Here is a 70,998-nt window from a genome sequence, read left to right as displayed (position 1 = left end):
AGCTGCGCATGCGCGCCCCCAGCCTTGTCTGCATAGTTCAAGGTCTTGTGGCGGATCACGGAGCGCTATCCGGGTGCTTAGCGGGCTGCGTAAACGCTCTACTACAATTCCCTATTTTCGTGAGAGTCGGCGTTGAAACACGATCGTAAGGGCCTGACTAGGCTTAGCGAGGAGTAGGAGCGCGAGCCATGGGCATCCCACAGTTCTCTCTCGGTCTGGCTACCGCTTTACAGTGCAGCATGACCCTCCCGGCTTACGGATAATTTAAGAAGCCTAGGTAGGACACTGAGGAGCCGATGAAAGAGGATGAGCGGCCCAGTATAATTTTTCCTCCTTGTGTAATCTTTGTCCTGTGTCTACCTGCCCACGAACTCCCGCACTTCGGGAGCCCAAAACAATTGTGCCCGAGCATTCCAACCTTACCGGGGGGCAACACCTAGAGTTATAAATTGAAGGAAGGTCGCATATTTAAAAAAAAAATGCAAGTACTGTATTTCGTTGCAACGTGGTGTCGTGAAGAGAGGTGGGCCAATCAAAAGCGAAACTTAGAGGCCAACCAGTACACAAGGTACTTCGCAGGGCATATCATATGGCCGCTAGGATCGATTCGATTTCGGAAGGGGTATCTTTTGCACAGCCGCATGCAACATCTTTCATGCAGTGTTTTTTTTTTTTTTTTTTTTTAGCAACGCATGTTTAAGGGTTGGGATGCCCAAATAACGTGCAACGCGACGTTAAAACAAACCGCATCGCCACAAAAACAACACACAAAAAAGTCCCGCAAAAAAAAAAAAAAACACGCTACTTGGTCGCCAAATTTAGCGAACTTCCACCTAAGCTTGGCGGATGTATAAGCCCGGCTAAATGTAGCGGACGATGTTCACGTGACTTCACATGCATGACGGTTGTCACGTGACACCAGTACGTCTAGGTGTCATGTGACAGCTCAAAACATGCTGCACTTTTGTAGGATTTCCCGACTTCATTCGTAGTACAGTATTTTGTTGCTTTTTCTCCCAAAGGATTTCCTTCCCTTTTCGTGCTGCACGCCCAAAGACCCCCCTTTACCATTTGCATCACTTCGCCCCCGTTTACCTCTACAAGCTCTTTTCCCCTATGGGATGCACCGAATAAAAGAAGTTTCGCACAGCCCAAGAAAATAACTCTTCGTGTCCTCGGAGGTGTCTGGCCTTGGTCCTCAATTAGGCTTAAAAGGGTGGCGGGCCGTACTCCCGAGAGCGGCTGTGCTCTACATCGCTTTCACCATGAACCGCCTCCACCGCCTCCGGCCATTAAGACCAATCAAGAATCGGAAGCATCCCACGTGACTTGAGAAATGGGGCACAGGTAAACGCGAGAGCCGAGGTCACGTGGCATAGCTTCCCGATACCTGATTAGTCCGGATGAGGCGCAATCACCGGCTGTGGTTTACCCTGGGGTGAAATGGCAAGGCAAGGTTCTAGGCAACGTCCGCTTACAAATCGCAGAAGGTAGCAGCGTTTCTTCGATTAAACCAGCTGTCTAAGATGGACTGAAAGTGCTCCAAGTTTCTCTTAGGGAAGGCGTCTAGAGAACTCTTACAATGAAGACTGCCCTTACGAACGGACCCTGGCGGTGGCCATCTTGCCAGAAAAAGAAAACACAAAAATCCCGTAATGATTGGAGAAACCGCAAAAGAATTCGGAGAATGGGGTGAGAAGGGGAGATGGTGATTAGCGATACTTCAGTGATCCTGGTTGTTTTGTTCGAGCCCTTCACTAATGGGAGTCTAGCTCTAATGAATCTTCCGGCCGACATTTTTGTTTCCTTTTCACTATTTAGTTATCTGGTTGTCTTCTGCCCTAGTTTGTGTTTGCATCAAGATATATATTCTAAGAAGAGCAGCATAACATTTTCTTTTGGTTCACCTTTTTATTCTTATTATTATTTCACTAAGGAGGTGATGTCTAATAACAAGGGCACAAAACAGCGATAACAATATTAAGTTATCTATAATGTGCGGTAAATTGCTTGATTACCGGAGCTCGAAGTGGTGTTATAACACGAAGCTGCGGCTTCCGAAAAAAAATCAGAGGCCGTTGTACTTTGTTTCCATCCCGTCTCTCGGTGGTTCGGAACCGACGATAATAATAACGTTCGTCTCCTCAGCCTTTGTTGCTGGTTGTTTTTATTCAAGTCTCAGATAATGACTTTATCCCGAGTGACATTTTTACAACTTTAGCTGAACACTGCTCAGATCGGATCCTTGACGTTCAGAACCTACGTGGTGGTGAAAATGGAGTAAGGTGCCTTCATATTCGCTTTGCTTAGGGTGGTGAGATCTTAGCCATTTTGTCCCGAATGCTTTTGTTTCTTTTTTTTTTTCTCCGCAGAGCGTGAAAGCCCGCTCCGGAACGAGTTCTTTGCCTTGACCGTGCTACGGCTGCATTTTGTCATCGGCTATTTCTTCGTATTTTTCCAGAGAGCGCGTGCTGTCGGACTCAGGTGCTACAAAGAATGGCATCAGCTATTACTCTGTTTCATACTTAGTGTACAAACCTTTCAAAAATGACAGCGAGGGCATGGGGTTTGATCTCGCAGACAATTTGCACGCGTTCTCGTGCAAACGAAACCGTATGTGAAACCACGCGCTCGCGCCAGTAGCCTTGACAGCGTTGTACACTAAGTGTGAAACGGAGCATGAACGGAAGGGCATTGAGACAGCCTGATTTGAAGCGATCCAAAGGCACTCCATACTCGCACCTTTAAGCTCCAATATAGTTATTACAATAAACTCTAGAGGCTCAGCTGGCGCTAGTGTCTACGAACCTTAAGTTGCAAATTGAAGCAGAAAGCAACCAGTCTACTTTTCCGGTCTTCCTGTGTATTCCTATGGGAAAACGTACGTGATATTTTTCTCTTCGCCGGGAAATAACAGAAATCAGCGTAGTTTCTTCACTCGTAGAGGGCACTACTAGCTTCATTCACAATATAAAAGTGTAATTTATTTAATTAATGTTTTTTAATTACTGAGCGATGTCTAAGTTAGCGAAATTTGAGACCCTGCAGGTCTATGTTGTACAGCATGATAACTCAATACAAGCTATCAATTTAAGCAAAAAGAACAATTAAAGAGTGCGCAAGGTTTATTCAGGCTGCAATCGCAATCAGTTGACGGAAATGCAGTTTTGTGCTAATGCACAGTTTGTTACCAATCCAGTAAGTGTTCTTCGTTCCATAACTCCCTGCTCCGTCCTTGTCGTCTATTTTGATTGTTTGATTTGGCATGCATTAGCGTCCTTTTGGTGTTTTGTCAGGCTGATTCACTCTGTGTGCTTCATGGCATTGACTATATGCGTAAATACGTGTTTTATAATAGCAGACTACAATGTGAACACGTATTATACATGTGAATTGGGCGATTTTAGCGCAGTGTTTGGCGCCTTGAATTCTAAAGAAAAACGCTCTATCTGACACATATTTTTGTACATCCGATTTTAAAACGTTTCAAACTTTTTCATTCTGTCACAACACTAAGCAATATTTGCTCTTATAATCGAGCGTGAAGAGAAAACGGATTTGTGTTTTCCCATAGGAATGCATTACCTAAAGTCAAATTTGAACTGGTTGCTGTCTGCTTCAAAATGCACCAGCACACTAGCGCCACCTGAACTTCTAGCGCTTGTTGTTAATAACTCTATTTAGGGCAGAAGACCGGAGCGCACGCTTGCACGCCAGAGAACATACCAACAAAAAAGCGCTCGAACACTGCTCCAAATTCACCAAGATAATTTCCCATCGAGACACGTTGTGGCACCCTTATCCGGAACAAGCGGTCAGGCGATCAGGTGCCTAATACGTGACGCCAATTTTTGCAATCACCAGGCTCTAGGGTTTTCAATAAAGACTTTTAGAATAGGTGACTCCAACGGTTCGGGTAATCCAAAGCAGCGTTGAGGCCCCCTACTCTAAAACTCTCCAGCGTCTGTGGCGCGTGCTCCCGAGCATGCATGTTTTCCGAGTTTATTTTCGTCACAGCTTCGATTAGATGAACAAAACTGCGTGCTTCTGTTTTGTCTTTTTTTTAATTGCACAGCGACATAAACGCTTCTTGTTTAACGGCGATACGTGCGCTTGTATACTGCGTAAAATTCAAACTCAATATCGTTTCGCGGCCATTTCGTATCCTAAGGGACAACAAACAGCTTTAGATTTCATCTTTTCCGTGAGTCGAACTTGTGGAAGAAAACAAAAGAATCACAGAACGCTTCCAGCGCATTACTTACGTCAGAGTTTAATCAAATCCCTTGGCTGGAACGCGAGTATTATACATGTAGACTTGGCAACACTGTTTACTACCCGAGTCAATTTCGACCGACTGACACACTCACCTGACGTCACTTCAACAAACTGCGCTCGCGCCCCACGAATTGTTTGCCTTCGAAATCCATATGGCCCTCCCACGTCTTATTCAGCCTTCAGTAATAGCTATGTATATAAAAAAAAAAAAAAAAAAAAAGTTTATTTCCCCCGCCGTGCATCTCAGCAGCGCAGCGAGGCGCCACTTCGCCGCCTATACATATTCGAGCCCCCAAAACCATCGCGAATCTCTCTCTATTGCAGAACACGATAAAAACAAAGAAACGCAAATCTTAAAACGTCGAGACGGCATGCATTCGCGAGCGCCGCGCATACGGCTGATTCAAAGAAACGAGCAGCCGCAGGCCCGTCGCAGATCGGGATTGGACTGTCGATGTCAAACGCCGAAAGGAAGAACGAGGAGAGAGAACCAAAACCTAAGCGTTTATTCTAAATTGAACCACCCACGCAGCAGACACACAATACCCGCCCCCCAACGCGTGCCGTGTCTACAAGGAGTCGAAACGCAGGCAACAATTCCTTCCCGAATGAAAGCCATACTGAACCAGGAGGAAAGAAAGAAAGTGAACCTTAGATATATATATATCGATGCGTTCACGAAGAATCCGATCTACTTTTTTGCTCGTCGTTGCCAAAGCACGTATATTGCAAGAAACATAGAAGAAGAATCAAAGCCACACCTGACACCTTGGCCTCGAACGCAAACTATGTGACTGTTGTGCTCTTCGTCCTCGGTGGTATTACTTCCTACGGCGTGATTTTAGAGTTGAGCTTATAGTTTTTGATCTTTTTTGTGAGTTTCGTTGTGGATACAGTTGCGTTTGTGTGTGTGTGTGTGTGTTTGTGTGTGTGTGTGTTTGTGTTTGTGTGTGTGTGTTTGTGTGTGTGTGGCTCCCTTGGATTTCGCTCGCTTGGCCGGAATGCAAAACATGGTCTGAGCTATAGGTCGCAGACGCCCAAAGCCCCCCTGCAATATATATTCGAGCTTATATGTGAACACATCACCGGGTTCAGGCGCGTTCGGACCCGTATGGCCCTCAGCTTTCTAATGCCCGAAAGCAGTTTATATTGGCGTCGTACTGTTGTTCGTTTATTTTATTCTGTTACTAACGTTCAACAATATTCACGTGTACCTTATTTTCTCGACGCGAGATATTTTTATTTGGCGTTGGATAAGGTTTAGTAGGAGTTCTGATAACGGAAGAGCTTAGGATTTAATATTTTTTTTCCGGGAACCGCAAGATCTTTGATGAGCGCAATGTCGTAAGCGTGCTAGTGCTCGAAATATTTGCTTGCATAGCGACCAAATAAATATACACAGGGCACTGCCAACGGACGCAATCATTGGTTGGTAGGGGGTTTGGGGGGGGGGGGGGGGGGGGGGGGGAAGCGGTGGCGATGGCATTGCTTCACGACCAAGACGACCATGGTCATCTTGAGTTTCACGAAGGACTCTCGGCGGTCAGAATGAGCTTCAAGCTGCGAACTCTTACACGATTGGGCGGTACGCCATTGCCGGCGGAAGAAATTCGAGATTGTGGCAAAGTGTTTAAAGATGCGTTAATTATCTGTGGGGATTTCAGCTTCCATAACACACTACGAGGGGTACCAGGACAAACAGAACAGGGGTAGCGCTCATGGCAGCATTTCAAATTCTCGTAGTAGTCACTGCTAACCAGGGAGGCCCGACGTTTATAAGATCCCCAATACAGCCGCAGCGCCATCTATGTTAATACCTGACAGAAAAAGAGAAAACATTTTTAGGCATCTAGGAGATCGGTGCGCGTGATTTGGGAAATTCGGTGGTGCTAGAGGTTGAAGAAGACGAAGTTATATAAAAAGAGTTGTCAGTCAGCGCGGTTTGTTTGAATTTTGCTTTATTTTTTGTGTGTAAGGTGTGAGTGTTTGCTATAGTGCGCTGTGGTGTGTGTAGCCATCCATGTCACGGCACCCTCACCGTTCGTACCACCAAAGTGAAAAGTGGCCTCGGAGACTAGAAGCAGTGACCACCCTTTGATAAAGCTCACAAAAAAAAATGTTAATAGACAAGAAAGGTCAAGAGAGCTTGCATAAACTGGGATGCATTCCGCCACGCTCTCAACTTGATAGAATGTGACATACCGGACTTAATCAAAAATGCTTGAGATCAGACGACCAAATGAATTACGCTCTCAGAATTGTTGGTAATGCTAGATTTGACGTTGCTAAAACTGGAAGCAGCAAGTAATAAGGAATAGAGAAAGTACCGCCGCGAACGATGGCAACAGAGAAGATCATTTTTAACAGGTTGCCCGCGCTGATGAGGAGGAACGCAAAAGTATTTGTGCGCCATCATCGGTAACGTGCTAAAACGCAAATGCACAGGCATCAATGATGCAGATATGGCAGGTGTTAAACTTTTTGTTCGGGAAAGCAAGGTTAAGACAACCCGTCCAGATAATAGCGGTGATCAAAAAGGAGCCAGCTGGAGAAGCGTCAAAGGAATAGTGTAGCTTTTTTTCCCTAGAGGCCCGCAACGGGCCAAGGGTATACTTGACATGACAAAAGGCCCCCTTTGTGCAGGCTTCGCGGTACCGGAACTAAACACTGTGTTAAGAAAAAAACAGGTTAAAGAGTGCGGCGAAAGCCGACGTAATATCATATCAGTCCTTAGGGAGTTTTCGTAGATCGTTTCCGCTGTCCCGCAACAGTCTCCGCAACCAGCTACGCTAGCCGGAACTCTACAGTCAAGGCCATCGGCGCGCCGGCGCAGTAGCGGCTGGTTCGTTGCGGAGGCCTTAGCGGAGGGGAAACGCGATGTACGAAAACTCCCTATTGACGAACAACGAGGATACTATGTGAAACGTTTGGGCAGCTCGTACAACACCACCGGGGGAAAAGGCGAAGTGCCAGAAATATTGTTACAGTGAATATATACAAGGGCTTAATTTACATGAGGTGAAAAGACACCCAAAAATGGCGGTTATGTATCAAGAGCTCTCAGCTTCCTCTTCCTCTGTCTGATCGCTTCTCGGCCAGATATCTTCTTTTTCTTTATAGCATTACTCCCGCCCGGGGGGCTATGGCCAGACTACAAAAAGATTATTCGGGGTTTTCTTGGCAAAACTTCAGTGTTTCTTTTCTGTAGTCTTTAATGCCTACTTTTGCTGTTTAATGAAGTATATCTCACCATTTTCAAGCACCTCGTAAAAGTTGAGGCCGTTTGTTCGACTTCAGCGCGCTGTACGTCGAAATGAAGTTTTCGACTTCGGAGGCGGATGCAAGGCTTTTATTTACAGAAGAAATCATGCTGACGACGAATCGGTTGCTTAGTATGTCCCGGCACCCCGGAAGCTTTCATATCGTTTCTGTATTGAGCTCACATTCCACATCATGATGCGGGATCATTTCGTGTAATGTATAAAAAACGAAGCAGTTCAGCACCTTCTTCTTGCAGAACACGAGCTTGCGTTCAGAATGGCATACGACATGGTCGTGGCAGCAGAGGCGACGGGAAAAATTTATCAGCGAAACATTCACAAGGAAAGAAGCATCAGAACTGAAGACGGCGATGGCCTGATTCAAGCGACCCATAACTACAAGGAGACCACGATGAATGATGTCAGTTGCTAGAGCTGCCACGGCATGCACGCTCCCCACTTTTGCAGTCTTAGAAGGCCTGAGTGCATCAAGTGATGAGGGGTGGGACGCATAGCAAAGACCTATCATTCAAGGGTCAAGAGTAAAACGTCTAAAAAAGAACACACATAAGCCGCAAAAGAGGAATAGGAATAAGAGTGTCTACAAAATGAGCCTATTTTTTGCTTTCTGCAAAGTGCATAGAAAACTAAAGAAGTTCATATTGTGAGTGATGCAAGGAAGCCTCAAAGGAGGTCGATTCACAATTGTCTTTCTCAGCTGTGAGTGAAGATAGGTTTTGACTTACCAAGTGCAAGCAAAGTGATAATCCGCTGCAAGAATCTGGCAGAACGCTATGGTCTGGTTGAGTGAAGCCTTGCCAGTAATTGGCCAAGCAAGCGTGGCTGTGAGAGTCAAGAGCCGTTTGTAGTGTTCGCATTCTTGGCAGTAAAGATGCGCGTCACGAATTTACCCAGGTGTAACTGGTATGGGGCTTTGGATACCGCTATACATGGAATTAGGAGCTATAGCTCTAAAACATGTTCTCAAAGGTTTTCAATGGGTTTCATGGCGACCTTCTTAAATTCAGCTGCCCACCCGTTTATATGGAACTCAAATACGTTGCGATCGGTCTTCCAGAAGAGTAGTCCAGTACCGCTGGCACTCAAAAACCACGTGTCCAATGAAGTATATTGCCTGGCACAACATGGAGTAGAGGAGCCAGTCGAGTACTGCAACTGGGCGACGCCGTTAGTAGCCGCAAAGAAAAAGATGGAACTGTATACATATATAAAGTGAATAATGGCCAAAGCCCTATAAACGAAGCAGCTAGAGGTGTACTCCGGCGATTTTATTAGCTACCTATATTTCTTTTATATATCCGGAATTAACTTTTTCTGGCATGCTATTTAGTATAGGCTTCTCTAAAGTGAAAAGAGTTCTCGTAAGATCAGCAAATAAAGGCGATGCCAAAATCAAGATTCAATATATTTGAGCATTTCAATGTGCGACTTCACTGGAAGACAGACTTCCAGGGCGAGCTGGCAGCCTAGAAAACATAGAATGCTGCACATTTGTTTCGTCCTGCTGCGCGAATGCTCGAGAGAGATTCGAAACCAATTATTGCACAGAATCACACTCTTGTAATTACTGTAAACGACTTAATGTTCGCAAGGACCAAATGTTCGCGAATTTTGCGAATCGCCTAGAAATCGCGAAAAATAGGCTCCGCGAACAATTCCGGTAAAATGTAAACACATTGGAATCTATATTGAGATCCCACCGCGTCGCGAAAAATAGAGCCCGCGAATTATTACAAAATATCAGCTTTGACCTAAACCGCGAAATATTGAGCCCGCGAAAAATAGGTCGCTTGCAGTAGTTGGAAACAAATTCTACACTCCAAAGAGTGAATCCCTGCCACCCACTGGCGTCACTTCTTTATTATAATTGCCAGTAGATACTTTCACTTAAAAAAAAAAAAAAGACAAAAACGGTAAAGAGCAAAGCTGCAAATTTAAGAAGCATGAAAATTGTCGAACATTTTAGTGCCACAAGTTCGGAAGTTTGAAAATATTCAAGAATAAAATCAAGAAGTCCAGAATTTTCCGATATTTGTTTATGTAATAAGGTCGAAAGTTCTAAAAGTTTCAATCCTTCCGAATCTCCCGGTTTGATCTTCGACAATCAGGTTTTGAAAGGTTCGCGTCACATCTCTACCTCCAACACTAAAGGCCACATATCAGAATTCTACAAAATAATTAGAGTGTCCGGGGCTTCGCGAGTTACCAGGACCCCTGTAATTGCTTGGTACGCGACATCCGAGGCACAGATTCAATCCTGTTTAGTAAAGAAAGAGCACAGAGACTTTCATTCGGCTCCTGTGCGACGCTGCCGTCAGCTTTCAGGGTTGGTGGCGCCATCTATAAAAGCCATCTGCAACCAACTTCAAAAATCGGTGAAGCGAGACTTATCCGCCATATATATATATATATATGGTAGGGGAAGTGGGAGGAAGTGATTGTTTTTTTTTTTATGTTCGCTTGTATTCTTCACGGATGCCTAGAGCCTCAAGTGAGTCCGGTCAGCCACTCATGCGCTTTGCTAGCTGTCAGTCAATCGCTCAGGCATTCTGAAGCATTGCGTTTGGACCCGCCTTTGTGATGATCATGCAATTAACGCAAAGGTGCAAGCTAAAGTCAATTTAGTGCAAGCGAGCTGGGAAAAGTCGGCGACGATTCTGGTAGCCGTGATTGGTCAACGCCCCACTTGACCTTGGCGCAGGCAAATCATAGCCGCTGGATTTCTCGCCGACTTTCTTGCCAAGTGTACAGATTAGGGCCCCAGGACAAGAATAATGGCGTATTTCTTTTCGGTCGCTCACCAGTCACCTAGCTGTGTTTGGGGATTTGCGTTTGTCCTTTGTCCTCCTTGTTCCCCTTCACCAGGAATTGCTATCACGCCTTTGTACACCGGGAATCTGCACGCACACAGCCGTTAAAAACATCAAAACCAACGTGAACGAACGTTTCGTTTCACCCGTTCGTCTGCGACGCCGTCGCCTCTACGATCAAGCACCAGGATCGTGACACTCCGTAGCCTGAACACGGTAAGCGATTTCCAGTCGCGTCGTAGCTTACGTGGTAGAAACCATTACCCTTATCCTGAGCTGTAAGAAAAGACAAATTCAGAGTAAAATAAAAAGTGGAAGGGATACAGGAGAGAAGGAAGCGGGCAAAAGTGGAAAGCACAAAATGTAGTTGGTCTTTGAGCGAGTCGCAAGATCGCGGTGTTAGGTCCGCGGGTAGAGTTCTCCGCAGTGCACCGCTTTCCAAGGAGAAGCGCACTCAAGGGGGCCAACCCGACGCGATCAACACTTCAAAACGTACGAATATCGCAGTTCATATTGAAGCGGATATCGAATAGCTGATTATTGGAAACTAATATTCGAAAATTCGAATATTCGCGCAACCCTACTCTTTGCACATGGTACCTAAGCATACAGGACATAGGATAAAATACAAAAACAATATCACTCAGTACATACAAATTATCCGCCTTACGGACACTAGCCGAAATTTATCCAAACACACCCAGATTACAAACACTGAAAAATAAAATAAATAATGTCAATACACAATACCAACTAAACTTAAACTATTGCAAAGCACACGACGGCAATTCTGGAAATGTGCTAGCGGACCATTTCGCAAACGAGGCCCGAACAACAGGCCAGGAAGTAATAACTAGCAAAAAAAAATGTAAAGCAACAACTTTTCATTGAATGCAAATAAAAACCTGGGAAAAACGATGGCCGGTGGAAGGAAAAGAAAAACAAACGCATCTCCACGTGGTGAATGATGTTGATTGGGGCGAAGCTCTGGAGGTGCTTGTCTGCGTAGACGCTGAGCCGCAGCATGCCGAGCCTTTCGTTCGTTTTCATCCATGTCACGCTGCGGTCAAATGCTCAAATGCGTATGTAACCACGTTCCATACCACACATTAGAGAGTTTTAGTAGATAGTTCCGATGACTCCGATAACGACACCCGATACTACGCCGCAGCCTTTGCTCGTGCATCGTATAGTTATTGGGTATCGTTATCGGCAGTATCGGAGGTATCGGAACGATCTACTAAAACTCTCTATTCTATTTCTGACATGGATGAAAACGAACAAAAAGCTCGGCGTGCTGCGGGTCACCGTCTACGCAGACAAGCACCACCCGAGCTTCGCCCCAATCAACATCATTCACCACGTGGAAATGCGTTTTTTTTTTTTTTTTTTTTTTTTTTTTGCGCTACCCGAGCACGGGAGCACGTGCTCACGTGCTCGTGAGCACGTGAGCGCGTGAGCTCACGAGCACGAGCACCCGACGCCGGACATCGGACGGACATACGGACATGGCTAGCCCCTGTCACACTGCGGAAACAGTCGGAGAACTCTGTCCTTCAACACGAGGAAAACATGTTTTCGGGGACCCTGTCACATTGCGGAAACAGCAACAGTCCGGAAACATGTTGCTGTAGTCCGAAAACCATGTTTCCCAACTTGTTCTCCGACACTCGGGGAACATCCTGTCACACCGAGAAAGCGCGTTGGAAGAACACAAATTGCCTCCTCTCCTGCGCGCTGCATCCCTCTCTCTCTCGCCCTCGTCTGCCCGGCCGGCTCGGCTAAGCTACAAGCGCGAGCTCCGGGCTTTCAGCATCCCTGCCAAGCACGCGCGCCCGTGCAGTGCAAGCACTGTTCTGGGCCAGATGCTCGCGCTTGTAGCATCGGCTGCGTCTGGACCGAAGCTGAAACGAAGTATAGGCGGCTAGGCTCAGATCCGCTGGCTCCTCTCGCCCCTTGAATCGTTGCCATTTTGGATCGCCGTCTCATCGCCGTCGCTCTACCGTAGTCGATTCATCAGCCGCGCGAACCATCTCGTGTTCTCTGGATTTGGCGGTTGCGTTCTGCTACAGGGCTAGAACCTTGCACGATGGCATACGCGCCGGCCACAGCAGCAGCTTCTGCTTTGAGGCCCTGTCATATTGAGGAAACACGGCGGAAACATGAACAAAACATGTTTCTCAACAGTCGGGAAACATGTCGGCTGTCGGCTTTGTTGCCCGACAACCCTGTCACATTGAGGAAACAGCAACACAACACGGACGACAGCGACAATGTTGTCTTGGTGTGACAGCTTTTGGCAACGGAAACCTCGACAACTTGTGTCGGACGACACGTGTTGCCCATTTCGGTGGCTGAGCGAATTTTTTTCCAGCAACACGGCAACATCTATATTTTTCTGTACAGATAGTCGCACGAGAATACTTCAATAATAACGTCAAGCGTGAAGGGCCATTTTGAACGCGGCTTCTTGTGCGGCGGCAGCTGATCGTCAGAATCATCTGAATCGATGGCACAAAGAAGCACCAAAGCAGAAGCTGCTGCTGTGGCCGGCGCGTATGCCATCGTGCAAAGGTCTAGCCCTGTATCAGAACGCAACCGCCAAATCCAGAGAACACGAGATGGTTCGCGCGGCTGATGAATCGACTACGGTAGAGCGACGGTGATGAGACGGCGATCCAAAATGGCAACGATTCAAGGGGCGAGCGGAGCCAGCGGATCTGAACCTAGCCGCCTATACTTCGTTTCAGGTTCGGTCCAGACGCAGCCGCGCGAGCATCTGGCCCAGAACAGTGCTTGCACTGCACGAGCGCGCGTGCTTGGCAGGGATGCTGAAAGCCCGGAGCTCGCGCTTGTAGCTTAGCCGAGCCGGCCGGGCAGACGAGGGCGAAAGAGAGAGGGAGGCAGCGCGCAGGAGAGGAGGCAATTTGTGTTCTTCCAACACGCTTTCTCGGTGTGACAGGATGTTCCCCGAGTGTCGGAGAACAAGTTGGGAAACATGGTTTTCGGACTACAGCAACATGTTTCCGGACTGTTGCTGTTTCCGCAATGTGACAGGGTCCCCGAAAACATGTTTTCCTCGTGTTGAAGGACAAAGTTCTCCGACTGTTTCCGCAGTGTGACAGGGTGCTTCTTTGTGCCATCGATTCAGATGATTTTGACGATCAGCTGCCGCCGCGCAAGAAGCCGCGTTCAAAATTGCCCTTCACGCTTGACGTTATTATTAAAGTATTCTCGTGCGACTATCTGTACAGAAAAATATAGATGTTGCCGTGTTGCTGGAAAAAAAATTCGCTCAGCCACCGAAATGGGCAACACGTGTCGTCCGACACAAGTTGTCGAGGTTTCCGTTGCCAAAAGCTGTCACACCGAGACAACATTGTCGCTGTCGTCCATGTTGTGTTGCTGTTCCCTCAATGTGACAGGGTTGTCGGGCAACAGAGCCGACAGCCGACATGTTTCCCGACTGTTGAGAAACATGTTTTGTTCATGTTTCCGCCGTGTTTCCTCAATGTGACAGGGTCTTTATGTATCCACACGACGGACCGGGCCGCGGACCGATTGATCACGTGATGCGCGACCGGCGGGCCGCCCGGCTGCAATGAGTAACAATGAGCATCCACACGGCGGACCAAAAGAGCAGACGACAGAGCGAGAGGGCCGGTCTAACCCTCGACCTCACAGTTCCGCCAAACGCATGCAGCGAGCTGCTTTGAGGCTATTTGTAAGGAGCCAAGACGGCCAAGATGGAGGTTGAACGAAAGAGACGTTTGGCCGCGGTTACAGTGCCTTGTAGCCACTGTACCGCGGTGGCCCTGGCGTTGAATATTGAGAACGAGGACGACTTAAGTGAACCGAAAAAGGCATGGGGACATCTTTAGATGATTATTTGGGTAGCCGTCGCGACTATTGTCCCACGGAGCGGGGAATTGCTCCATGAGCGCGATGAAGTAAAAAGTTGCATCGTCGCACAACAAAAGGTTCGTCTTCTTCGTCTTCAACAGTTGGCGCCAAAAGAAAACGACTGAATTTGGATTCCAATTCAAACAACAAAAGTCAGCTTGTTGCCAGACTTAGTTTCCGCTTACTCTCGCTCCCGACCGCCAAGTGGGCACATCCGGTATGGGCGACGAAAAAATATGAAAACGTTTCAACCTGCAAATAGTAAAAAAATAGAGGGGAGGCAAAACGAGAATGTGTGACGGTTACGATTATGTCCTAAATGGCTTCTATTGACGTGGCGACGGAAAAACAATGTTTTCGCCCATACTGGAAGTGACGACAATTCAAGATGGCGGCGCCCTTGCGAAAAAGGTCTATAGTAAAAACGCCGCGGTCCGCCGCCAAGGTCCGGGCGAGAAAAGTCGCTTGGCATTTCTCACAAGCGCGGGCCGCGGACCGCCGGCGGACCTCAAAAACCGGTGACGTAAGATCACGTGATGCGCGGCCCGCGGACCAAAAGAGCGATTTGGTCCGTTGTGTGGATACACCTTAAGGAGCTTCGCCCCTAAAAATAATTATATATTAGATTCCGTCTATAGATAAAATTCCCCAAAACGTTCCTTCAAGTAACCTTTTAACACAAGTCCTCACCGGACAAAGACGATTTCCATGCTACTTATACCATTTTAAAGTAATAACAGGAGATATTTTTTGTAGACCAGAAACAAAACAAAAAAAACGCTACTCATTTTTTAACATCATGCACGAGAACAACCGAATACCAACAAGAATTTCTCATTGCAAATAAGTCGGGCTTTTCCCAAACAATAAAAAAAAAGATACTGGACAAAGGAAAAATATATTACTACTAAATACTTTATGAAATATATCTTTGAAAGAATGCGAGACTTACATACCACTGTGTAAGAGAAACCGAAAAAGAACAAAATCAAACACGATCAAGAAACGTCCGAAGAAACGACCCGGACGTACATGAACAACACCGAAGGAAGGAAGAAAACAAATTGCGCGAGTGGCACAGGTCTTCATTGGCTTAGAGAATCGCTCGAGGCAGCCATCCCAGATCTAGGATTGCTCCCCTGCCTGGATGACCTACGAACCAAGCCAGTTTGCACTCTCCCCATTCTACCAAAAACACAAACTAAAAAAAAAAAAAAAAGAAAAAAACTGAAACACTCTAAGGAAAATTGAATATTTAGATAGGATAGATACAACCGCGCAATGTGTACAAACACACACAAAAAAAACTATTTCTGCATCAGGAAACAAATAAAACAAGTTTCGGTTCATTAAATTCAACACACACGTGGAGAGTGACGAAAGCTTGCTCTGTCGAAGGAAGGGATACACACCAATGTGAATATTTACGTATGTATATATGTAAATAAAATATAGGAAATAAAAATAAGACGGACGATTACTTTATCTTCCTGAAAACTAAATATGAAGAAGAAAAAATATATAATCGAAGAAAAGAAAAAAGATGCAATCAAAGAAAAGACAGATTTATCCGCCATGTAAATTGGATGCATATTGTTTAAAATCCCCCTAAAAATACATTTAATTATTAACACAGCAAAAACTTAAAACTTTTAATGCTATCGTCTTGATTAACTTGTCCACTGGAAAAAAATATTAATGAATTCATATAAGTGTGCGCGAGAGTGCACACATATATATTGGATCAAGTATCGACCAAACAAAACGATAAACTCGAACCAAACAATCTTCATCTATGATAATACCTAAAAAATAATAATAATAAAAATAAGATATGAAGATACACACAAAACAAAACAAAATCTAAATACAGGTGTAGATTTGCGCAACGAGAGCGCAAAGCTACACCTATAGTGTAACATGTTGACTAACACTCCCATAAATAAAAATAAAATATATATATATGGTATATGTATGTGTGTATTATGTATGTATGTATGTATGTATGTATGTATGTATGTGTGCGTGCGTGCGTGCGTGCGTGTGTACGTGTGTAAACTTTCGTATTTTTTCAGCCTTTGGTTGCTTCAAAATGCTCATATGTAAAGAAAGTATATGTAATTTTACATTATTTTTCGCGCGTGTGATTAATAAAACGCGCTGCAAAATTAGACAACAAAAAATAAAACGAAGAAAGAGTTAAATTTGCGCTGTCTTCATGAGATCTGTCACGAAACTTTGAATTAAGTGCCCCCCATCTATTTATTGATGTAAAGTTTACGAAAACCACGGCAACGCCCTACCACTTCCAACGCGGCAAATACGTTATCACATTGGTCTAAACGGCAAGGTTTTGGGTGTGGCGGCGCGAGACCCAGTTGTCAACTAGGACTTTTAGCAAACCGTTACCGCGTATCCGTCTAAACCTTCTTCCTTTTTTTTTTCTTTTTTTTTTTTTTAGTGTTGAAAATGGCATTACGCTCAGGAGTTTTTTTTTTTTTTTCTACTTATGCATAATCTGACGCTATTCATTATAGGCTCGCATGTGAAGGCTGAACTCAGCGAAGCAAAGAAACAAGTGATGAACGCCCTTTTCAGCCAATACATGCTGTCAAGGCGAGAGTTGCGCGGGGAGCGCGCCTTCATCTGCAGACGTATACTTGCGAACGCTCAAACCCCGAGTGCAGTACCAACGCACAACAGCGACAGCATATAGACTGTTCGCAAAATACGTTTGAAAGGTTCGAACGTGGTTCCAATTTCGAAGCCACTCGGAAATCGGAGCCATTTCTTTGACTGTACTGCTCGTGCACCACGCGCCAGCCGGTGGCCCTTGCCGGTAGTGGTGGACGCCGGGCGAACAAAATCCGGCTAGCCTTGATCGGCGACGAACAGCTCGCCGACGAACAGCCGATTTGCATGCGCAGCTGCGAGCATGCAAAGGGCTATAAATAAATCACTGGGTGAGAAGCTTTATAGTTTCGGTTTCGAAATGAAAGCGAAGCGAAGGCTTAGGCCTAAAACGGAAACCGCGATTAGAATAATTTAAACAAATAAGTGACTTCTAATATAAGGTAAATCTTATAATTTGTTATCTTGTATTAGAAAATTGGAAACTAACAACATTATAAGTAGGACCTTTCTTAAATATTTACCAAAAGGTCACTAGCGCCATCTTTTCCCCTACCGTCTGCAAATTTGAGTGTCTTTTAGTTTGTGCGGTCGTGTCCGTGCCTGGTGTGTCACCGAAGGAGCGCATAAATATTGTCTGTTTATTTCTGAATCGGTTTATTAGTTCAGTTAATCGTTAATACGCGACTTGTTGTGATCTCGAAACACCCCGGAATACACCCAAGCCTCTGGCGACGCCCAGAACCGCCTCAAACAGGCAACGGAACCTTCGCTTCAAGTCGAGATCCACTGGCACCTCGGCGACTAGCACGGCAGGTAAGTTCCGTCAAATTTTCGCCACCCTCGTTCCGTAACCGCTTCCAAGAATTGTGTCAGCTTTTATTTTAAGCAGCCACGAACGTCCCGTGCTCCCAAGGAACCGAAGAACCGTTTTTAGCGGTCCCTGCTTCGAGCCTTCGCTTTTGAATGAAGCCTACTCGATTGACCCTGCCCGATCCTGCTAGCTTGTGTTTTCCTTTCGTTTTGCGACCATTAGCTCTTCCGTGACGCTTTCTTTCGCAAGCTCCTTTTCTTTATTTCGTCGGCTTTCCCAACCTTTTTCTTTGTTTGATGGTCACTTCCCGTCCGTCGTGTGCGTGGTCGTTGGGCGTGCAATATGATTTCCGGCCGCGCTTGGGCTCAACCTTTCACGTCTGTCGGAATGTCTGGTTTGCTACTCGTATTTGTACTGCACAACACTGAACACGACATCTGCGTTCACTTCAAACGTTCACCAGATTTCTCCGGTGAGGGCTAGTACCCTAAATGTACACCGAAAGCTCATCAATGCAGGCGCTGATCAATGATAAAAAACAAACAAACCAGCGAATTCCTTGTTCGCGCTGGCTGCTTGGGCGTGTGCAGTATGCATGAATCGGGTTCCCGGTGGGGGTTTAGAACGCGCCATTTTTTGCGTGTTTAATGGCAAACGCGACTGGAGAGTGATCTGCTACAGAGGCTGTGAGAACCTCCGATGCATATCGTGAGTTCTGGGAAATACCAACAGGTGCAGAGCTCTCAAGCACTCGTTTCGATGGAAGCGTCTTCGTGTTTTGACGCTTGGGCTATAAAAAACATGTGTGATAACCCCTGCCGCTATTGTTACTTTTATTATATAAAAAAAAGTCTGCGCCTAGTTTTTTTCTTTCCCTTTTTCTTAATGTTTATTGTTGCCCGGGAATGTCAAGTGATGTGCTAGTTTATTTAATCTTTTGTGCGCCCTCCTGGCATTTCGTCTGCATTGTTTCGATCTCTGGCCTGAGCCCTCACGTTTGACGTTGTGAGCGTTACTGCTTGTATTTCATCGTGTCAGCTTCTGCGGTTGTAATGTAGCAGTGTTAGACATTCCCCTGGGTTCTGCGAGGTATGAACATTTTTCCATTCTTCGCGAACGAGTAGACGATTTCACGTTCAGCAAATGCCAGTTTGTACTTCGATGTCGTGCTTCGGGAATCGAAAGAAAAAGGACAACTTCGGTTGTTTTACAATTTGCGTGTTTGGTAACCCAATCACGTTCTTCCCGTTGCAGCTGTCGCCTGTAAATTGCTGGACGCTACCCTTGTGAAAACCCCCGACCCAAGACCGAAAACAACTCGGGAATGTTTCCGCATAAGTCATTGAACCGAAAGAATCTACTGTATTCCGCCTATATCCGGGAGCGTGTTAAAAGGAAGAAAGAAAAATATAACTTTTCCCCGTCTTTGGGAAATTTTGGATACCGGTTCGTCTGCTATCGTACCCTCCCGCGTCTATTCGTGGCTGGATCTTCAGTCCTGGGGCGCCTTCGCCGTGTTGATTTGTTTCGTTAGCGTGTTTGTGCATCGCTTATATATATTTTTTTTTCTTCTTTCGGCGATCTGATTCCTCTTTTAGTTTTATCTAGCATACGCGATAGGGCGTTCTAATAGGCCACTAGATCGCCCGCGAAAAATAAAGATAAAAATGGCGGCGCTGTGGGGGTCCCACTGATCTCTATGTCTATTTGCTGGATCGCGTTTGACCAGCTCCTCCTATGGACCGGAATGCGGTCACTGGCGGCCATCTTTAGGTAGAGTTATATCATCTCTAGCCATCACAGTAATATGGCGGACAGCGCAATGGCGGCAGGCTGCCATAAAAATAGCCGTAGATCTAGTACACTGTACCGTGGGTGACATTTCGTGCTTGATTGAAGTTGTTCGACGAAGCAGATTCTTGAAACCCGGCGTGAACAGTAGCCTCATCTTTGAGGACCCGGAAAAAGTTCTACGAAAGCGCAGCACCGAAAGGACCGGAAGAAAGCAGCGCAGCTCGCATCAAAAGCAGACTCCGTACCGTCGTCTGCTTTCGATGCTTCTTTCGATGCGACTTTCGATACGTGCTGTGCTGCTTTTCTCCCGGTGCTGCGATTTCGTGAAACTTTTACCAGGTCCTCAAAAACCGGACTACTGTTCACGCCGGGTTTCAAAAACATGTTTCGTCAAATAATTTTAATCAAGCACGCAATATCACCCACGCTATTTTGACCGCAGCCTGCCAACCCACCTGCCAAAACGCTATCTGCCATGGATGGATGATAGCGGCTGCAGCAGCTTACAATGGCTAGAGGTGATATAACTCTACCTAAAGATGGCCGCCAGTGACCGCAATCGCGGAGCGGGCAAACGCGATCCAGCAATTGTCATAGAGATCAGTGGGGGGTCCCGAAATAGCGTCGGCCCTTTACATGGGAGTATGTATTGGGCAGCATCGTGAATGCCCCAAATGTTCCTCAGCATTGTTTTTCTTCTTGCGTCGGCAATCAGTAATCTAAAAACCAAATCTTGGCCACATTTTCTTTTTTCTTTTTTTTTTTTTTTTTTGGTGGGGGGGGGGGGGGTTGATGAGCTTTCAAGTCAATAATTTGGTGGCCACGTCTGAGGTGCTCCCTCCTCATTATCTTTTTGTAAACATTGCCTAGAGCTATCACGAGTTTTAGACCAGTCAAGAGGGTTGTTGGCAGCCCTCCTTGGCGCTGGGCAGCTGATGGATGCAGCAGATTCGTTCCAGCTTAGGTCCGAGCGCCGCCGATGTTATGAGCGGAAGGGCCAATCAAACAGCGAAAGAGGCACAACGTCTTGGCGTCCTTTCTGCAGTTGATAGGACCAGCCGGTATTCGCAGTTTCTCTGTGCGTGCTCCTCTGCCGGCTAAATCTATAGACCATTCCATTTAGCGCTCTCTGGGTGGCACAATTTTGTTTGGCAGCAGCGCCCTCTTCATACATCCGGCAAATTCAGCAGGTTCGGCGGGGTAAAACGAGAGAGAGGGCACGCGCCCGACTCCGCTAGCAGACGACAAATTGGGAGGTTGCCATTAGGGAGTTTTCGTAGACCGCGCTGCCCCCTCCGCTAAGCATTCCGCAACGAAGAAGTTGCTACTGCGCCTGCGCGCCGATAGCCTTGCCTGTGGAGTTCCTGCTATCGTAGCGGGTTGCGGAGGGCCTTGCGGGACGGCGAAAACGATCTATGAAAACTCCCTATTCTCCATCTTTGGGCTGTACCGGCGGGCTGTACGGAACATCGAACTCTCGCTCGTGGCTGCCGTTGCGAAGTGGTTCGCGTTCTTATGGCTACTCCAAAATCAGCCTATAGCTCTCTGTTGTTCGATTTCGGTAAATGATCAACTGGTATCTTTTTTCCGTTACTTAAATAGCAGTTGAGTCAGCCGGCAGTACTGCCCTCAACTACTGCGTTTATTGCGGCACGAGAGCATGTTTCTATTTATTATTTCAGACTTCCACTCATGGTCACTAAAGGCCTACACCAGTACAAACTTTGTATAGTAAAAAAGGTACAGCAACCGGATTTACTTTTCGCCGGAGAGACCGGCGAATCTGACACAGTTTTCCCTATTCTTTTTTTTTTATTATTTGCACGCAGGTAACAGCACAATTGGACCATGTTAGTCTTTTTATCTAGCATAATATTACACGAGATCTGGCATACCAATATCTGCGCATCTGCGCTTGAAATTTCCAAAATGACTCAATTTTAAACAGAGTTTGTACGCCAGCCGGATGCTAGGTACAGCCCACTCGGCAGAGCAGGGGCAGATGACACGCGGGTGAGAGGGAGAGGGCATTTTTTTCTCTCCATTACCCTCTCTGCTATGACCCTAATGGAACGGGGTCTATAAAGCGCAGAGAGCGCACCATGACGCTGCGCTTATTGCGCTGTATGATTGGCCCTTCGGCTTATAATGTAGGCCGCGCTCGGACCTAAGCTGAAATAAGCTGAAACGAAGTATAGAAAGCACTTTGTCATCTGCTGATGTTTTGACCAGTATGGTTGTTTCTCTGTTATCGTCCGTTTTCTGTTGGACAAATTTGTCCAAGAATACCAAACTGATTCTGGGGGCAAGCTGTATGCCCAACCTTTGCAATAGATGCCATTGAAGTGTTTGGTAACAAGTTTTTTAGTTATGTAAAGTCATCTGCTACAGTGACCTAATTGCCATACTTCCTCCAGCATTTAAGGTTTAGTGACAACATCTTTTTGGCGGTGACACAGATCACTGTTGCAACAGGCACTTATTTCAACACGCTGGTGCACAAGTAAAGTTACTGAAGGTCATGAGAGAAGTTTAAAAGCTTCTTGTTGAAAATAAGGCTTTGTTTTTGCTTTTGTAGGTTATTTTTATCTTGATACTAAGGAGTAGTATAAAGAAACTATAGCATGAAAAAATAACTTTCTTTTTACTTTTGGTATTGCTGACTCCTAGTCTGGATCAGCCAAAATGTACCATTTCAGTGTGTGCAATTGAATTCTTTGAGTTCATTTTGACCATTTTTGTGTTTGTCGCTAAAATGTTGGGTATGGTGCACATACAACACTTCATCTGAACAAAGCCGGCTTTTCTGCATGGGAATGTTGTGATAAATGTAGCGCCGAACAATTGCGGGATTTGTTCTGCTGTCTGGAATGTTTCGTTCTCTCAATTGGTCTTCTTTTAGACTGTTTGCGTCTACGAGAGCTTTCATGCTTAAAATTAAACTGACTATTTATAAACTGTGGAAGCATTTGGCTGATAAAAAATTACAGGAGGATGCTCATTCCATTCCCAAGCCGGGCAAGCGTGTCTGTGTGGCCTTGTCGGTAACGTGTCTGGCTCTCAACCAAGGGTCGTGGGTTCAAATCCTGCCTCAGCCTCAAATTCTTCATATTTTTCTTTTTTCAGGAAGATGAATTACTTCATTAAGGAAAATCATTTAAAACGTGCGGTGACCTTCAATTTGCATTACGTGTCATGTTTTAATCACTCTCCCTTCACGCCTGATGTCGCATTTCATGTGAGCGTTGTGGTTTGTTTGAAATTCCCGCACGAGGTCATGTGGCTGTGATGTCGTGGCCCTATCGACCGATCGGGATTTTCCCGTCCCGGCCACCAACACGGACGCCGGCTTTTCTGCGACACAACTCCTTAAAACAGTTGCTTTAATTTAAGAATTAAAAATAGGATACCAAATTGTAAGGCAATCTGTTCAGGTACCTCCAATTTAGTGGTTGAAACAGACAGGCTATTCACTCTACATTCTCAATGTTCCTTGACCACGGCATGTTCTTCGAAGCGTGAAATCAGTCTACCTCCATTGAGACCTTGACTCATTGAGGGCTTTGTTTTGTTGTCAGTGGCACACCCATTCAGTTGCGCGTTGCCGTACACTGTCATTTGCATGTCCAGGAGGCATGACATGAAATGCTTCCGTTCCACTTCCCACATCCGCCATTGGAGGTTGTTGCGCTTCACTCTGTCCTGCTTGGTCGACCGCTCATTCCTGCCTATGGATGAATCCTAGTAACTAATTGTTTCGAGTGAACTGTGAAAAATTGTGAATCTTGTTTTTCAAGAAGTACAGAGAGTTCCCGAGAAAAGAGAACTGCGTTTTTCGGCCCGGGTAAATGAACTATGCATCATGAAAAAAGCCAAACTTTGTCAAAATGGGGCGCTAGCAGATGGGATAGACTGCTCAAATTTGAAAAGGTACCATTACTTGGATCAAAATATAATATAGAAAGATGAAATTTCTTTTGTGGACGCCTGTGGGATCCCTATCGGTGAAATGTCGGCAAGAAAGAAAGCAATATTCTTTCTTGCTGAAAAAAATTTTTCATTGATGCAAGTCGCACATGTCCAGTGTCATCTCTTGTTTTGAAGGTATTGGGCCTAGGTGGACGTCGGCTCATGGAGAAATTTCATTTTCTTAACCTTTTGATTCAGGTGGTGTCACGTTCTCGCAACTTTCGCGTTCTAGTCCAACTGCTGGCATCGCACTCTTGCAGAGTTTGAACGTTCTGCAATGCATAGTTCATTTACCCTGGGCCGAAAAACTCTGTTCTCGGGAACTCTTAATATACCTTGCAGTGTTGCCACTGTGTATTGAAGCAACACTTTATGACTATAGTCAGTTGCAACTAAAGAAGGTAGAGAAAGGGCAAGGCGGGAGGGGGAAGCAGACGAAACGCTAAAGAGAGGTTTTCCCCTCTCTTCTCCAGCGTTTCATCTGCTTCCTCCTCCCCGGCCCATCTTACCCTCACCCTACCTTCCCGAGTTGCAACAGACTATAGATGCGACATACTTGTCGTGTCACCCAAAAAGTAGTATATCAAGATTCAATGCTGTGTCTCTGATAACTGGCTAAATTGCTTGGTTGAATACCTGGAACCTCTATCTTAAACCAGAGTCCAGGTCCTTTCGTCTTTTGTAGGAGAGAGAAGTCTGGTCATTTCGAGGGTGTTTAAAAAATTGTTCGCACTCTGACTGTAGAATTTTTTTTTATTCAAAAACCTTTCCAGACCTAAGCTTGTCGTGGATTATTGCAAACGCAAAGCCTTGACTGGCTTGCAAATGATTTGTGAAATCGTCCACTGTCGCTCGTCCATTCGACAGAATTGGTGCATGCTCGGTGGCGTCACCAGTTGTGAACGCAGACGGGGAGTCTGGCTCCTTCTTTACAGTCGACGCTCGTGCATTCTTTGAACTTTCGTGTCCATTAAAACAGACTTCCTTCATATTGTGCACAGTCTTTGCAATAAATATTGGCACCAAACCCATCCTTGAACAAAAAAAGAAACAAAATGGCTCCTCCATTTGTGCAATTCCAAGTGAGGCGGCCATTGTTCCCCAGATCTGTCGGGACTGAACTGGCTTAACACGTTCAAACCTGCACAGCGGTGACTGAACAAAAGGCGACCCCGTACAAAAAGTGCCGTACAGACTGTGCGGCCAATTTTTAAGGTGCCCGAGGTGCAGATAATTACTTCAATTGCCCCCGTACGTCGTCTCCTGATTCATGTTTTTGTCGGAAAAACCATAGTAGGAAGAGAGGTTTTATTGATTATATCCTTGTACTTTACCTAGAAATTATAATTAGGCTGAAGTAGTTTCCTAGACTTCAATCAATGTACTTTTCAACTGCAGATGGAGTAATAAGGCAGGAAAGCTTGTTCAAGGCACATACCACAACCAGTAACCAGAGAGGTAAAAAAAAACAATGGGACGAGTTGTATGTGTCCCCCTCCCCCTTTTGTTTCCTCCTCTATTCTCCCATTTTAATGTCTGTGCTCTTTACACTTTCCATCAAAGTGCAAAATTTTCCAGTTAGGTCGTCTTTTACTCCTTTTTACGTCCGTTTCACCCAATGCTGCATTGGAAGCCGGTAGCAATATGACAGTCTAAGCAGTCTTTCTGTTTTCTTTACTTAATCTATTTTTGCAGAGACTGTCACCAAAACGGAACGGAGCGACACGACGATTGCGACGACAGTGCCCAGCGGACCAGCGAGAATGTGTTGCCTGACGACACCCTGAAATTCCTTTCGGAAGAATATTCCAAGCAGAGGGGACGCCATGGAAGGGGACCAGGAGCAGACGTTTTCCAGCGTCGAGGATGAGCTCCGCTACTACAAAGACCTGGCCGAGAAGTACAAAGCAAAGTGAGTAACCTGCTCCTCTCGTGCACCCACGATATGGCGTCTGAGACGCGTCTACGGCCGACACGTCTGGCATGCCCCATTGTACACGCACGACGAAGGTGATCCCGAGGTGGCAACGAGCGTTCTCACTGAAACCGGAATGTCGCGCTGTCAGACGTCGCAATCCTGGCGGTCAGTGCTGAAAGTCCCGGTAAAAAGCAAGAGCGAGCGTTGTCGTCACCACGATGTCCAGACTGCTGATTGCCGAGGCTTTCCTGGACTCTCCAGCTGGAGAGTGATCAGTGGCAGAATGAGCGTCTGCCACATTCGCTGCTGCGACACCGCCAGGATGCTCGTATGGCATCGTCTAGCGGGGATTGAGGGAGCACTTCTTTTGCATGCCATAAGCGCGGCAGTTAGAGGCGCATTCCAGACAGCGTACCCACGCTGCCTGCTTAGCAATCGAGTGCTGTGTTAAGCCTTTTCTTTTCTCTCCTGTAGAAGGGAGGTGCTGAACTTTCCAGATAAGTGCCGGCATCGAACGAACATGCCACAGAACAAACATTCCTCCGGTCCAGTAATGGCATTAATGTTCTTCCTCAAGGTAATCCATCCCGCGGGATGATTCAGAGTAGAATTGAGCAGCAACATGCATAGATTCATTTATCTCTTTACTCGTCTTCCTGTTTCGCGATTGCGAACTGCCAATGGCTTGACCGACTTGACAGGTTTCAGATTGTGGTGTTCTTGAGAATCACCTACTGCAGTGGTTCTCAAATGGAGGTCCGCGAAGGCAGTCTCGGGGTCCGCGAAGCCCTGCCTCATTAGTCAAGCAAAGCAATAAAATTTGCATTTTTTTCAGATCGAGAAGAAATGCTTGAGTTTTCGGGCGAGTTTTCTTGGGTGCATTTCAGTACGAGAGATGTATTTGACACTAGTTCTTAGTTATTCATTTATTAAATCATAATTATATTTAACCTACACAATTCCTCTCCTCTCACCACGCACGGGGTCCTCCATTATCTCGGCCGATCCAAATAAGGTCCGCGAAACCTCGATGGTTGAGAACTACTGACCTACTGCATGTCTATATTATTGTGGGTGGCTAAAATGCACTTGTGGATTTGGATTGACCTGGATTGGATCGCCTTTCTGCACACATTACTCGGACATGGGTAGCTAAGACGGCGTTTATGAATTGGATTGACCTGGATTTGTTTCCTTTCTGTGCTCGTTGCTTGCACCTGGGTGGCCGAGATGCCGCTTGTGGATAGGATTGATCTAGATTGGATTTCTTTTTATTTTCCGTAGACTTCAGGAGACCCAAGTGGAGCTGGAGGAATTCCAGGCGAGCAGCCGAGACTATGAGGTGGAGCTCGAGACGCAGCTGAAGCAGTACGAGACCTCGGACCGAGAGTTGCGATCTCTGCTGGGGCGGGTGCAGTCGGAGAATGATTCCCTTCAGGTACGCTCACAACTGCGGGTCCCCATTTTTGAATTCATTTGCTCTCCATTGCTTCGTCGCCAAATTGGAAGCCCGTCGGATCAATTCGCATTGCTAGAGTCCGTCCACGACGAACTCTCGATGCCCTTAACGTTGCACGGTCCAGCTGCTTGGAAAACTCGTTTCCATCGCATTGCCACATCTGTGTTTTGCTTCTTGTTTTTGTTTGTCAAACTTTAGGATGTTCTTTTGGGGGAAATGAATTTTTTACTCGTCAGTTTGGGGTGTTGAAAAGAGAAATCGGCGTTTATCGAAGGCTTAGGTTGAAGAAAACTGCGCGGGAACTTTTGGGAGGAAATGCACTAAACCGGAATACCTGGAAAGCGTTCCGGTACAGATGAAAGAAGGTAACGGTACAATGGGCGAAGCAGCTTCACAGAGGGTTTGGTGGGGGCTGAGTTTCGGACCGATAACTGGACAATGAGCAACATTTCGAAAAGGAGAAACGGCTTCGCGGACTGTTCGGAGGAGGCTGCATTCCGGAACGCCACTCCTGGATTTGCTGTCCGAAAGAGGCTATGCTGTGCTCGCCTTGTCAGCGACCATAGTCTGTGGCTAAAGTGCTCTCCTAGGTGGTGCAGTTCCTTTTTGCCAAACTATGCGTTTTTTTTTATCTGGGAATTCAAGGTCTCGAAGAGCCCAAAGAAGTTATGGTAGAGCTCAGCTTGACTTTCTTTGGCCATAGCTTGGACATCTTTGGAGCTAGTTCACCAAACAAGTGCCGACGTTGCGCTTAACTGCTCGTACCTTGGCCGTCGTCTGGCATCTTTGGGGCCTAAATCGCGAAACGAGGGCCAGGGTTGGGCTTCCGTACCAGTCGTTCGGTTTTTGCGTGGCAATTTAGGGCCTCGATTGCCAGCAGAGTGCCTTATTTTTGGGCTTGAGATTGCCAGCAGAGTGCCATATTTTTGGGCTTCAGTGCCGGCTTCTTCGGTCCGTACGTGACGCCTCTGGATCGGGTCCGGCACTTTGGCAGTCATGTGGCGAGCCAGAGAAGCGCCTTAGAAGCTCCGCGGAAAATAGCTCTGGTAACGATAACCAACACCCCGGAACAAAGCGGTATTAGACGCGAGTTATAACGCCCCTAGGACTGCCAGGCTTGTGTCGAGCTAGGCGTTTTTCTGGCCCGCCACGTGAGCTTCTGGCCTGGGTGGGAGCATACGCCCGACCGCGTCTTCTCGACTGGCAGGAGAGGCTGAGCCAGGTGCAGCGGGAGAGCACGCGGCAGGTCTCGGACTTGCAGAACCAGCTGGCGGACGTCACTGCGTCCCGGGAGGAGATGCACCGGTACATCCGGGAGTTGGAGCAGTCCAACGATGATCTGGAGCGAGCCAAGAGGTGAGACCACCGCCCATTTATATTTCATTGTTTATTTTCCGGCCCTTGGGATGGCGACATGTTCACAATCCGGCCCCTTAGCTGGCAAGTTTGGAGACCCCCGATCTGCAAACTCTATCGTGTCTGTCAAGCCTCTCGTAATCCTCCATTACCCGAAAGGCTACAATACCTCCTTTCTACTTAGGTATTAGTGCACCCTTATCACCAACACAAGGTGGGCGTACCATCGTGTAAAAGTGCAGCTTTTCACAGTTCATTCATTCCCCGAACTTCCTTACAAGGAACTATCCTTTAGCGTCTGTGGTAACTTTATCCGATGATGCTGCCTTTAAAACTGTCTTAGCAATGTCACTATTTTAGTATTTTATAATGGGTCAATTATTTGCATTCCTAAAATTTGTTGTCGTTTTTTGTTTCTGTTCATATGCTTCCGTAAGTTCGATTAATAAAGAGGCGGGAGGTCCCCATGTCTTAAGTTTGTGAATGGTTAAATAAGCCAGAGTTGCTACAATTAACGGACGAGCTAATTGCAGGTTTGCACCCTACCACTGGAGATATTGTTTTCGTGTACGCGTGCATGTTCTTCAGCATTTGGGAACTGCCAGTGTCTCATCTACTTCTTTGCCGCTTCCATTTTTCCCAGGACCACTGTAGCATCGCTGGAAGAGTTTGAATCCAAGCTCAATCTGGTAAGTCAAACCTTGCTACCATTTCTTTGTTGGCTTCCTCAAGACTGGAACTGGGCTGATGCCACGTAATACATGTTGAGTCTTTTAACATTTCCACCGTTCGTACAAGATTCACCAAGAGATCTCGGTGTGAAAGGCAGTTTTAAGGAAAGGAACATTTTAGTTTTTGGAAGATAATTTTTGCAACTTGTACTTCAATTTCTTCATTCCTCTAGGGTGTAGGATTTGATTTTTTGCCCTCCGGTGTCGTTGTCGATGGTGTCATGATAAGTTCTTGCAAACCGCGAGGCAGTTTCGTGCAGCCCCCGACAAACGCCAGAAAAGTCCCCCTCCTTCCTGCCGCCTACTCACCTTTTTAACGACCGCACAGCAGTTTACACATCAAACGAATGGTGGAGTTTGTTGAACAGTGTATGGGGGAAGAACCAAGAAATCCCAGACTGCCCACTATCGCACGAGAGAGGACAATTTGAAATAAGACGGCTCGCTCCCTCTCCCCTCCGCAACTAGCCGTCCGGCCGCCTCTGTGTAGGCTGCAAAAAGGTTGCCGACCCCTATCTAGACAGTGGTTTTGTAAAGGAACTTCCCTGAGTGACAAAAAACCAGAAGCAGAAACAATCCCCGACCGACCACGATTACAGAAACTTCACTCGCAATTGCTCACACTTCTTAAATGAAGGTGCGACGGGCATTGCTCAGTTCTAACGTGGTTACGTCGAAAGACTGGACATTGTTCTCTGTCTCTCCTTACGTCTGGCTGGGGTGGACGGTTGGAGCATTTGGAGCCCATCCAAGGCCGTGGGAGTGTTACGCAACCTCAAAGAGGGTCGGACGCGTTTGTGCCCCAAACGAGCACTCTCCATTGCGCCGGTAGTTCTTACGATGCTTGAATCGCGTCAGACTGGCGCGTTTACCGTGTCCGAACAAGTGCCCCTCGCCCGATTTTCGCACGACGACCGCAGTCTTGGCGGTCGCACGTCCCTGTAGTTTTGACGACGGTTCTTTGGCTCTCTAAGAAACTAGGAAAAAGAAAAAAGCCAGAAATGGCTCGTTTGAGTTGATGGTGTCGTGTTATTAACGTGTTGTCACTTTCTGTAGGCGATCGAACGAAACGCCTTCTTGGAGAACGAGCTCGACGAGAAGGAAGCCCTCGGTTTTATGGTTCAGAGGCTCAAGGACGAGACGCGAGGTGAGCCGCTTTTTTTCTCCGAGTATCCGGGGAAGAAGGGCGGGAATTGCCAGGGAAATGTTGGGGGAATTCGGGAAAAACTGGGGCAATTCTCCCCAGCAATTCCGGTGTTGCTGGCGAGCCTTTATCCCCAAAGTTGAAGTCGTTGTCCTTCCGTGTCAGTGGAGGTGGGTCCGGTTCCGGTTGTCTGGAACTTGGTTTCAGACTTAGTTTGGGACTCAGAGGGGCCGAGATGGTTGTCCGATTTGGGAGTTGTAATGTTGCAAGTTATTGGAGAAAAATGGCAAGATGGCTGGTCATCATGAGGAAAGACCCGGGCATTGTTGGGAAATTTGTAGTGAACCATGAATTGCCATGGAAATTCGGGGAAACTGTTCAGACTATGTTACAGAAATTTTTATAGAATTGCATTCACCAAGGGATGTTTTGTGCGGTGATGCTATTTTAAGTCCGATTTAATTATGTTACATTGGGTAAAAAAAACGTTTGCAATCAAGTTGCACAAAATGGAGGCAATATCTTTTTAAGGCTAATTAATTAAACTTGTATGGCATACAAAGCAACAAAAATACCATCACCACACAAAGCATGTCTAGATGAATGCAATTCTATAAAAATTTCTAATATATTCTGAAGAATTTTATGCTAATGACCCATAAGGAGGACCTAATTAAAATTACAAATTTATTGATAACTCAGGATCTAGTACAGCTATCTGAAAACTATTTGCCTATTTGAAATCACCACTGAGACATACATCAATATATTAAATTTAAGCACAATAAATTAATACGACGGCACGATGCCAATCTGTTCTCACGGGTAGAGGCACATTAGGCTGACCTTCATTACTTGCGCGCAGACAACGCCTTCCCAGACTACGCTCATCACTTGAAAAACGTTGGTTGTAAAGTATGCACTTGTGTTCTGCAATCTTTTTTTTTTTTTGGGGGGTATTTTTGACTGGCGGGATTTCTCGTGTGCTTGCAGACCTGAAGCAGGAGCTGATGATTCAGCAGTCTGTGCACAAGGAAGAGCAGACGCCGTTCCCCGACAACGGTACCAGCGGGCTGGCCAAGTTCGAAGCCGCTTACAAAGCCAGGAAGGAGGCCCAAGCTGCAGCGGCTGCCGGTGTCGCCGGCGCCAACGCCGTCCCCTGCACGCCTGCGAGAAGCGGCAGCGGTGCGACGGATTCTAACCGCATCGCCACGGAAAACAGCGGCAGCTCGTCCTCAAAACGTGCGTTGCGGTCTCCGCGCATTTCCTTGGCTTTGCTTGACTCGTCTTGCGAGCTAGATAGATTTCTTGGCTTTGCTCGGCTTGTGTCTTGCGACATTTGGTGCGGGCCTGGCAAACTTTCCATAGAAACGGCATAATATTGGGACTATACACGAACTCGATTGTGTTAAGTCACGCCGCAATGGTGGCACTTCGGGTGCACTTCCAGTCTGGCGCGTGGGCAAAAGTTGCCGTGCGGGTCGTGCATTGCTGTGTTGCTTTGGAAGAAACCGGACTACAACCTGTCTTCTCGTCAAAACGCGGCAACTGGGGCTGCATTAAAAGAGCTAGGATAGGTGTCAAGATCGGTTGTCACGATCGGTTTTCACGATTTTTCTGCCTGTCCGGTTTGTTCTAGACCGGGGATAGGTCCCGTGTAAAGCTGAAACCAGACGCCGTCGAACCTCGATGGCTTGTGCGGGAAGCACTTTGGGTCGAATTCACTGAGATTTGTGGTTGTCAGATTTATTTCTTTTGTTCCAACATGAACTCGGGATAATCATCAAGCAGTGCCTCTTCATGTTCTAGCTGTTGTCTGCTTTTTCAAACTGCCTGTTTGTTCAAACGCTATCTGTATGGCGACACTCTGTCGACCTACCACTCCTGATGAGGTCGCTTGATTATCGTGGCTGCCGCATGCCTCTGTGCTGCCTGTCACCGGCATGCATGCATCGAGCTTCACCACCTTGCATCAGATTAGAAGCGGCTGACACGGTTGAGCGCCGGGGTGGTGCGATAGGCTCAGTACTATTCGTTTTTTGACTTTGGTAGCTTCATTAAACTTGGGGGGAAGGCATTTTACATCAATTATATTTACAGGCTACATAAGCTACCAGGCGTAAAAGTGTAAGAGAAAACGGGCTTTATCCAAACTGAACTGTTGCTCCAAGATTCATTTTTTGAGTACCCATTGTAAATAAAGCTTACTCAGATAAGAACTTAGTCTAAAAATAAGACTCTGTGTTCCTTTTGTGCCCTACCTAATTTTTATTACAAGAGGTAATAAGTAATCGTCCAGTATCAAAGAGCAATGCGATATCATCATAGATCAACTTGTTTAGCGATACAATATCTTTTTCATTTTTGAGTGATGTGCCAACAGGTGTTGGCGTCTGCTCCTTAGAGTGTCGGTGGCTGCCCCAAACCAGTACTTTGCCTGCTACAGAACTTGCTACAAAATGTCAAATGCTGCTTCCATCACTATAGGTCACGAATGCCCGGGGGATACTTCTAAGCGTTGTTTACTGGAGGTAAAAAAGTTGTTGCGTCGCTCCTCTAAGTTTCTGGTGCTTTGGGCGCAGTGTCGAGCAACGGAGCTGCGGGGACGGGCGTCCCCGGCTGCCAGACCCCGCTGACCCCTTCGGCGCGCGTCTCCGCCCTCAACATTGTCGGGGACCTCCTCCGCAAAGTGGGCGTGAGTACTCACTGCCTGTGCCGCCGCGTTCGCTCGAGCCTTGCCGTTGACGTCAACGCATTGGTCAGCTCGGAGGATCCCGCTAGGCCGCGTTGCGACTCCTCCCCGGCCTCGTTCACTTGCGTCGGCCTCCTAGTGTAGGGAATCCCTAAATCTCCCTAGTTCCCTATTAACTTTTTATTTGTTTTGACCTGTTAGGTGTGCAGATCTGTTCTTGTTAATTTATTTGATCTCAGTTCAGTCTCCATTATTTATGGCAGGACTGCTTTGTTGCGCCTCTTTCAGCTTGTGTAGGAAATTCCTGAATGTCCCCATTTCCCTATTAACTTTTTATTTGTTTTGGCCTGTTGGGTGTAATATTTGACCTCAGTTCAGTCTCGGTTTTAAATGTCTGGTATTATTTATGGCAGGACTGCTCTGTTGTGCCTCTTTTTACTAGATCTTTGTAGTTCCCTATTAATTTATTTGTTTGGCCTTTTAGGTGTGCACGTTTGTTTGTATAGTTTATTTATTTGACCTGGGTTCAGTCTCCGTTTTAAGTGTGGTATTATTTATGACAGGACCGCTTTGTTGTGTCGCTTTCAACTTGTGTAGGGAATCCATAGATCTCGGAACTCCCTAGTCACTTTTTATTGGTTGGCTTGTTAGGCATGCAGATCAGTTTCTGTGGACTATTTGTTGGATGTCAGTTAGTTTAAGTTTTAAATGTCTGGTGTTATTTAATAAAGTTTTAAGGACTGCTTTGTTTGTTGCATTTATCGATGCATATTCACATTGTTATGGGAAAGTTATGATCTTGTTGAGGTTCTAATCTTGTTCCTGTTTTTTTTTTTTGTATAGTTTTAGAATTTTAGAAATGGAGTCCTAGTTTTTGAGTGGTAGATAGCCAGTTTGAGCAAGATTTTTACTCAGAGTATTCAATAAACTTGAGACCCAACAGATTCGTGCCTCGTTTCCTAAATATATCTTGGAAGAAGGGATGTTGCATGCTTTGTCCCATTTTTATTGGGGAAGAAGGTCAGATGGTGATTGTAAATACGAGTTTTCTAGGATACTTGGGGTGCATAGATTCAGTTTGCATGATCTTTGATACTGCTTTAATGACAGATATTACAAAAAACGAATTTTTTTTTATTTCTGGTGAAGTTATTCAGTATGCTAACGGTTTATCTGAATGCATATTTATTTTATAGTTGATCTTCGTTATCCTTTAGTTTTCAGTTTTAGTTTTGCCGGTCAGTTTCTTTAAGGGAGATGCTGATCTTGAAGAGTGAAAATTGAAAAAGATAATTTAAAACAACACAAACTACTCAGTTCCTTATTTTTCGGGAAGGGGTTCCTTATTTTCGTCGCAACGCAAACCTTTCTTCCGCAGTTAGACGTCTCCCCTCGATGGTTTGGTTAAATCTTTCCACTGAGCATTCGACAAAGACTTGTTTGAGGTATTGCTCCGAGCTGCCTTCGAGTTACACTAGCTCTCGATTTGTTTGGAATCCCGCCAGCCATTTAGGACACTTATTTTTTCTAATTTACTTTGTGTAAAGGACCCACGACGGAACATGGGAGTCCCATTGTAACCATGTGACGCAGCAGGCAGTAGCCTGTTTTAACTCCGAGGCCGCCCAAGACGTTTACGTCAACTCCAAGGCTCTCGACGTGCTCTTCGCAAGGCTGCTTTTGGGGCATGGGCTTCTGCGCGTGCATGGTCTGCTTTTGCATCGTGGTTGCCGGGTCGTGTTTTGCTTCTTGCCGTGCACTTGTGGTTGCCGATGCCAATTTTGTTAAGTCTTTTACTGGAAACTCCCGGCGTCGTGCGTTTGGGCGAGACGATGGGTCGGTAGTCGCGTAGGCTTCTAGCATCGGTTCTCTTTCCGTTTGTGGCTGTGTTGTGCCGGTTGCGATTTGTTTTCGTAGTTGTTCGTTGCATTTATTCGAGCTGACGGTCGCGATATGTGCCGAGGTTTTTTCGCCAAGATCGGATTGTACCTGCTGCATTTTTGTAAGGCTGTTTTTTTTTTTTTGTGTGGTCTTTGAGAGTCGGTAATGGTTCTCTGAAATTCGAATCTGCGACAGTAAAACAAATTTCATAATTCAAAGTTTCTAAACTGTGCGAGACCTCCTGCTCAAAAAAACAATCTTGGTGTGGAGATTTCCGACAGTGTTCCACCCAGTCTTCTATGGAATTGAGCCCCTCATTTCGTTTTTATTGCAAAAGACATTTGTACATGGTGCAAGTTTTATGTTAATTTTTGGTTAGCATATAAAAAAATTTTCATAGTCCTAAAAGGTTCAGTAAAGTTCTTTTTGTTTTACATTTGGCTGAAAACTCAAATATTTTCCTGGTTTTCCTAGTTTCTTTGTATTTAATCACATAAGAGACACTTTGCTAAAAATCCCCCAAGTGCCCTGGCTTGCACTAGAGGAATCATGGAAATGGTGTCACTTCAATTTCCTAGTGATCTGCAATTTCGACCAATTCGATGCTCAGTTTTGAGTGCAAGTGTCGTGTAGATTGCAGAGACCTGTCGTATCACTTTTAAAATTTCTCGTTAATCTCTGAGTTTTTCACACCGTGCGTGCAACTTTACACTGGCCGAGCTGCAGAAATCTCTTACAATATTATCATTCTTGCAATTGTTGTTTTAGCAGGAATTGCTTGAAAAGCCGAGAATTCTCAACAACCAAAACCAGGATTTAGCTCCCAGTCGGCGAGGCTGTTTATAGCATTTTCAGCGTTTCTAAAGTTCATAGCAGCATCTAGGAAGCTGAACAAGGATTAAGTTATTTCTGCAGCTCAGCCAGGTTGAAGGGTGGATTGCATGCACAGCATCAAAAACGCCGGGATTGGCGAAAAATTTTAAAAATTATACAACGGGTCTTGCAATCTACACGACAGTTATTCAGGATGACTCCAGATTTTGACGGCGCCATGACAGAAAGGCACAGTATATCTTTGTTTTTTTAGTAGTAGCAACATGCTTGTTCGGGTTCCATATTTATTTTTGCAAGAGGATTCTCTAGTCAGCATACAGCCGTTGTCATGGTTAACCGGATGCTGATCTCAAATCGGAATGAAAGGAGTATTTTATCTTCGTTCAAGGTGTCTCGTTGTAGCTTTTCTACTGCGTTTCGTACTTGCCTCAGCATTATTTGTGGCGTTCAAAAGCTTCTTGTCAAAGTTCATCGCAGCTTACTGTGGCTTGTTTCCGTAGGGTGCGATATCTGTGTGAAAGTGTAATGACGTAAAATAGATGTGCGGCAGTTTGCCCGGTTTTTTCTAATCTAAGTTGTCATTACTTTATTTTTTGACTCATTGACATTATCTTGTACTTAGATAATTAGTGGGGAGGGACACTTTGCTATAGTAAAAGTGCTGAATGCTTTTCTACTCCTCGAGATGGCGGCACCTGAACGATGCATTTCTTTTTGCATTGTCTCATTAAACTTTTTAGTTTCCTCTCCTGAAAAGATTGTTTTTAAGTTGTGTGTATTCCGAGGACCGGCTAAAGCTTTCTGCATCCGCATTTGGCAATGCCTGCAAACATATTTTCTATAGAAAAAGATTCTATCGTCGTTTACTTATTGCTTCCTTTTCTTTTTTCTCCCCTCTCCTATCCTTTTTCTTCCCCCATACTAACGGCTTAACTATGATGGTGTACAATCATTACATTAATGTACTGCACTACTTCCCACTGGAAACCGGTACCACTAACTACTGCTCCCATTAATCCCGGTGCATGAAACATCATGGCAAAACCACCCATATCCAAACGCGATCGATCGCTTCCCTAATCGTTGCGTTGTTCATTGTACGCCGAATATTTCTGCTGCGTTGCGCAAATCCGTTACCGTCTTCCAAATGCTTGTATGAAACAACCAATGCAATTGCCACTTATCGTTATTCCTAATCTGGTCGCCCCATGATAAACACCAATTTTGCTTGTCTGATGCTCGTAAAATGACCTTCACCATTTTGTCTAATCGTGGGATGAACTTCGCTTCTCGTTTGAAATGCAAACTGTTGGGCCGAAACGCTACGACGACCAAACCTTCGTTCGAACTGACTAACGATTTATGGGCTTGAAAAACTACTCGCTGCTTAACGATATTGAACGATTGATGGCTCAGTTCCACATCGTGGTGCTCAGAGTTCGTCTCGACCAGAACGGAGAACCGATCGTCGAGCACAGAGTTCGGTCGAGGCCAAGCTACCTGGCCCAGTTTAGCGTTGCCTAGCACCGTCGCAATATCCGGATGATTTTGCGGTGCAACCCACTTACTGTAAACATCTCCACTTATAAGAAACTTTCGATACAAGAAACTTGCGTTTACAGTAGGTTTACCCGACGTTAACATTGGTTCACTTAAAACGGACTCCGAATGTAGCACTACATTCATTAGTTATAGGACATGACTCATGTCATTAAATTCATTGTTCGCTATAAGTAGGGTTCGGTGTTTTCGGATACATCCGAAAAACGCCCGCCAGTAAAATTTTCCTCAATCTGGATTTGTCCGATAAATTCCCAATTTCGATAAACCAATGCCCCTCTTCACCACACACATACATACACACTCGCACCGAAAAAAAATTGTCTTTTACAATCAAGTTTAGGCAGTTCACAGGGTCAATGATCTTAAGAAAATGTCGCCCCTGTTTTGTCTCGAATCTCCGACCATTGACGAAAGGAATCTTGCCGCTTATCTCGTCAAGGTTCGTCGGGACAGCGGGTCCTTTGGGTCAAGACAAAAAGCCACCGTCGAGGTTTCCAGTTTGGCCCATATTTCTTCAGCTGGATTTGGCATTGGCGTCAATGGCATCGGCAATACTCGTCTGTCCCGCGACAAAAGTTGCAAACGGCTGTTACTTCGACAAACATTGAAACCTTTAAAATCGATGAAACTTTGGGAGGCGTTCGCTGGGAAGCTCAAGGCTGGTTCACGTTGTTGCAACAGACTATGACAGGTCCTGGCAAAACCAGTTTTGAGCCTCTCGTGACTGCTCACGTCAGTGCCGCGCAGCAGCAGAGGTCGTGAGCAGCCTAAAGCCCAGTTTCGTTGGACTGGGTCGTAGTTGATCACAATGGTGCAAACCGGCCTTTAGAGGGTCGCGTTTTTTGTAACTGTGAAAGCTGGTGAATCGTACAGATTTCATGGAAGGGAGAAGAGGGGTCGGGCTGTTGATGCTTTTGTGTTGCATACCTTTTACCACTTCACCCCGCGCAGCCACGAAGTAGGTCAATGGATAGGATGGGATGAATTCGGGCTTCCTGGCGACTACCTCCTGAAGTTCATCGAAAGTCGGTATCGCCAGAGGCACTGGCAGCAATGTCAAATTCAGCTATAAGAATATTAATTGATACGAGCTCCTTCTTTTTAAGCTAGCACAGGTTTACACCCGGATATATATCCAGGTGTAATTTGGAATTGAAGGAAAATAGACTTTGATAACCTCAGAATTTCCGGTCAAAGATGAAGTCCAAAAAACGCCCTCCAAATTCGGTGCAAAATGAAGTCCGAAAAACACTGAATTCTAGCAATAAGTGAGCCAATTTTTGATGCCTGGCAAGCCATGCCCCAAATTCAATGGTTAGTGTTATACATACCAGATTCCTAGAACAGCAGTGTTCTCATAAATGGAGCTGTTGCAAGTGGGCTGCACTGTAAGTTGGGTTCATTTTATGTGTGCATCATCGAAGGAAGATCTCCAGCTTCGCGCAGTGATGGGGCTTTGACACCTTGACGAGTTTGAGATTTTTAAGCGAGGGGCAGTCTCCTGGTGCACCTTACATCGAACATTTTTGTGTTGCACGATCCTAGACTGCACGGAGCTATCGTATTTGCTCGAGTAATACACGTACCGCTTGCGAACAAAGCCTGAGGGTCACTTTTCCTTGCAGCGGGCAGATAACCGGTCGCCATCATTCACGATAAAATGTCCACGATTTACGGGACGGGGAGAGTGTCCTTGCGCGGAAATGCTATCTGTGCAGATCACATTTTGACGAGGAATAGTGACCTCGACTTCGTTGTTCACCACTTTTTTTACGCGACGATTGGCTGTATTTGTGTTTTACATGAAAGTGGGCGCAGGGTCCCTGTTTGTAGGTAGCGAGTCTATTGCTCGGGTAACCGCAGTACTTTTGTCATTTTATATTTTTTTAAGCCTTCTTTCTCTTTGTCAGACGAGCCGGGGTATAGCAGACAAAGATTTTCAGGCAAATTATAAATTGACATCTGCTGATTCAATTGAAGGAAAAAAAAAAGCTGTAACCATAGGATGGAAGGGTCTTTGTTAAAGTGTTGTTATATAAAAAGTTTGCAGAATGCTTTTTTTTTTTTTTTTTTTGTAATTTACACGATGTATGCTTGTAAAACTCGTTTGTATGATAAGCTCTCCTTATGCAAAGGTTGTGGGAGGGGCAAAATTTTGCAAGCACTGTTACGGTAGCTGCTTTATTGAGATTATTGTCAGTACAGATCTTGACTCCCAGTCTAGTACGTAGTCCCGGCTGCAATAACTGCAATGTTAGTTTGCTTCTTATAGTGTTGAGGCATTAACACAGCGTGACACTGTTGGCACCAACACAAGCTCAGCGCTTTTTGTCATCTTAGTTAAAAGGGACATCAAATTTCATTGCTTAAGTTAGCACCGCAAATCGGCGCCTGAAAAAAAAGAAAAAAGAAATGGTGGTAGCTTGTTTGTACTTACATTTTCGGGCTGTGTGCATATACTATGGCGTGTCTCCCCCAAAAATTGTTTTGTTTTGATTTCAACGCAAAAATTAATTATTTTTTGCCTTTCTCCACCCAAATGTTGTGCGAAGCAGCCTGATCCGGACGCCAAAGTGGCGGATCGAACCATTGTCTCGTTTAAAAGTTGGAGGGATTTTTTTTAATTTGAATGGGCCTGTTTTTGCTTGTTTCTGGTAACTGGCGCTGTTTAGCGCCACGTATCAGAGAGCTCGGTCTGCTGCCATTTGCCCACCGAAAATTTCAGAAAATTGCATAACTTGAAACTGGCATCTGGTTCGCTGCAGTTGGGAGGAGAACGAGCGTTCGGCAATGCAGTTTATTTTTGCGGTGAAAAAAAAACTGTACATTTTTTGGGGATACCCTGTAGCTGTCATTTTGTGTACCTTCATTCTGTAAAGAATTCAGCTTATTGACTTGTGCAGTGAATTACAGCACTGCTGCTTACGACGAGATGATATGCAAAGGTACAATTATATGACAACTTGAAATCTTGCACCTGAAAATAGTTTGTTGGGTAATTACCGCATGTGTCGGGAATAGTAAGCAATTTGAGGAGGATCGCAGATTATGATCAGCGTTCCCTTAGCGATGAAAATGACTTTACGAGTTTATATGCAGTTGTTTAGCAGACATCTTAATGTTCAGATCAGTGTGCATTTATCTTTAGTGGGAAGTACTTTTGAGGGAATTTGCAGTTGCTGCCTCATATTTTATTGCTTACATGTGTTGTCTCGGGTAGCTTGGGCTGCATCGATTCTTGTTGTATGGATTTGGATTCCTCGAAGCCAAATCGCGTATATGAACTATTTTTGGGAGAATGAATGTAAACTGTACCCTCCATGTATCAGGGTTGAAATAAAAGAAAGGATGCATGTTTTCACAAAAATTGGATGTTCTCTGGTTATAGTTGTTCCATCCTTCGGTGGTGTACTTAAAATATCGAAGAAAGAGTAAAGTCCATGTTTACAAAGGGCAACATAAGCTTCCTTTTGTAATCCAGAAAAATTGTGTTTTTAAACAGAATTAATTGGGATGAAGCATTAATCTTTGTATGTGTACTGAAGCCCTAACATTTTTTCTTATTTTATGTAAACGCTTTGGTCGGCTAATGTCTGCATACCTTAAAGGACATGTGTCCTTGCGATGTTCATTGTCTGTGGCAATGGAGGCTGATTACATACTTCACTGTGGATGTATAACAACCTCGCAGTGCTTGCTCAGAGCCTTTGCAGCGTACGCCACCCGTGTCTCGTTCCGCAACTACAGTTCGGCATCGAGGACGTCGACGGAACGTGCAAGGCCGTTGCTCTCTAACTCCAGAGCTTTTTGCTGCTTCCGTCTCGCTTCGCTCGTAGGCAGTGGGGTTAGTCGCTCGCTTTCGCAAAACGCTCGACGGGCAGCTTCCGGCAGCACAGAGTCCAGCGTTTTGGATTGGCACATATGGCCAGTTTGTACGCACATTCTGTCCTGTATGCATTTTTGTCTTTGCCAAAACTGGTTAAGCCCGGTTCACACTTTTGTTATTGTGTGATCGGCCGTGTTGCAACCGCTGGCGACCGCTCGCGACGATGGAGCACGCTGGCGCCATCTGTTGGGTAGCCCTGGAATACATTGGCGAAACCTTGGGTTTCGCAAATGGTGCGAAACCTCCGGTCTGGTCGTGCGACTAGACCGAAGGTTTTCCCGCATTTGCGAAATCAAATCTAATCGACACCTTTGAGAACGGCGGTTATAACATTGTCAGAATTATTTCAAGCACGGGCGACAGAGTGATGCTCGTAAAATTTGGAAGTGTCCACAGATAGGAAATCTTCCGGTGCTACCCACTAGGTGGCACCAATGTGCTGTCTCGTAAGTGGTCGCGACCGGTTGAGCGCAAATGTGTAAACCAGTGTTTAGAGTGATCTGAGGTTAGGAGTAGGAGGAATTGTGCCTTTTTACTTAAAGGTCCCATGAAACGAATTTTGGGCTGGGATGAAGGACTTTAGATTGGGATTTTACTAATACCATATCGTTTAGTGGGCCAGAAGAAAGAAGGTAGAAAGACAAAAGCCCTACTCTCAGTGCGAAAATTTGAAAACGCAGCAGACTTCTGTACCTCCTTCACTTTGAAAGCTCTCTGCCTTTTCACTGTGATACATCCGCAAACCTAAAGCGCGTCACCAGGTTCAAACACACGTCGCACGACACCGGACCTCACTTATTCCCTTCACACCTAAGCTGACAGTGCGGTGGAAGCTAAGCGCTTGCCGGACCAATCAGCTGCTTACGTTACATCACCTGCCTCATTCTCTGCGCGTGGGTATGCGCGAGGGAGCGTGATCACGTGGCAAAAGTGTGGCTGGCCCGAGGAGCACATAGCTTCCACAGCACTGTCAGCTTAGGGGTGAACGGAGTAGGGAAAGCAACTTTTGTTCCGAGTTTTGAGCGACAGTCTAATCTTCTGGGAGGAGAATGGCTGTGTCCGCGTACATAGACAAGGATCCGAGCAAGAGGACTCCCTCCTTTCTGTCTTATAGAACTGTTTGATACAATGCGCGATTTGTGAGTTGGGGAAAGCTAAACAGGAGAAGGCTGAAAAATCGTTTCATGACCCCTTTAAAGCTACAATTTATTTCTGTACTCTTTAGTTTTTATGTTGCGTAGTCTGCGCGTTTTTTTGCTCGATCCCATCTGGGTTGAAACCTGCTGTGCATTTGCTCAAACAGCTCAATTGTGCAACATCAAGATGAGACTGGCACAGAGAGTCCCTCTATGTTGCGCATGGTTAACGCGGCATCTGGGGTTTGATTTTGGTCGAAGTGAGAGTAAGAGCGTTCTCGGCTGCCTATTGGACGTCGCATCGCAACTTCCCACCGGGCACGCGTAATAGACTAATAAGAAAATTTCGGCCCGTTTGATTGGGCACTGTTTCGGCAAACGACTCTCCAGCTTGCAAATGGGGAGAAAGGTCTCGGGGCTTCTAGTGCACTTGTCCTTGGCACCTCTTCATCCACCCGTCGAATATCGGCTTGTGCAAGGCTGTAGAACAACTTCAGATTTGCAAAATAAGAGAGGGTTCTGGATGGCTTCCAGCGTAGAATAGCAGATCCTCATAATTCCACCCCAAGTGCTATGTCGCTTCGCCGCTGCATTCAATTCGTAGCAGACGATTTGCTTTTACAGCGGAGCTGTTAAGGGCTAGGTTCCCCAGGATCGTGTCCGTGTATGTCGACACAAACCTACCTGGACAGCTACCGTCATCTATAAAAGACGGTGGCGAGCACACAACCAGTATGGTTTCCGCCGTCGCTCGTAGATGGCGCCAACTTTTCCAGCTATAATAGAAGAATGGATAGTTGGGCGCGTTGGTGGGAATTCATCGTAGGAAACAGCGCGAAAAACAGACGACGACGAAGAAGCACACAGTGTATCGAGTACAGCTCCGCTGGTTTTCCTTATTCACGAGAGTGGAAAGGCTAAACGTTTTTTTTTTCTTTTTCTGTCTGTTGGCAGATGACGTACAGTGTTTGCTTGTTTCAATTGCATCTGCAAATGACGCCTTGTAGCAGACGAACCACATTCTTCGCTCGCTCGGCGAGAGGCAAATTGGATCTCGCTCTCTCTGTGACCAAAATCGGACCCCGGTTGTTTCTTGAGCGTCGGAAGATAAAATGGCCAAAGTGCCCGATGATCGCATTGGCGAGATGAGAAGCAATTGTGGACGCCAACTTTTTCAGACCATGTTAACGGTGGCCATGACACCGCCCCATGGACGTCGAAACGGCACTGCGAGCGACGCACGGTTTGAGTCAACGTCACGGCAGCGGCCACAGAGGGCGTGCGACCACTAGCTTTCATTTAAAAATGCCTTGTTTTCAATTTGTTTTGGGTTTTTTTTTTTTTTTTTTTTCATTTTTATTTTGTTCATTTGTTTGTAGATGGGGCTCTTTGTCTTTGGCAGTCCAAACCCGGTTTCCCCTCCGACATGGCGAAATTGCCGCAACAGTAATTTCAACAAAGAGTAATAAGAAAAGATTAACGCGAAAAAAAAAAAGGAAGAGACATGGAAGTGGCGTCTTCAGCGTAACAACAGTCACTTGACCTGGTCATGCGACTACCATCTGCTGAGCATTGCCCACCGGGTTTTGCATATTTTGTAGACTTCCTACATCTCGGACGGTGGTGGTCATCGCGTAGCGTTGTTGTGACAGGGCTCCCTTGCTATTGGCACCTCACTCCTATTGGCTGGTGCAAGCCATCACATGACCATAGCAACAGCCAATGGCGTTCTTGTCGGAAGTTACAGTAAAAAAAAATTCGGTACATGAACGATCGCACCGGGATTGACCAATCCAGAAATGTGTTCTACGTACGACGAGTTTACCAGATACAACCAAAATGCTACCGCAAAATTTTTTTTTTGTGTGATTTGAAGGTTAAGTTATATGCTAAAGGTTCTGAAAAAAAATGGAAGAATTTCTTTTTATTTTTCTTGTTTATTTTGCAAGTTGTTGCCCCATTTTATTTGAGGTATTTTGTTCCAAGTTGTCACACAGTGTTAGAGGCATAATCCCAAGGTGTGGATACATGTTCATCCAAGCAAGGTACTCAACTTGCCTCCCAAGTTTTGGATCGGGTGAACCCAAATACAAAGAGCCCTGTCGGTAGGCCCTTTGAAGATGCGCAGCTGTTGGTGATGCCTTTGTTCCTTCTTTTCCTTCGTTCATTTGATGGGCAGTATACCTTAGCGTGGTGTGCTCGGTCTTTGATTGTATATATATCAGCAACACCATGACGTCTACAGAATACTTGGGTGCCATACTTCATAATCATGGAGCAAACCGCTATGCGCTTGTATCATGGAGTAGGGTATTTAGGAGGCACCAGCTGCTTACACCATGTTAATAGACTTTTCTTTTTTTTTTTTTAGTGTGTGTATGATGGTTGTATACAAATATGAAGTTGGCTGAGACCCTTGCAAGATGTTTATTCTTTGTGCTGCACATTTTATAAGCAGGGTTCCGTGTTTTTGTGGTTCGTTTCTCTTCAAATTGGGAGATGCGTTTTTTTTCTGTTTTTTTTTTTTGGCTGGTTTAGTGGTTTGCTGTGCTTATTTCGGTGTTTTGAAGAAAACGGTACATGATCACAGGGCTCCTTGATCTCCAGGGGACGTGCGCACGACCCCAACGCTTCAAAAACGTCCCAGCACCAATAAGAGGAGCGCAGTTTCTAAAAAAGGGTCAGCCCTCGCAGACATTTCAACATGGGCCGCGTCGACCTACGCCGAAATGTCTGCGAGGGCAGACCTGGCCATCACGGAATAGGATCGCATATAAAGGTTTCTTCCCGCAAACTTTCTCATTCGAGGATGGCCCAAATTCAAGGGTCTGTCGGTTTTCCCCGATTTTGATAATGCCGGCACGGGTGTTACTTTTCGGGGGTCTGTCAGTGTCAGTATCGTACCGGAAACACGGGAACCCTGCTCGTAAACTGTTGGCATTAGCGACATTAGAAGTGGGGCACGCACTCTCGTGGCAGTGGAGTTAGACGTGTAAATGTTTGCACCTACAGTCTCCAACAACCTGAAAGACCCATTCGCCTAGTGTTTATGCAGCGATGCTAAGCACACATTCTTTCTCGGGCACTTTGTTTTTGGAGCAAGAATAGAAGGAAAAAAAAAATGTCCATTTATTTCTTCTCCCTAAGTAATGCGGACCTTGCTAAAACGAGTCCTGCGTAGCTGCCCGGTGCTGCACCTTCCAATGGGCCTTTCATGCTGTGCTTTTGAATGATGTTTGTGTTGACTTGGTGAGATTGAGAATAGGCTAGGATAAGTTAAAAAAAAGCTCAGTTGTGATACGCTGTGGAGATTGCATCTTCATATTTTTCCTCTGTCTCTTTCTACGCCTGCTCTTTAAGCTTCAGCACTATGTGCACTGAAGGAGCTCGGTCTGCGACTTCCAAGCTAAAATTATGTTTTTACAAAAGTGTGGGGAACATTTACCTATGTTTGGTAGTCCTTCCTTCAAAGTGAGGTTCAGACTTGGGGGTAACTTCTCTTTATATTTGTAGTGTAATGATGTTGCAAGTAGGGGGTTTGGTGGAAAGAGCAATTAGCATATTGAATTTCGTTTGAAGCTTTTGACCCGAGGAAGACCGATTCTACTGACTCTCTGTTAACTCCAAATGCTTCTGCTGCAGGAGGTCGGACTTTGCTACAAAGTTGGTTCTTGCACGTTTGTCGTACATACTTCATAACTTTTATTTTGACACACCTAGAACTTAGCCAGAACTTCTTCAAATTGCTCTCTGTTTTATTGAGAAAAGGTATTTATGCTTGGAGAGAGTGGAGTTTTGCATTTTCTTACAAGCTAGAATATTTCTCGGTTGCCAGTTTGAGGCATTCTTGACCATAGTCGGTGACAACTCTAGAAGGTAGGGCGAGAGAAAGGAAGCTGGGAAAGGAGAAAATGGACCCAATGCTGGCAAGGAAATCGCCAGCGTTCCGTTTGCTTCCTCTTCTCCCACATTCCTTTCCCTCATCCTACCTTCTTAACCTGCAACATACTATAGTTACAGCACACTTTTTTTCTCTTACAAAAGTTTCATTTTCTTCCTGAAATTTAATTTAACACTATACGTACAGTGCCTGAGGTTGGTGTGATACTGTTCTCTGACATTCTTAAGGATCACATGTGCATTAGGTGTGCTTGGTTGTTGTGTGCACTGGTGTTTGAGATCTGCTATAGTATAGTTTTTGGCTTATTATTTATCAGTATGTGGTATATTGCTCGCCAAAGGAGGTTATTTTTTAATTTTTTATTTTTGCTGCTACTATCGTAAAATACTGAGCAAGCGCCCACTCAAAATTTGAAGATATTTGCAAAAAAATGTGGATAGGCACTTGTGAGGTCATCAATTTGACATATATGGATATTGTTTTAGATGTTTTAAATTTGGGGGTGAGCACTTTTTGTGGAATGATCGAATGCGGTTTTCTACGGTAGATTTTTTGAATATATATAACTGCACCCAGTAACTTGTTTTTGGCTGCAACATAGTATTCCTCGGTGTTCGGTTTCAGTTATTGTAACGGTCCAATATTTTTGTAGCTTTAAATGCGTAGATCTCTGAGTGATCATGCATCTTATATGTCAAAATTAGTATGTCGGGAACTTTCGAGCGGCATTTGTGCATTCCTTGGTCTTCACAAATTAACGTGATTTTCTGAAGGATATAGCCTTGGACTTTAGTGATTTTGCCAAAGAGACGGGTAATCTAGACTTCAACCTTAGTAGCGACCATTCTTATGTAAAGCTTTCTTGAGCCGTGCACCAGACGTTGGCTCGCCCGATTTTCCTAATTCTGTTTACCCTCCATGGGGTGGGCCATCTCCCGGTATATTTCATTAAGCTTGCCAGCATCTTGTGTCTCTTGATTGTGGTTCTTGCTAGGGACGTCGTTAACCAGCCGAGGCAAGACTACTTAGCGGGTTTAACATTTTTAACTTTCAACACAAAATTCGATAAACGTTTGGCTGCGATTTGCATCTACGGAAATTGAGACCAAGTTGGTGCCATTCGGCGAAGGAAGATAACAGATGAAATAATCAACTAAAACAGATACTTGTTTTTATACTGTGCAAGAAAAAAAAACAAAAAACATGAGCAATTATGTTTTGAGATGTGGAATAATCTACTGAATAAATTGGGGTTTTAAACCTTTCTGCAGAAGTCGAACCTCGGGTTAAAAGATGGTTTTGCGACGTCCCAAGCTTTTGCATTTGGCGATGTAATGGTGGAACGCGGCTTCCTTTCCTCAGCTTTGCCAGACAGCATGTGGTGTAAATATTTTTTTTTCTTTCGTTTTGCTTTCCTTCCAGGCTTTTTTCAGTTTCGTAAAGTGCAGAAATCTGTCTCGATGCGCGTAAGGACAACAGTGAATGGGACTTGTTTTTTCTCCTCCTTGTCTTTGCCAAAGATCTTCATTCTGTTTACAAAACTGCCTTTGTCATCAGTTCTTTTTTTTTTTCTGTTTCACTCGCTTTGTGATTTTCAATTGAAAGAATTAAACTTGTGTTTGCATGTTTTTTTTCCCTGGCATGTTTATTTTTATTTTGGGGGGGGCCTTGTACAGAAAATGTCAAGCGTTACAATTGTTTGTATGTTTTATTCCTGTTTGGTGCTGCCTGTGTTGCAACGTGTTTTTAAGGTATTTATTTTTCTTTTTAGTTCTTAAAGGCGCACTGATGGGTCAAAATCATTTTATTTTTATTATCCGAAACAATTGAAAGCTATGCCTGGACATTCATTACCCCCTCAAAATTCGAAACTTGGGAACACAGTATTCGTGAAGTAAAAAAAAAAAAAAAAGAAAAAACGATTTCCAAAAGCCGAATTTAAAGTTCCCGCGCGATCCACACCAGTGCAGCGACGTCAAATACTGAGTCGTCTTGTAACTTGAGTTCTTCTGATGCCCTCGAACCTTCTTAACCCAAAGTGTCGTGTTCGCCCGCCTCCCAAAATCGACCCCTCTCCTTCGTGCGCGACGCCTAACGCTGTGAGCAGAGAATGCTTGACTTTCGAGTTTGAAGTTCTTTTAGGGTCTTTTTAGCCATCTCAAATTGTTTTGAAACGGTGCGAGGTTGAAGAGAACGCGCAGTGGACAATGGTGAGCTACGTGAGGGGCCACGACGGAGTCGCAACCGAAACTACAGTGCACAGACACCAAATCCAGTTGTTTCGACCGTTCAACATTTTTTTTTTTCTAAGTCTGGGAGGTCGTCAGGCACCTAAAAAAGACCACTTCGTCAGATTCCCCGACTCGCCGATCATTCTCTGCTACATGCGTCGAGCGTCGCCATGTTTTCCGAGGGAAGATAAAAAGCCAGGAGGCGACATCACGCTGGAATCTGATTTTCGGTATTTCAAAAAGAAGGGTCGTAATGCGTTCACAATTGCGTTCAGAAACATGTCTTACGAATGCCGTAACTAAATATTATAAAAATTTTGCTTACGGAGCTTCTACATTTTATGATCGATTACATCAAAAATAAAAAGAAGCAAGGAGCTGAAAGGAGAGAAACTCAAAAAATAAAAGGCATGCATGAAAAACTTTCTTTTTTCGCGTTGTATTTTTTGCATGTTTGACTGCAAGTTGCATTGTTTTAAACAACAAAACAAAATTTGACTTTTGGGGTGTCGGTGTTCCTTTCAAGGTATTTTGAAATGTTCAGTCTATCCAAAAATTAATACATATTATGAGGTTGAAATCAACATTGTGCTATTATATAAGCTACGTACCACATAGGGATATGTAAATGACAAATTAACTTCAATACATGTCGTAAGAAAGCTGTTTTTGCACTTTTCAAAGATAAAATTGGGTTGTCATGCTCCCTATAGCCATATACCATTTTATTATAAATGGGTATGATCCGTTCACAATATATAGACAAGTATATGTGGCTTTTTAAAAAAATGTCGCATGTGATGTCCTCATTGCTTTAAAATTGCAGTGCTGTTCGTAATATTTTGACAGGTTTATTAAGAGGCATTTAGGCCATTTTGCATTATGAGACATTTGTACATTGTATGTTGTGAAGATACAGCATCACACTGCTTAGTTCTTACTGTAGCTCCAATGATCGGCCAGGCGATGAATCTGATTTGTGTTTTGATAAGCATCACACAAGCAATTTAGTCTTTGTTGCCCCTGGTTCTTTCACTTTATTGCTCCAATATACTGCAACTTCTGCGTTTCTAACGCTTCATTGCCTTTAATGCACTCGTGTGGCTTTCATCGATGCTTGTTGCACGACCTACTAGCCGGCAAACCCTGCTGTCTTCTGCTACTGACCTCCCCTACGAAATGTTTTTGTTACTATAATCGTGCTTTTATCATCTCGCTGAGAAGAAACGAAATCATTAACTTGTGCTCATCATTGGTATTGATTCGGTGAAATGTGTGGAGAGTCTTTAGAGACTACAGCTTCTCGGTAGTAATAGACTCTCTCATGACTAAGCAAAAACACAACTTGTCGTAAAGGTGGGAACGTGTCGATACGCCAAACTCGAGAGACTTCTATTCATACAGAACTACCGAGAATCGGAAATTGCCAATTGCTTCGCTTACCTTTGCTGGGCACAAATGGTGCTTGCGTCCACAAAATGCAAGCAATTTACAGTCGGGCAAACGCTACCCATTTCCTAACGTGCAACCAAATTTTAATTGCAACTGACAATCTTTTTTTTTCTTTTACTTTTTTTCTTCTGTTGGTTTTCCGTTTTTTTTTAGATGGGGTATAGTTCAAGGTAGGGAAGTGAACCTTTCACTCAACTACTTTTATGGTTTTCGGCAGCATTAATAATTTTATGACATTGGACTTTATGTGAGCAGTCTTGCGTTTTCTAATGAGCATTGAAATGTATCCTGAAAACTAAGTATTTCGTAGCTGCGACGACTTCATGCCATAAACACAGCCATGCCTAACAAAGAAATTAATATGCCCTTTGAATTTGGCTTTCCATATCCCTAAGCTTACTTTTTATATGTAGTACTCACTGTTGTACATTGTAGTTGTAATTTGTAACCCTCCATAGTAAATTTTGTATGTAGTTTCTTGGAAAATGGGGAAGAGTATTTTCCTATATACAAAAACAAAGTGGCAAAAATCTATACATGCTTGTAGATGATTAAAGCAATTGCATGTTTTGGAAGCTCAAATTTTAACAGCTACTGAATTTTCCATCTAGACGGATACTAGACAGAAGCTATCTTAAGCCCTTTTTGTTTCAAATTTGACTCGCTCATTGGAGAGTGATAGTGCCGCACAATGTTATAGTTTGCAGAGTAACATCGGCAAGTCATTTTGGTATCTTCCCTATCGTTTCAAGACTATCATGTCGTGCCTACTGCAGTTCAAGGACTTTGTGTAAAACTTCCTATTTTCCCTAACTTCAATGGTCTGCAAATCTCTAGCTTTCCTGTCCCTTCTACGTTTTTGATGCTTCTTCTCTACCCCAGTCTCAGGTTAAATCAGCATGGTTAAAAAAAGATTTTTTTTTTAATTGTTCCCGATAATATTGTTATTGTTTGAGTAGTTGCGTCTCCCGACACCGTTGGTCATCCTCACTCCAGCTGCTTTGCTTTTTCACTTCGCACCGTTGTCACCTCCGCAAACAGTGGGTCGTCATTCGAATGCATGCTCGAGGGCGAGAGTGCGGCGTGGCAAACACGGAAACGCATGGAAGCAAACGTGGGCACCCTCCTCCCCATCCTTCCCCTTTTCCCCCTCTTCCATCCACCCGTGGTTTGCAGACGCTGGAGTCCAAGCTGGCGTCCTGCCGCAACTTCGTCAAGAGTCCGCAGCGAGAGGACGTGGAAGGGCTCGGAGCCATTTCCGGCGTGGCCGCCGCCGGGTAAGCGACCTCTCCCGCCGTCTCGTCCGACGAATCCAAAGTTCTGCGATAGCTCGTTACGAAAAGGAAGCTGAAGGAATCCAATCCAATAGCTATGGTGGCTGCTACGCAGCTCGTTGCCGCTTCAGGATTGTTTCGGTTGCGTGGTTGGGACAGGAGGCCCAGCCATGCGACTGTTAACTTAGTCTCTCCCTATGACGAACTGCGGTCAAGGCTACGGGCCAGCAGATCTAATGGCGGACCGGTTAGAAACCACGTGACGTGTTGGTCCGACGGGCGTATTGTTAGAGGGGGATCGGCGGCAGCGCGCGTCGGCGCACGGGAACGCGTGGAGCGAAGGATCGCGTTGCAGAGCCCGGGGACCCAGAGTTCGATCCCCACCCCCGCCTGCTACGGTCTGGGTGCACATCGTACCGGCATGCAGTCGTGCATCGCTACCGCGCAATGCAGGTCAAAGACCCCGAGCTAGCGGTTGTACTGCACCGGCTAGATTTCTCATCTACGGCCGAGAGACTGGTCGCCTGTTTCCGGCCGCCGAAACAAACGTGCGACGCAGTTGCGTATCGTCGGAGCAGTATATTGTGTGGTTTCTAACTCGTTCGCTATAGCTTCGGCTGCTCTTCGTCGTATGGCTTGACAAGGCGTACAAGTAAGGTGTCCACCAACCTGGAAAAGCTGGAGAGCCTGGAAACTCGGTTAGGTGCGAGAAAATGCCCAAGTTTAACGCTCAGCGAGGCGGGAGGGTGCGGTGTGCGAGAGACGGCGGCGACGTGAGCCGCCAACCTGATTTCTCAGATTGGACGGTAATGGTTCAAAGAGCCGCCGCAACTCCAACCTCTGCACATTCTTCTTTTGCCATGTTCGGAGACTTTCATCGAAATATTCGGGGAAATCCTAGAAGTGACGAATTTGGGAGAAGCGGTTTGGCGGACGCCCTGAGGAGGTTCCAAGCTTGCGAACGGAACCGGGCAAAACTCCGAAAGCCGTCGGCAACAAACTTTTTGTCACTGGACCGTCTGCAAAGTTCCCGTGCAGTACAGCAGGCGCAACTAAGCTGCATGTGCTTAGCTTTCATGGGGAAGATTAGATGTATATGGTTGAACTGAGGTGGCAAGCACGTGCAGAGCACCCTCTGTTTTAGGTTTATGCTCAAAACGGTAGTCTTAGATGTCAACGTGTGCAGCGAGTATTGCTACGGTCCACGCATGATCCTTGCGGAGTTGTCCGAAAAAGCCCAGTATACAACGTCATGGTGACCCCCAAAAAAAAAATAAACTTAACTTTTCTCTTTTTTTTTTTTTTTTTTCAAGCTCTGTAGTATTTTGTGACTGCACACCCCGCACATTGCTGCGCCCCTCTCGGAAGGTCCCGTGACACCCACACGACATTGGATTGGCTTCGATGGCTCATAGCATGCTGGGGTGTATCGTAACGTGAAACGGTGTGTAGCGACAAGTACGTGGTGCGAGAAGGAATGTAAACGGGTATGGTGCGGGACGTCTCAACCCACCTCAGTCGACGATGTCAGAGTTGGGTCGGAATGTCGCATCCTTTTGCTCTCTCTCTCGCTCACAGATTTTGATCAGTAGTTTCAGTTTCACTGGTTAGGTCTAGTTCTGCCACGCTCTGTTTCCTAACTAAATGCTCGTCCACTAGTTCTGAGAAGGAAGAATAAATTGTTTTAAAATAATTGTAGTGTTCCTTTAACGAAGGTACTTTTTAGAACTGTTTTTTTTTAATTGTCGAAATGTGCATCTACATGTTTTGGAACTCGGCCGGCCGAGAGCTTGTCTCCTCACTTTCCAACGTTTTTTTTTTTACAGGCGAGCTCACCTCAAGCAACGTGCGCTCTCGAGCCCCCAAGAGTTTGTGCCGCTCGCCTTTTGAGGAAGGCCGGCGGAAGAAAGGACTCGAGTTTTAATCAAACAATCAACCGCAAGGCACAAAGACAGTCGTTTCGCGCACACAGCGTGTCTACTCGCCACCTCGCGGCTTTTCCGACCAAACTCCCTCGACCGCAGCAAGACCGGAAACGGCAGCTCTGCGGTTTCGGTCATGCAGAGACGTTTGTCGGCGGGAAACGGAAGGCAGTGAGTGCATCACATGTGTCGCGTTTCTGCAGTACCGCGCGGCTTTATTTAAACACAAACGGACTTCCTGGTTTTGTCATCGATGTCAATGTTTCGGAGAGCTGGAGCCTTTAGCTCTTCTAAGTAAGGGCCTAACTTTACGGGAAAGGTTTTTTTTTTTTCTTTTAATTGTTTTCAGTGTTTACTTTGGAACTGTTTGCGTCGAACTCTCATTTTTCGGCGTAACGTCTTGTGTGTCATTGACCCATATCTCTGTGCATTGTTTTTTTTTTCTTTCATTTTGAATTTTAGAAATTTTTAGTTGCTGACGAGATTCAGAATGGCTGAGCATCTCTTCAGAACGGTGTTTCACCGAGGCCCATTAGGTAAGGTACAAACACTTTACCATGCTCTAGCTGGTAAGGTAAAAACACCTTACCATGCAAGAGCATGGCAAGGTGCTTGCTAGCCTTTAGTTTAACGTTCCATTCAGGGGCTTAGCGTTTTGGGGTGTTTTGTTTAAATGGCTCTGTGTTTTACGGGACTTCCGTCTTTTAAGTCAGTGAATTCGTCTTTGTCTCTCAGTATTTGTTGTCGTCCGTGGCCCTTTGACCGAATGTTAAATCCGGATGTTTAGAAGATTGAAGCAAATGTTCATAGTGGCTGTTCAGAACTGTGTATATGGGATCAAAAAGATCACTAGATGTTCCTAACTCAGCATTGCCCATGTTAAGGGGGGACATGGGTCATTGGAGCCAAAAATGTCCTAAAACTGTATTCTTTTGAAAATGGCAATGGCTGTTATTCTTCTGAATTCATCAGGCTTCTAATTTCATGGATGAATATGTGGGCTATAAATCAACTAATAATGTCTATGCGGGCTGAATGTGAGTTGAAGTTGACTCTAAAACATTGCTTTCACTAGACACAATTTTCGGACTCGTGAAAAGTTTGCAGGAGAGATATCTCAGCAACCAGAGCAGATAGAATTATAACCTTTCCTGAAATGTGTAGCTAAATGTGTGAAGCATACAATGTTGAGAGCAGATTTTCTAATAAAAGTCCAGAAAATTGTTTATTTGATCTTTTGTTTTATTATTTGTTAGCCATGCATTGAGCACTGAACTTCAATATGTGTTAAAATCATTAATAGTGTGTTTATCTTAAAAGTACTTCCAACATTGTATGCTCTACACTTTCTAGTAACTAGCCATGTGTTACAAAGGATATTTTGTTGAGTAGTTTGTTTCGTATCATTCCTCCAAACGAAGGCAGGCGAGTTTTAATTACCTTGAGGACAATTCTCCTGACTGAGAAAACAACCAGATATATGAAATCAGCACAAAAAGCTGAACAAGCTTATGCAGTTTCAATGGGTTTGGTCACAGAATAAGAAAGAAAGCTCCAAGACCAGTGTTCCCCCTTAAATCTTTTGTACTTTCTGTTTGCATGATGAGCAAGCGACCATAATTGGAGAGTGAAAAATTCTTAGCATGCTTTACGGCGGACGTGTTCAAGAGATGTCGCTATTGGAAACCATGTCTGCACAATGTGGCGTACGTTAAGAGGTTTCTGAATCGTTGCAAGGTCTGTTCTTAGTGGAACTGCCTGCAGCTGTCCTTGCCATGATTTCTGGATTGAACCAAATTTTCAAACAATCTCTTCATTGTTTCATGCACGGCAGTCATCTGTTATGTATGCGTTTATCTCGAAGGGAAAAAAAAACGTTCCGCTACCTTCGCTGGGCTTGGGGCAATGCAGTACACTTTAAAAACAAACAGAAAAAACTGGTTGGTTTTAGGAATTGTCTAGCCACAACTCTATGTGAAGTTCTGGGAATAGTCTAGCACACTGAAGTGTCTACTCTAGCCTTCTATACCAATTGGTGAAAAAATGGACCAAGCACGCTCAAATCTCGACTCTGGATCAGTGTTTTCTGGTGTGGGAAGTTGTCGAAATTGCTACCCTCTAGTTTCAGTACAGCTGTTTACAGGATTGTGAGAGGCAGAAATGTCCAGAGAGGGCTACCGTAAATGGAGGCTCGGCGTCAACGTCCTCAAAGTTCATTTTAAGCGTGGCCTCAGTCGTTTTTGATACAGTGGCATTACCTGCCGCTGGCATCTAGGCATGAAGTATTTCAGTGGTCTTATCACCCAATTGTAGCGGTGTTGGGCGAGTCATGTCAAAGTCACTACTTCTCGACTCCTAGACAGTACGGAGAGAAAAAAAAACATTTACCGGTGACCCGTATCTCTGCTTTACATAGAGTATTTGAGAAGTGGTAGTTTAAATTTGTTTAGAAGCCGACGGTCATTACAAAGAGTCAAGGACATGTTCATTCATTTTCTCGCTAAATTTAGCGGGGAACTCGATGTCGTACGGCGTCGGGTCGGAGGACATTGTGATATTGCAGGGTGCCAGGACTCGACACGGTGGCACAATGTGACCTAACATCAACCTAACGTCAAACAATTTGGTCTACGAGAAAAGAGTCAAAGTACAGGCTAGCTGGTGGAAGTCAACCATTTCGTCGTTTACCCTGAGACTGGGGGGTTATTTGAAGAGCAGAAGTAACAGAAAAAACAGACAGATAGCTGAGTTTGAGACCTGTCTGTTTTTTCTGTTACTTCTGCTCTTCAAATAACCCCCCAGTCTCAGGGTAAACGACGAAATGGTTGAATTTTGTCTACTTTTTTGTTTGTCTGGGAGTAGATTTAGTTCATGGAGAGGCGACAAGTCGCCGATTACCATGAGAAACATGACTGCTTTCTTTTTTTTGTTGCAAACAAAGCAGTTAATGTGGGGTCCTTCAGTGAAAAGTGTGGTGGATGTGTTTGCAGACAGTAGCTTTGGGTAGTTTTAATGGCACTCAATGAAGAGCGAACTTGGCAGACAACCGGCACATCATTATTAGGTAGTATACAGCAGAAGCGGTACCGGATTCAAAGCGCCTGGATAGTTCTTCGAAAAACAAGGTACATTGCGATTTCTGGTGACCAGATATTTCTCTCCCGTTACAAATCGATCTAAGCCGTGCAAAGACTCTAGGGTGCCTTAGCATCCGCTACATGTCCAACAAGCATTGGCACGGCGTCGTGCTGCCATCTTGTTGGGCAGACTTGCGTGTGGCGACCTACCAGATCCCGAGCGACAAGGACGACGCTTTCAGAGAGGCTGGCGGTCACGTGGACGTGGACAAATACTCCCACGGGTGTCGCCTCGGTACACGGACAGTCTTCACGGGAGGTCTGCAATTTGCCTTTCCACTGCGTCGTTTGAAACCGCAAGTTTGTCCCAACGGTCTTGGCTAGTCTTCTGTCGCATTGCGCGGCAGTCGCAGTGTATAAAGGTGTGTCCTCGTGCGTGTCGTGTTCGGAACTGAGCGATTTCTGTTTAGTTTGCTTCTTAGGAGTGTTCTTTAGGACACGCTCGTAATCGTGGTCCTGCTTCTGGAAGTGGCTTTCTGTGCGTTACGCGATCGCACCGTTTGAGACAATAAATTGTGCAATCTCCAGGATGGTTCTCTTTGGCTCGTCTCGGAAGCTGCGACTGCTGCCAGCGCGAGACACATTTCTTGCGGAATAATTTGAAAGTTTGGCACCTCTTTCATTAACCATTTGACGGTCGTCGCCGTACGTGTGCAAAGGTGTTTACATGTCTGAAAGTGCCCACCAAAACACGAAACTTGATATGTCTTTGAACTATAAGCTTTTTATTCACACGGTGTTTCGCTTTCACTGGGCTATCTCTAGTTTCCAGGTTAGATGCTCCGCAAGCGTGATGCTCACTTTGCATAGTGGCTGCTCTGGCGGTAGTGCGAACGGGAACGCTGGCTTTAAGGCCCGTTCACACTCTTGCAACCTCTTAAAACTGGGTTCCTTAAAACCTCTTACAACGAGAGGACACACTGGCGCCATCTATTGGGTAGCAGTGTAAACTTGGCAGTCCGGCATATTTTATATTTCTCTCGCGCATTATCCTTTCTTTCTTGGCTCGAAAAACTTTTGTCAACGTTATAAACGAGCCTCTCTTCTAAATATTACGCACATTTGACCTCGAGAATCCCGCGAAACCTTCACTCTTGTGAAATGCAGTTCCAGGGTCACCACATAGATGGCACCAGAATGCGAGTTTGTTGCCTCGTCCTAAGAAGTTTTAACAGATCTCGTCTCTCTGCCGTACTCGGTTGCAAGAGTATGAACGGGCTTTCAAGATTCACATTTCTAACACCTTTGGGAATTAAATTTGGATGGTGAGAGTTCGTCCGAAGAAGCTTCGTTAAGTGGCTCCGGTCAAGAATCTGAAGCTGCAGGAACATTGCGGAAGCAGATGCACCAAAATATAACCGAATAGAAGAAAGGCGACAACTTTGCCAACTTCAATATTTTCATTCAATGCTTTTAAACCTAAACAGCGTGCAAGCACTGTACATGCTCTTGCTAAGTGATAAAGAAAAAAACCTGTGCATTGAACCTTTGGAAACAACCCAACCACTGGGAACCCTCGTTTTTTTTTTCGGAAACATTTTATTGGAACAAAAGACTACCGTCAAAGGGTAAAAAACGAACCATTTTCGTCGGTTTGTTTTTAGGGGAAACAAAAGCATCTAATCCAATCTGCCAGGAACTACTTTGTTCTGTATAGGAAGTTTTTAGTACCGTATATGATGCAATGCAGTGAACAAAAATTGGGTCATTGAAATCAGATAGCCACATTGATGTTACGAATTAGGACGTGCTCCAGGCATTGAAGTCTATAGAACTTTTGCTAAAATATTTACTTGCCAAGGAACATGCTGAAATCGAAGTTACGCACACTGCCTGTGCTGGCATCTGTAGCAGGAACTGTTCTAAAGCAACTCTAAAGCAAATGCTAATTTGCATGTGCATTCATCAGTATTTAATTTGGGTTCTTTTACTTGGAATCTTAAAGGCCTAAGTTTCAAAATTTTTTAATCTTCGTTAATCTAATAAATGTAATCTTTAAAGCCTAAGTTTCAAAATTTTCTGAAAAATATCTTTTTTCAATTTTGAGGTTTTCGGTTTTAGAAACTAATTATACACTCTTGCACTAAATTTCATAACCATGTGCCAAATAGTTATGGTGGTATAAAATATTTTCAACACATTATGAGGCAGTAAAAAAGTGAAGTAGTTCAATGTATGAATGCATTTTTCTCAATTCCACTTTTTGCTGCAAATTTCATACGAAGGAATCTTGTTCAAAGGTAAAATTATTCTGATACCACAATCAAGATGTTCCTGAACTGAAATTTACTGGAGAATCATGCTATCTACCTTATTTTGTTTTAAGTTAAAGTCCTCATTGAAAAAAAAAACTCAGGCTATCTACTTTATTTTGTTTTAAGTTAAAGTCCTCATTGAGAAACTGTTTTCAAAAATTTACATAAGATATGCATTTCATATTTTGAGGTAATCACTCTTCCTGAAATATTTACATTCGAGTTATAAAAACTGGATAGCCCGAAGTTTCACATCCCCCACTTTATATTCAAGCAGTTAAAATGATGCTCAATAGCCTCATTTTCATATCATAGATTTCTTAACAAAGTGACACGTCTTATTCAGGTATGTAAAGTTGTCGTAGAGAGCTGAAAGCTTGCACAGTACACCTACATCTCAAGTTAAATCTCCCCTGCAAATTTCATTCCGATCACATGAGTAGTTCAGAAGTTAAACCTCTAGCCAGTGTACCTCCTACTGGCACTTTCAAGCACAATTGTGACCTTTGCTGTCATGTCAATCGAGCTACTTAAAAAGCATGTCTGACATAGAGACAACCAAATTATATATGAAACCATTTATTATTGCAAGAGCCTGCTTATAAAAAGCTAATAAATTATCCACAGGAAATAGACCAGACTTGTAGTGTGTCCACACTCTTGTGGTGCAATTAAAATAAAGCAGCGTGTTAGGAGGCCACAAGTGCTTCCTCTTGTCTTCGAGCTTCCTTCTTCACTTTGCGGGGGGGCTCTGGAAGAGATTATGAAAACTCCAAGTGAGCCTAAGAGGGATTAACATGTGATGGTTGATGTTGGAAGGGACTCGAGAAATTAACGACCACTTTACCTCCCTTTTCGTCTTTTCGACCGAACCACTTGGCACCAAGACCGCCGTATAAAAAGAGGTAATGACATCTCCGTACTCCGCAGTAAACATTCTATTTTTCACTTATCTTGCTTTTGAACTTTCCTCCCATTATGATTGTCCCAAGACCGTAAACTTGTGTGCAGTCGTAATCGTAAATTGGAATGCAGTCGAAGGCTAAAAGATTCAAACGCATATACACAAACTAAAAGTGCACTGTCACAGTGCACTTTCAGGATTTGATTGGATTAGCCACGAAGAATGTTCCCCAAAGAAAGATGCTGAGAGTTGTGGTGCTGGGCTTCTGGCGTTTCTTGACTTGGGCAACTGGCTCGTAACCTTTGCTGTGCTCCGAAATCGTGTGCATTCCCTCTACTCGCACCTCTATTACGCACACACTTCTCTATTTCTGGCTCTTCGGCACTCGCCAGTCTTCATGACCATCCCAGAACAGCAAGCGGCTTTGTTTAAAGGATGTCAATACATTTCCGCATAGAGGGGCTTCAATTGATGCCAGCTTGGAAATCTTGTGCAATTATTTTTGGTGCATCATACTACCACACGACTGTCGGAATACAAATGAACATTCGCCCGACAGGGTACGGACACTTTTTGGGCCCATTTAAAACGGTTGCCTGTACTCCTTGCGCGACATTAGCTCATCTCTGCACACAACAACTTAGTTCTGTAAAAATCTCATGGGAGGTGCCCACAGATACAGCTACAACTTGGGACCCCATGCATTTTACAACATGTCTCCCCAAAATATTGTGTTTTTTCTTGCAAAAATTAACTATGCATTGCCGAATGCTCAGTTTCCGCTCAAATGTAGCAATGGTGGTCTGAACCAGATTGCCAAGGTTTTAGCACTAACCGTTATTCAAAAGTTATAAACCATTTTCTGAAAATTTCAATGGGAAAAATGGGGCCCGTTTTCGGCAACTGGTGCCATAGAGCTTCATGTATTCAAAAGGCCACATTTTACATTTCAGAAAAGCATACGGCGATGCGTAGTTCATTTTTGCAATGAAGAAACACTGTTCTTTTTCTTCTTTTTAACACCTCAAAGATTTCAAATTGGTTGCAAACCTCGGTCAGCAATGTCTGGTAAGCCGACTTTAGCCGGCTCTCCCATGTCCTCCACCGGCACGCTGGGCAGCCCCAGGACGGCTTTGGCTTCCTCTTCGGCTTCCAGCGCCTCGAGCTCGGCCAACACCGCCTCGTCGTCTTCGGCCGTCAGCTGGCCGCTCAGCAAGTCGTCGATTTCCTACACCGCAAATGCATCGCCGATTGTAGTGCAGATGAGAATATTGATCTCGCATATAAAGTTAAACTATGCAGAATGCATTTGCTCGCGTCGCATTCTCCTATCTAATCACGCGACGCCATTGGCCCAACGCAGTCCCGTGACGCCAACCATGTCAACCAAAGTCTTGTGACAAGGAGAGGAGAGCTCCCCAGTGGGCCGATGACATCGTCGGTGTGAGGTCGTCATGTCACACTTTGTCGAAGCAGACAACTGCCCTTGAATGTAGTCCTCTGTGCACAATGCCCAATCGGCACTCCGGATCAAACGCCAAAGGAAAGCGACGAAGTCGAGAAAACGTTCGAAAGACGTCACCTTCTGCTTCTCGATGCCCTCTTGCGTCTCGTCCATGATCCGCTCGATCTCATCCACGGACAGCATCTGCACAGTGTTCGCAAGAAGCGGTCACAACTCGACATTGCAGACGCAGCTCTTAGAGAAAGGGGCACTTGAACGGTAGGTTTCGTTTTATACCATCAATAAGTGGCACAGGTACTCCAGATTATAAGGTGAATTGGAGTAAAGCCAACCTGGAAAGTGCCAGAGCAGGCGTCGTAGGTGAAAACCGTTGTTTTAGTATCCAACGAGCAGAGGCACGAGTATCTTGAAAGCCTTTACATCCCTTCTGTTACTGACCCATTACTGATAGAACTAAAGGGACACTAAAATATCTGTCTCGTTCTTTAGAAAGCAAGACTCAAAGAATGCAGACGATAAAATAATGTTCCTTTAGCAAGTTTCTCCCCAAATTTCGTAACATCCCTCCAACTTGTCTAGGCTCACAAAGTTCTGGGACAATTCTATGGTTTCACTGTTTCTACACCTACTGCTATCCATATCTTTCGTGATAAGGAGGGCACATGCGAAGTCATTCGAAGGGAAATGGCACGATGCACGCGACAACCGGCATTTTTGCGTTGAACGCCGGGGGTAGATGAATCACTCGCCTGGTGCAACTTCTTGAGAGATTCGTTGCCGACTTTCAGACCTTCGACGACCTGGATCTCGATCTGGGCGTACTCAATGTCGTGCGTCTGTAATCAATTGGGAGGAAACATTACTGGTTAAAAAACATCCTCACTGGAAGCGGTTTCTTCCTTGTACTTGTGGGAACCTGCATCTTGAGCCAATGTCGAACAACTTAAAAAGACATTGGCACCCCCCACCATCTTTTTTTTTTTTTGCCAGGCGATTTATTTTGGCATTTGAAGACTACCCAATCAATATTTTGCTACAGCGTCGCGTCTATTTTTAATTAAGTGAAAAAATGCAACTGCCCGAAAGCAGACTGGGGAGGAAGAGCGTGTGCAGTTTTTTAGAAGCCACAAAAAATGGCTATCATTCTTTTTTCAATTTTTAATATTGAGTGTGTGCCTTCGATGACCCACGATGATTATCTTTTGTGGTAGTGGCTAAACCATAGAAAACAGCACGTGACTACGAAGAAGAGAGTGAGCACGACTAAAACCGGCCAGTTCTCGATCGGCGGTTTTCGGGCGAAAGAAAATTAATTTCAAACCGCAAATTGTGCTCTGGGTAGTTCGGCTCTCATATATAATGTACAAATAAAAACCCTGAAGAGCATAAATATGCTGTCAGTGTCCCTTTAAAGGCAATATTAAAAAATAACTTCCATAAAAAAAAATCATGGCAACATTTTGCTTATTGAATCGTTTCTAAGTCTTACTCAAGTAGTACTTCAGAAAAGACATTGCTCAGTTTATTAGGTAAATAAAAAAAGAAAACGTTGTGTTTGCTAAATGCTTTCAGTATAAACCAGGCAGTTGAAATGAAACTTCAGTTGACCAACGTTTGGATAAGAGGGGCACGGCTGTGCTATATAGAAGGAAGTATAAGTAGCAACTTTGCTTGTTAGAAGTGAAAGTGTGTAAATGATAAAACCTCAAACATTTCTTCCAAGGCGAAGACAATAAAAGAATAGCTTCAGTAGTAAAGTATAAGGGATATTAGTAAGACTACTATATACTAAACAAAACTCTCTAGATTGTGTAAAGCATTTTCTTGAAGAGAAACAAAGCAGGACAGGAAACAACTAAATTACTTAGCACATTGTTCAAAGCTGGCATTGTTAAATTCAACCCTTTGGTTCAAACGGTGTTGTAAAACAAGACGGACCTGGCACAACATCTCGCACGTGACGTTGACGGGCAGAGATTATGTAAAAGTTAATGAATGAATCACCATTCTCTCAAGGTTGGTTAGTTGGCCATCTGTCTTTTCCAGCATCTGCTCCATGAAACGCTTCTTCTTGAGAAGCAGCTTCGCTTTCCTGAAACGGTCAAAGAGAGTGGCGTGTGATCAAACTAAGAACACAACATTAAGCGTGCCATTTATCCTTCATCAGGATTGTTTCTTCATCGCCGGTGCAATTGTATCAAGCACCCAGCTATGCATGCGTGGGGCCATTCAGAAGCTCTTATTCAGCCGAGTCGTCAACAACAACTTAGGTTTATCACGGGGCCTGTCAGCCAGGGTAGTAGCATTCCTTCCCACAAACATTCTGAGACCATCTGTTGGTGTTAGCTCAAGCTGGAGCACAGGCTACGCTACCGCACAAAAATGCAATGCCATTTTCATACAGCACACTTCGTATTATTAACAATCCACGCAAGATCTCTGCTCCGCCTAATATATGAATCTTCCAGAATCCTCCGCGACACATGTACTCCCAGGTGTGGCAAACTGCTGACGGAACAAGACCATAAACAATGTTAAACACATTTCCCTTCGTTTGCAGCTTAAAAAATTGCAAATTCTCATTGCCAAATAGTGTACAGTAGCTTGAAGTGATGCCGCCTGGTTAGACATAATGGGGGAAAGGGCGTGCGAGAGGGCAGCTTTCGCCAGAGCCACAGATAGGGGAAGAGTTTGGCCATCTATTGTCCTCGGTGACCCCTTGCTGCCTCTTGGCTCCTCCCACAAAAGTGACGCCGTGCAAGCGACGCGCGACTTTCCTCCATTACCGATTTCACATTCCACGTGCACTCATTGCAGGACCATATGCAATTCTGTGTATCGACCTTAGTTTTTTTTTTAGGTTTTCTGGTTAGAAAAATGGTTGGCTGAATGCTCAACCACAGCAGTCAATAAGTTCTTTTCTTTGTAATGACTCCGAAAGAAAAGAATAAACTTCAAAATATATAGTTGATAAAAATTATTTTAATTGCTCACAGCAGGCTTCCGACTTTTAGAAACAAAAATGCTTGTTTTGACTTCATGTTTTTTTATATAGAATAGAGCTGTCATTTCAGTTGCGATCATACACGTACAAGTTTCTAAATAATGGTCAACTATGGAAGGCCCAGCTATGGAAAGCCGTGCAAGTGCCTGGCCTCACGTTTGCAAAAGTAATCGTCCGCATCTCGACCAACACGGGTGCCTGGTTAGAACAAAGACAGAGGATGTTGGTCACCAGGCGCTGAGCTGCCATGGCAATGTGGCGATTGAGGCCATACAAGGAGACATTCGCGGTGGTTGACGCTTGAGACACGGGAGGCCTCCAACACAAGCTCACCTACCGTGGTCGGCTTCTCACCATGAATAAAAGTTGATGGGCCCGGTGGGTATTTGATTAGATCAGTCTTAACTGCATCCAAACTGGCTGGGTGAAGCGTGTCTACCATCTTCGCAAGAAGTATGGTTTTTTTTCTCCGACCCCGTCCAGGAGACATCTACGACCAAGTCAGCCAGTGAGGTGAGACGACGAGTACAAGAAGCGGAGACAGCGCACTGGGTCAAGGAAGCAGGTTCGAAATCATCTCTTCAATTCCACATCGCCCACAAACCCAGTATAGAATCGGAAAGCTTCTACGACAACAGCTTGGGCAGCCGTCTCATGTTTGAGGTCCGAGGAGCACTGTGAACACAACTATAGGGTGGTCCAAGTCAACAGGCTCGATCTAAAATGCACCGTAAAAATCGACGCCTGCACTTTGGCATCTAAACTTTTCGTCAAAGGTGTATTTCACAGGTCGTTTTTTTCTTGTAAAATTTCAAAGTGTGGTTCTCTTTTAGTAAAAAATGGGGCCAAGAAACTTGCCAGGGTATGCGGCGGGCGGTGACCCAGATGACCAAGTCCAGTAGCGGGGTGTGTTTGGCGTTCATATTGATAGATGGCGTCGGGAGCAGCATCTGTAGGTGCAGCCGACCAGCGAAAGATAGCAGACGACACGCAGACGAAATCTGCTGGCAGCAAAAGCGCCGCCGTTATGCAGACGCGTTTTTTACTTGAAGTTTTGTTTTTATTGTCTGCAATTATTTTTTAACCGAAGGTACATTTGAAAAAGATTATGTTCATTTCAATAAACCACGGTGGTTGCGAGCCGTCGCGATAACCAGGTAGCGCCATCTACCAGTACAAACGCCAAACTGGACCCCTGTCATCTGCATCGCCGCCGCCGTTGAGCCTGGCAAGTTTCTTGGCCTTATTTTTTATAGGAAGGGGGCTACGCTTTGTAATTTTACAAGAAAAAACTGACCTGTAAAATACACCTTTGAAGAAAATTTTAGACTGCTACGTGCAGGCGCCGATCTTTACGGTCCATTTTAGATCGAGCCTGGTGACTTGGACCACCCTATATATCGACAGCGGTTTGACCCCTCGATAGCGACAATACACTGTAGCGTCTGCGACTGGGAGGTGGAGACAATCAACCACTTGGTCCTGCGTTGTCCAGGCTTTACGCCAACATGGGATGAGGCGCACCGTGTGCACAGCAATCAAGCGTCGATGAACCACAACAGACGACAGAGCGCGCCGCCAACTCCCGTGCAGGTACCAGTTATGCTACAGCAGCCGCTAGGCTTCCATCCACCCACAAGCCATGGCAACAACAGCACAGAGAGGTGGAGAGTCGATGTGACAAAGTGACGACTGCAGGATTGGTGGAGGAACAAAGACTAATGGGGACACTATGTCAGCAGGCTGGGAACGTTAATAGGTGAACACCCGTTACAAAGGGGAATGCCACATGCATCATCATCATCATCATCATTCCGCGCGTCTGCCTCAGCCAGATAACATTTCGCGGCACCTTACGCCAGTCCCTGTTATCTCGTAAGCGTCAAACGGAAGCGACCGAAAAAAAATTTGACCACTAGGAAGAAAGGAAGCGCAGGCGCAAAGCGTCGTGAGAGGGCGCAGCCAGGCTCTTCGGCTGGCGCACCCGTGGCCCGCAAGCTTTTGCTGCCGACTGTACAGGTGAAGACAGGACAGGCGCTTGTCCTGTCCAATCTTTTACTTGTATTTCGCGCTGTTTCTTTGTGGTGAGCTCACTCTTTTCTGCCATCTTGAAGTAGCTTCTTAGCCAGTTGTCGCTCATTTTCTAGGCTTGTCACGATCTTCTTCTGGTACTGCTTGATCTTGTCTCGCTGCTGCTTTAATTGCTGGGAGGCAATAAAAGGATAATGGTCCAATGAGGGGCGTAGCCGTTTTAGGCAATATGGAGTAATCACAGCAGCAGCACTAAAGACTGTGAGGCTTTTATTACCTACCAGAACTGCCTTGTCATGTTCGGTGACCCTGCTGACCTTCTTGTGTTTTCCGAACAGGCTGCCCATCGTAGAGTACTTTTGGGAAAGAAATTTGGGAGTCACAAAGTTCCTGCAGCTCCCAAGTTTACGAGCGCCGCCATGTTATTGATAGCACTGCTGAAGACGGCCGTGCATACGCAGCGCTAGTCTCGAATTATTTAAAATATTTTATTTCCAGTAAATTTAAAATTTTAAAATAAATTTATATTTTGAAAGTAAATAGAATATATAATTCTTTTAGTTCATTTACTGTTTATTAATATATTAAAAGGAGCACTTACTAGAAATATATATAAATGCGTACACATCGATTTGTTTATTTAGACTGGAACTTGCGCCATCTAGCCATTGTTGCGCACACCATACCACATGCGCGAACCGCGCGCACACAGGGCAGACTAAAAGCAGGGAACACGTGAGCGACAAAAACGGGCGCCGCCTGAAGGACTGGAGGGGCTCGCCTGAAGCGTTAAAGGTGACATATTGAGCCTCCGGCTCAGCAACATTTCCTTTGATTTCCTTGCTTTCAAAACTCTGACTGACTGACTCGCCTGAAGCGCGTGGTATTGATCGCGAGAGGTGTCGACATCGACGCGTTATCCAGAACGTGTGCGCATGCGCGGCTGCACGCGCGAAAATATGAATCTTTAGTGCCGCTTTGGTGGAGTGCACAGAAGATTTCTGATACAGTTACGACATGCCAGCGGTCGTACCGTGGCATCAATTACGCTGCAGCACGATCGTTAGCAACATGACGCTTCAATGCCTTCAATGGATTGGACCGGTACAAGCTACATTATCCTTCCTTTACTTGTTTCAGCGTAGTTAGCTGCGACTTTCGGTTTGTCGGATGGTGAGCATTTTAAATGAAATGCCCACTTCCTTGGTCGCAAAGGCCGAACATTAGATATTTGAAAGGAATATCTAAAACTCGAAAGCAGTTTTTTTGTTTCTTTTTTTTTTTTTCTATCTTATTTTATAGTGGAACGAAACAGCACATACTAAAGTCCGAGATTGTTTTAGTATATTTTTAATACCCCAAGTTAACTTCTCTGTCTTCTTTTCTGCCCGTCTTCTTTTTCTTGACCTTATTCAGCTCGCTTCACTTGTCACTCATTCTTGTGTTCATTTATGCGACGAACCACCCAAGCGACGGTCGCAAAGGGGTGAGAATCTTTTATTTCTTCATGGCTGCCACGGCCATTCGAGGACCACCCGACGTTCACTTGTAAGAAATGGCTTATAAGCCGTGACAATTTTTATCGCGCGTTTTAACATTGAACTTAAGTACAAAAACTGAGACATTGTGGGCTGAACAAGTAATGCTTTATACACGTTTGCAAGTACGGCTTCAGGGCGCTGCCATCTTGCTTGGCTGGGGTGCGCTTGGACGAGCCATAACCCGATTACGAAGCCTTGCTAAGGCGTCGTAATCGGATTACGGCCGCGCCGAAGAGCGCACCCCACGGGGAAAGATGGCGGCGCCCTGAGACCGGACTTGCAAACGTGTATAAGATTCAAAGAAAACAAGCATCTATTTCACATCATTTTGAGCATAAAACATGAGCACACGTAGATCAGGCAAGGAAAAGTTGTAATAGTTTACAGCACGGCATTGAAATAATGGTTACAATGTGCAGCGCATTATCCTCTTGAGGGTAAACCATCTGAAACCCACACGCTTATAACAATACGTTTAACCGACAGCTGCTTTCTGACAACCAGGTAAGTCTCGCCTGAGCTGGGTATTCGAAGGGAAAGAAAGACCCATGGTTCCACAGGGGGCGGATCTGGTTCACGCAGACATGCAGGGTGTTTTTGTTTTATTTTTTACAGAACTTTACATATTTTACAGAAAAAAAGGATGTGGCAGATATGTGGATGCCGTTTTTCGTTATATCTGTAGAGCTCGGTGGACAATAAATGGGTGAATAACCGTTGCAGTGTTTAATAATTAACCAAAATATGTTAGTTAACTTGTTTATTAACGGCTTAATTGGCCATGGTCCAATTGCAGTTTTTAAAGGGGTCATTATTAAAGGCAAACACAATTGCGACAATTCGCGAAAAGGCAACGAGGTTCGCGAAATTTATCGTAAAAGTTTGCCTTTCTTCGCTTGATTCAGAACCCGCGTTATAAAAATAATACGTAGAATAGTGGCTCAGTCGTCTTGATATGTGGCGCCGGCGAATCAACCGAAGACACGCTATCGAGTTAGTGACGAGGGGACAGAAACAGCTGTGTCATTCCTCTACGCCATCAATAGCAGCACCTTTACAGATTTGTTAAAAAAAGAAACAGAGGGCTAATCGTCACGATATACGTCCAATAATTACCTACATTTTGTAAATTAACTTTTGGATTAGTGAAGATAAACATTGTTCCAATCAGAAACTTGCGTAGCGAAAACCACTGAATCCGTAACTTTTAGAAAGACCGAGTGCGTGGAGAGCGCACCAGTGCCTTTAATTAATAGCGAGTTCGTTTCACGGCACTCGTGCCCACGCGTGCCCACTCGCAGCGTGGAACGGGTTCGTTTCGGCCGGCACTCCACGAGTGGTTGCACTCTCCGAGTTCGTTTCAGCGCTGACACCCCACGCGTGCATGCACTCGCTGCACCGAGAAAATCGGGAGTGCGCCAGTATGCAATCCCGTCATGCCTCGCTCCGGTGGGGCCGGCGAGGAGCGGGAGCAGACGACGAGGGTTCGTCTGCTACGATGTGTCGCGGAACCGAACGGAAAAAAAAAGAGTAGATTTTCTGATAGAAATCGCGTCCCGCGGACAACGAAATCAAACGCGAGCTTGGATTGTGAGCGTCTGCTATTTCACGAAGGAAGCAATTGACAACCCGTGATTTATTTGCAGGTTTTAAATCGCTCTGTTGCCGTACAAACGCTGAAATATACCAGTGTGTAAAGAAGTGCCCAGAACAAACGCTACAGCGGCCCCCGAGATGTCTATCACCATCCGTATGCGGGTGAAAAATTTAACATTTGTCGACAAAACTCCCCCAGCAGAAACCTTTGACTGCCAAATAAGCATCAGAGAAATCTAAAGATGGAGACTTTACCCCAGGATTGGGCAACATCATCATGTTTAACATTTACCTACGTCAGTTAACTTGCCCCGTCGTATTTTGTTCGAAAAAGCTCTCGTTCTCGACGCCCTCACCAAGGCTAATATCTAATCCACCTATAATGCCGATCCAAATCGAAAGTCTCGGTTTTGCTGGATATTCCAACAGGCTAGTTTTAAGCCGTACCCTTTCAGTGGTTCACGCGTAATACTATGCTCAAACGGATCAAGCTTCTGCTCGGACAGCATCATCAGTTTTCTTCAGTGTAAACGGTTATAAGAATTGAAAGATCGCAACCAGCTGCTTTGTAGACAGCTGGTTGCGGAAATTTACGCCGTCTGTAATTATCTCTACGCAGCCTAGCTGCTTGAAGTCATCGCAACTATCAACTACACGTTGCAGCGACCAAAGTTTGCAGATAAACGTTGGTAGCGACTGCATTCTCGCATTTCCACGCATCACTCCGAACAGAAAGGCGCTAGTTTCGGTTTGAAGACGGTACCTTTACTACAACATAGATGGCGGTAGCATCAGCCTTCTGCATTCGGTGCATTTGGCGAGTTCGTTTGAGTCCAGTTTTCCGTGCAACACTCTGTGAGTGCGATGCATTCTGGGAGAGAACTCGAACGGTGCCAGTGCGTGTGAAACGAACTCGCTATAAGTTACCAGTCGTGCAACGGGCAAAAGGCTAGCGGCAAGAAAGCGCGAACAATAAGAGACGGAAAAACCACGCGACGCGTTTTCACACCTGTAGCAAGCTTAGCTTGCTCCAGCTGCACGAGAGGCAACGTTACTAAAACACTCAGTTGCGAAACTCACCCTCGAAATCCGGACCGCTCGCGTCCCCCGAGACCAAACTAAATACGACAGCAGCGCCACCCTTTAGCGACTAGTCAAAACATGAAAGTTCATTTATATTGCTACTGCGAAATGGCAATGCGAGATGGCGCCACCGACCTTTGCGTGAGTCGACCTGAGCCGATACACGCAGACGTGTAGTTCCCGGAGTGGCCGCTGCGGGAGAAATAACGGCGTTGCTGTCGCAATTGGTTCGGTTCTCGAGTACGCTTGGAAGCCACTTTTTCAAAGCAGGCTCTATGGCAGTTTCACAGCTGAGTTGTTCTATAGTGCGTTACAACTCAAGAAGGTAGGGCGAGGTGAAGGAAGGCCAAGGAGAAGGAAGCAGACAGAACAATGGAGAGAGGAGGAGGTTTTCCGCTCTCCTCTCCAGCGCTCCACCTGCTTCCTCCTCCCCTGCCTTCCTTTCCCTCATCTTACCTTCTTGAGCTGCAACCTACTATAGTAACGTTGACGCGAGGTAACTTTAGCTCTCCACCGTGCTTCCAACGTGCTCCAAGTCTTTTTTGAAGTTAACTGATTTAGTGGTTCTCTATGACTCTGAGCAACTTTCTATTTTGCAAGCATTTGTTTATTTTTGCTAACTAAAGGGGCCCTCCTGCAAGGTCTTTTTAGAGCGCAGCTCTTAGGGGCCCGTTCTCGGCTTGAGCGGCGTCGCCGTCGGCGTAACCAAGGTCATCCCAAGGTCACGTGACCCCCAAGGTCACGTGACCCCTCCCAAGGTCATCTCAAGGTCACGTGACCCCACGTGACCCCCTGAAGGTCACGTGACCCCTAAGGTCACGTGACCTTGGGGGTCACGTGGGGTCATCTTGGGATCACGTGACCCCTTGAGGTCACGTGACCCCTTCCAAGGTCATCTCAAGGTCACGTGACCCCAAGATGACCCCACGTGACCCTTTGAAGGTCACGTGACCCCCAAGTCACGTGACCCCTCTGAGGTCACGTGACCCCCGAGGTCACGTGGTCTCCTCCCCAAGGTCACGTGACCCCCGAGGTCACGTGACCCCTTCCAGGGTCATCTCAAGGTCACGTGACCCCAAGGTGACCCCCAGGTCACGTGACCCCTCTGAGGTCACGTGACCC

General features: G+C 45.3%; 2 protein-coding genes across 4 annotated transcripts; one reads left to right on the top strand and one right to left on the bottom strand.

Annotated features, from left to right (window-relative positions):
- The first annotated feature begins 25,177 nt into the window (after window positions 1–25,177).
- Window positions 25,178–55,507, top strand: LOC8042541 (nuclear distribution protein nudE homolog 1). 3 transcript variants are annotated; one of them, XM_029970981.4, is made up of 9 exons: window positions 25,178–25,392; window positions 26,683–26,836; window positions 28,065–28,213; window positions 28,857–28,902; window positions 30,001–30,091; window positions 31,082–31,330; window positions 32,671–32,783; window positions 50,841–50,941; window positions 52,765–55,507. In XM_029970981.4, the coding sequence occupies exons 1-9, from the start codon at window positions 25,307–25,309 to the stop codon at window positions 52,826–52,828; spliced, it is 1,053 nt and encodes a 350-aa protein (XP_029826841.2). In that variant the 5' UTR covers window positions 25,178–25,306; the 3' UTR covers window positions 52,829–55,507. The 3 variants fall into 3 exon arrangements, with proteins under 3 accessions (XP_029826841.2, XP_040359280.1, XP_029826843.2); XM_040503346.2 differs by lacking the exons at window positions 50,841–50,941; window positions 52,765–55,507 and adding an exon at window positions 43,259–44,035; XM_029970983.4 differs by lacking the exons at window positions 50,841–50,941; window positions 52,765–55,507 and adding an exon at window positions 36,912–37,308.
- A 3,308-nt stretch (window positions 55,508–58,815) lies between these two features.
- On the bottom strand, window positions 58,816–66,111 carry LOC8029815 (charged multivesicular body protein 6-A). The gene is made up of 7 exons (XM_029970984.4): window positions 65,938–66,111; window positions 65,720–65,829; window positions 62,626–62,713; window positions 61,371–61,457; window positions 60,739–60,804; window positions 60,207–60,384; window positions 58,816–59,003 (listed from the first exon to the last, which is right to left on the bottom strand). Exons 1-7 carry the CDS (start codon window positions 66,001–66,003, stop codon window positions 58,942–58,944), a joined length of 657 nt encoding a protein of 218 aa, XP_029826844.1. The 5' UTR covers window positions 66,004–66,111; the 3' UTR covers window positions 58,816–58,941.
- Between the last annotated feature and the right edge of the window lie 4,887 nt (window positions 66,112–70,998).

The sequence above is a fragment of the Ixodes scapularis genome, unplaced genomic scaffold (assembly GCF_016920785.2).
Source record: "Ixodes scapularis isolate PalLabHiFi unplaced genomic scaffold, ASM1692078v2 PGA_scaffold6__148_contigs__length_123643588, whole genome shotgun sequence".
Classification (NCBI taxonomy): domain Eukaryota; kingdom Metazoa; phylum Arthropoda; class Arachnida; order Ixodida; family Ixodidae; genus Ixodes; species Ixodes scapularis.
The sequence above is the reverse complement of the archived record's forward strand: the minus strand, read 5'-3'. Positions and strand labels throughout refer to the sequence as shown.

Bases quoted from the DNA above. Each gene is read 5' to 3' on its own strand.
- LOC8042541 (XM_029970981.4), top strand. From the start codon at position 25,307: ATGGAAGGGGACCAGGAGCAGACGTTTTCCAGCGTCGAGGATGAGCTC. The intron at 30,092-31,081 runs GTGAGCCGCTTT...GTGTGCTTGCAG, and splicing joins GCTCAAGGACGAGACGCGAG to ACCTGAAGCAGGAGCTGATG. The intron at 32,784-50,840 runs GTGAGTACTCAC...CGTGGTTTGCAG, and splicing joins ACCTCCTCCGCAAAGTGGGC to ACGCTGGAGTCCAAGCTGGC.
- LOC8029815 (XM_029970984.4), bottom strand. From the start codon at position 66,003: ATGGGCAGCCTGTTCGGAAAACACAAGAAGGTCAGCAGGGTCACCGAA. The intron at 61,458-62,625 runs GTGATTCATTCA...AATTGATTACAG, and splicing joins TAACCAACCTTGAGAGAATG to ACGCACGACATTGAGTACGC. The intron at 60,385-60,738 runs GTGACGTCTTTC...TTTGCGGTGTAG, and splicing joins AGGGCATCGAGAAGCAGAAG to GAAATCGACGACTTGCTGAG.